This window comes from Lepidochelys kempii, chromosome 8 (assembly GCF_965140285.1).
Source record: "Lepidochelys kempii isolate rLepKem1 chromosome 8, rLepKem1.hap1, whole genome shotgun sequence".
Classification (NCBI taxonomy): Eukaryota; Metazoa; Chordata; order Testudines; family Cheloniidae; genus Lepidochelys; species Lepidochelys kempii.
This window is the reverse complement of record NC_136387.1, coordinates 54392176-54455834: the sequence shown is the minus strand read 5'-3', so window position 1 is coordinate 54455834 and position 63659 is coordinate 54392176. Positions and strand designations below refer to the sequence as shown.

The following is a 63659-nucleotide window of genomic DNA, read 5'->3' as shown; positions in this document are numbered from 1 at the left end:
TGATTCATTCGAAAGCTGTGTAAAAACTTGTAGAAAATAATTAGTAACAATAATTCCAATTCCAACCAAATAACTAAGTACAGCAAGTCCTTGCTTGGAAGGTAACTATCCAGATAAGATGTTCACCCTCAGCTGACAAGCCATCTAGGGTGGGTAGAATTGTGGGAGATGCTGCTAGCAGACAAAATGATCAGGTAGGAAATTTTCCATTCTGCAGCCCAGCATCTCCTACAATTCTGCTACATATGAGAAGACGCAAGCAGTGAACAGGAGTAAGGAGGGTAAGAGAAGAAAGAAAAGGAAAAAACATTTTCAGGATTGCTCAGAAAGCAAGGTTATTACTGGATTACAGTCTGCAGCACGCTCCTGCCAAAGGAAGTCTCTTCAGAAGACTCTCTATAGTGTCTGATAAAGGTGTTAGTCCTCCTCCATGTCGCTATTCTGCAGACCCCTGTGGTGGAAGCACATGCTCTTTTGGCCCAAGAGGTTGCCAGGGGTCTTGTGGAGTAGGCCTCAATTCCTTCTGGACCAGACTTAGGTCTCCACAATACATAGTCTGATCTATCCAACCAAGGACAGCTTGGATACCCTAAGGCCCTGGCATGTTGGGTGAAAAGAAGCCAACAGAGAGCCTGATCTCCTTATAGATTCTGTACACTTAATATAAATCTTTAGTGCTCATCTGACATCTAAAGTGTGCCATAGTTTCCCAGTCAGTGGCTGTGGACAGAATGAAGGGAGGAGTCTCCTATGAGACATGGAAAGGAGAATTCTCCTTATGCAAGAACACTTTTGAAATTCTTAGCACCACCCTTACCATCATGGAACACATAATAAGGTTCCTGCATAGATGAGTTCCAGAATTAGCAGCCTTATCTGGTGGTTGTGATAGCAACCAGAAAACAGGTTTTGATGGAGAGGTAACGTGATACAGCTATGTCCAAGGCTCGAAGGGAAGGATGGTTAGGGCTTTCAACACCAGTGGTAGGTCCCACTTCAGGAAAATCAGTCTGATAACTGATCTGGCCAGTAAAACTTCTATGAGGAGCCTGGATACCTGAGGCTTATTGGCCAGGGAGCCAAATGATACTGCAAACCAGTACACTACGAAGGGCTGACACTTGGCAAGCTGTGGTGTTTGGCATGAACTCTTATCCACTCCTTTCTGAAGAAAGTCCAATTTAACTGGAGTCCCATGATCTCTTGGATTTACTCTGTGCTCGACACCAACTGCTGAATTTGGTCCAGCCGGTGAAATAGGATTTTAGTGTGGAACCCCTCCTAGAAGACAGCAGAATCCCTATCACTTTGGAAGATGTGCCACATGGGGCTAACACATCCCTTTTAACAGCCAGGCTGTCAGATGAAGATGGGCTGCATCCAGATGGAGAAATGGTCCTTGATAAAGGATGTCTGAGCTCACCAGTAGCTGCAATGGTGGTTTCAGCTTTAGATCTATCATGTCAGAGAACCCGGGTCTCCATGGCCAGAGGAGAGTTAACATCATCCTCGCTTTTTCTTGCCTCATCTTTTGGCTCATTTTCCCTATGAGAAAGAAGGGTGGGAACATGCACAGTCAGCCTTGAGACCATCTGTTTGACAGAGCATCTGTTCCCATAGACTTGGATCTGCTTCCCTGGGGAAGTATTTCAGCCACTTTGCATTCTTATGATTGGCAAGCCGGTCAGTTGATGGGAACCAAACATCTATGTGATCAGATTGAAGATAATTCTGTAATTATTAATTGTAATGGCTGAGCTAGTTTGCCTTTCGGTTCAGTTCCTCTTTTATGTGGATTATTTTTAGGTAACGGAGAATCTTTTCTGCCCACACCTTTATCTCCAACGCTGCTTCTCCCTCCTTAGTTGTTTATGTATGCAACCATTGTCATGCTGTCTGACTTACCATGATGTAGTTGCCTTCCACATGTCTCTGGAATTTCAAACAGCTGGTTTGACCCTCTGAGCTCCAAGAGATTGATGCTGAGATTCCTTTCCCCGAGCTTCAGATGTGCTCCCCATCTGTCTAGGCTGGCATTGGTAAGAATCTGACAGTCTGGAAGGTATATGGAGACTGACTCCCTGAGATGGGCAATCCCGGGCAAATTCCACAGAGCAATCTGGTTTCAGACTAGTACCTGATTTTGCATGTGCTCCAGGGATTGGTCTCATACTTTCAGAAGAAAGGCCATGGAGGCACCTGATGTGTGACCTTGCCCATGAGGAGATTCCTGTGCATGAGACCAGGAGGCTCAGTAGCTGAAGCTGCACGGCTATGGTTGGGCTCATGCACTGGTCCAGCATGGATATCAGATCGTGAATCTTCTGGAATCTGTTAAGTGATGGTTGATAGATCAGTGTTGTTAACGTGTTCTTCCACATCCAGATGAATAATCCTTGTCAACGGAATCCAGGAACTTTTCTTTGTGTTTATCGCAAATCCATGTGCTTGCAGAAGATTCAGAGTCCAGATCGTGGCCCTACGTGCTGTGGGACAGGGCTCATCCAGAAAGGGATACAGGTGAATACTCTGGGATTTGAGTCTGCCCATGATCACTGCCAGCATCTTCATAAATCCCTGGGGACCAAGAGACCAAATGTCAGTGTTCAGTACTGGTAGTGATCTTAAAAGCCTGTGGTGGAACGTGGAGGCTGAGTCTGCCAAATCCACTGAGGTTAGGAAATGGCCTTGAGACAGGAATGTCACTATCAAAACTAGGGACTCCATCCAGAATTTTCTTCATCTGTTTTTGAAGAGGTTCAGTATGGCCCTGACTTCTCCAGCGTACTTCTGAACAACGAAGGAGGAGTAAAAACTTTGAGCAGTGTTCTTCTGGGGGAACGTCTATCACTCCTATGTCCAGATGGGAAATCTCATTGCAGACCTACTAACGCTTTGTGGGGTCACTCGTTATTGGAGACTGGATGAAGAAGCGAGGAGGCAGGGCCCTTAGCATGAGGAAGTATCCCTGGTGCACCCTCTCTCGCATCTACTTGTGTGTGGTAAAAGCAAGACGTTCATCTGGAAATTGAGATTCTGCCTCTAAACTGAGGTCTAGGTGGAGGCACACTCATTCATTGTCATAATAAACTCATGGAGGTTGTGGAAGCCAGCCTTAGGTTTTCTGATCACTTCTCAGTTCCAAGGTTCTCTCAACGTGTGTTATCTTTCCTCTGGAACCTCTGTGAGGAAGGTGGAAAAAAGGAGTGTCTGTCTGATAGTAGCTTTGTAGTCCGTTTTTTGAACATTAACTGGAGAGGGGAGGGACTGTTAGACTCTTGTCTAATTTTTCTCCCAGGGAAGGTCCTGTGAATTCAGAGGAGCACAGGATTTGTTTGGATTGAATATCTACCTTACAGAGATGAAGCCATGTATCTCTTGGCTGCTGAGCTGGATGCTGTGATATGGGCAGAAAAATCTTATAGCATCCATTGAAGCATCTGCCACCAATGCTGCTGTTTGGGAGATTTTCTTAAGTCCAGTTGGTCTCTGCCCTTTAGGGCTTTAAAGTCCTCTAGCCATGACATTGTGACTCAAGTAAAGCCTGTGGCTGCCAGAGATGCTCTGAGGAGGCATCAGATTCCCTTCCAAGGGTGGCCTTCCACCTTGCTGTCCACTGGATCCTTGGGGAAGAAGTCCCCTTCAGTTGGAATAACCATATCTTTTGGTAGAGGTGCTATAGGAGCATCAATCTTAAGTACATCTGAGAGAGCATTGTTTGGCTCTTTCTGCTTGTAGAATCAGAACCTGCCTGTTAGTGTTCACCCTTTTCAAGAGACTCCCATTCCTCTCTGATTACTTCTTCGAAGAGTGCAGGGGAATCACTGTGTAAGGAGAAAATTTGGAAGGGAGGTATTTACTCTGAGGCTTACCTTAGAGGCCTGCTTAGATTGGATCTGGATTGTGGATACCACTTTTTTGCACATGGTTTCAAACTTCAGGATTTAGCCCCTGGGCCAGCTGAATGAAATCCCAATCCTTAGGTCTCCCTGTTCTGCTCTTTCTGCCCCGTTGGGCATTTCTGGAATGAAATCGCAGCTTCTTGAAGCAATAGGAATCTCAACATGCCTGTCCAACTCCAAACTCTGTGCCTAGCCGTGCTATGGTCAGCTGGCTGAGAATAGGCAGGGCATAATTTGCTATCTGTAGAGCCTTTCAGGCTTAGCCACCGTGGTGCAGCTGCTGCGCTATCCCTGAAAGGAGGAAGAAGAGCTTAGCAGAGAGGCACTGCAGTGGAGACTCTGGGTGGCTTCAGCCACCTGCTTCTAAATACTTGGTCCAGGAGGAGGAGAGAACAAAGAAGGCTGCTTGCTAATGCCTTAAAATGAAAAAATGTAAAAGGCAAGGTTAGGAGCGGAGAGAACCACCACTGATTGCTGGGTGGAGGCAATATCTTGCCCTCAGGTCAAGAAAGGGACTGTGTCTAGCACAGGCTATGCTACAGCTTTTAATTGCCTCTGAAAGAAGCAGACAGGAGTGGGGGAATAGCCTATAAGTAGCAGAATTGTGGGAGACACTGGGCTGCAGAAAGCTGTACTATATAGAATTTTCCCCATTATATAGATTTATATTTTCTCAGTGTAAGACAACTAATTTAAATTTAGTTTTCATTGCCTGTAGTTTGAGTCCACAATAGGTTACAGCATCAATGGTGGTTATCAAGAGATCAGCCCACTGCCTTCTCCCACCTTACTAAAACAGGAGTAAGAACTTCCCAGTACCATTAACAAGAGAAACCTTGAGGGATTCTTAGCAGTATTCATATATCACTTAACAAGCTCAGTAGCCGAGAGGATAAAAATTGTGCAAAATCTGTTCTCCCTCAGCCATATGTATCTGTTTCAGTTTAAAGTTGGGTTTTTTGGTTTATTTTTTTGTTTTTTATATACACATCTAATTACAAAATACAGTTTTCTGCGTATTTGTTTCAGCGTACATCCGCAGTAATTTAGTATAATAGGGTATATTATACCTTATACTAAGATTAAGGAAATCAAAAGTAAGGAGAAAAAGGTGCACCATACAGTAAACTAGAGGAAAAAATAGGAGTGGATAGTTCAGATAGTTGGTAATGGAATAAAGCAATACATTACCAGTTTACATCCAGCTCAGGTTGGTTATTACTGAACTCTACTGCTAATTATTTCTGTCGCTTATGGGAGGGGTAGGCTGTTTCTTTTAGAGTTTAACCCCTAAAATCAGAGGTGGTGGTGGGAAGGGGAAGGTTGTGACACTCAAGTTCTGTCCATAGCTCTGAGACAGCACCCGATTACAAGCATGAGATATCACATTCTCTGGCCTTGGCTCTGTTATCATACATACACACATGGAGTTCTGCTGGATTCCCTGTGCTTGCCCCTCTGAGTTAGTTTGGCTCCCCTTTGCACTAGGTCAGATACATGCAGGACTCTGAGGGTCCTTTGCCCTTACTCATTGTCCTAAAATGCTGCCACTCCTAGTAGAATGGGTAGAGAACAGAAATCCTCTCTCATCATACAGGTTATTTCACTGCTTAACTGTCAACATTGTATGTTAATATCTGTTTAGATGAATGGGGTTTTTCATACCTCTGAGTTAATTTCAGAGTCTGCAAGCATTGCTACATTAACCTCAAACACTTCTCTTGAAGGTTCCTGTGTCTGACCTAGAGAAACCTCGCCCATGTTATTACCTTACTAGACACAGTTCTCTATAGAGCAAGGCAGCACATACTAGTAGCCAACCAGTAGACAACCAAAATGGATGTAAATCTGCTGTGAAAGGTGACAGTGTCATCTGGCACTGCAGCAGGGCCTATTTGCTCAGTGCATTCTAAAGCAAAGGAAGAGATTCCCCACACATCAGCTGTTCAAATTATCGACTAAAGGTGTAGCCAATTGTTTGACTACACTCATGGATCATTCTTAAAAGGGTTCAAGACCAAATAATCCAATTTAACTAAATATACTATCTAAAGCAGGGGTGGGCAAACTTTTTGGCCTGAGGGCTACATCTGGGTGGGGAAATTGCATGCAGGGCCATGAATGTAGGGCTGGGGCAGGGATGGTCTCGGGCAAGGGATTGGGGTGCAGGCTCCTGCCTGCCCTGGCCCTGTGCTGCTCCCGGAAGTGGCCAACACCATGTCCCTGCAGCCCCTGTGGGAGGGGGGGGAAGGCAGAGGGCTCCATGCACTGCCCTTGCCTGCGGGTACCTCCCTCAAAGCTCCCACGGGCCGCAGTTCCCTGTTCCCGGCCAATGGGAGCTGCAGGGGACGGTACCTGCAGGTGAGGGCAGTGTGCAGAACCCTCTGTCCCTGCCCCCAGGGGCCGCAGGGACATGGTGTCAGCTGCTTCCGGGAGTGCTGCGGGATCCGGGCCATAGTTTGCCCATCCCTGGTCTAAAGACGAAGCAGTACAATAAAAAGGAGACATACAAATGCTTGCAGCCATAAGCTTCAAAGTTATGCATTTCAGCTAGTAGTAACGATTTTACAAGTTACAACTCTTTACACATCACTTTCAAGGTTAACCCACTAGTTTGTGCCAGCTTTGTCCTTGGTATCGCCCTGTACTTTCCCATATTTTGTTTTGAATATTACACTCCATGTGTTAATGAGCCGTGAAAGTAAATCCTAACTGTGCTTGCTACAAAGCATTCATGCATCTTTGCTTTGCCATGTTTCCTATTTTCTAATTGTAAAGACGATTTCAGCTTTGACAAGTATAGTAGGATATTTGACATGGGTGAACAGAATTGTGGGGAGAGCACAATACTTAACGTAGCTTCCCAACACATATGTATGGTGTATATTATATTAATACTGTGCTCATAACTATTAATGTAGCGTATTCTACACCTAACTATACATATTGGTGAACAAAGTCCTATGATTTCAAACCTCTGCTTCTGTCCATTCAGTCCAATCGTGGTCTGAAGCAGCAATGACTAATAATCCCTTGCAGTTCTGAAGTAATTGTTGATATCTGTCCCACATGCTCTTTTACCCCCTGGAGACCATGAAGAGGTTTCTCCCAAATTTCTCATACCTCCTATAGACAAATGATAAACCTAAAAGGAAACAGCCATTCTCAAGTCCAGAATCCAATCATCATACAGAGACAAAACACGTTAAGTCTTGTGAACAGAACACTTTATTAAGAACAAAGTATACAGACTGTGGTACTCTGTAGTAAGGACTCTATTTTACATAATATCACCACTAGTCCTAAACAGTTCGTTTCAAGCTACTGTGAACAAGTAGGATAACAAACAGACTTCTGTATTAGCATCAAAGAAGTTCCAGAAGGAAACATGCACATTTTTGTAGAGTACAAGACAGACTTCAATTGATTTCAATAACCACCACGCCCCCTTCCTTGGCCCCCAAACCCACCTCCATAGTTACCTCTATTCCCACCACCCTGGTACCCTCTATATCCCCCACCCGAGCCTCGATACCCTCCCCCAGACCCTTTATATCCCCCACCACCTCTATAACCTCCCCCAGAGCCACCTTGGTATCCTCTTCCTCCAGAGCCACCTCGGTATGAGTTATATCCACCGCCATAGCCTCCACCACCATAGCCTCCACCTCTGTAGCCAGAGCCACGCTGGTTAACTCCCCGTCCTCTGAATCCACCTCCATTGTCATATCGAGCCATTTTTGGGGGACGAGGACCATCTCCAAACCTAGGAAAGAAAGAAAAAATTTAACACTCAACTTTAAAAGGATTCAATATTTTCACCACCACCAGAGTGGAGAGTTCCAAAAACGTAAAACTCCACTCCTCTTATGCAGCAGAGCAGTATGCTCAAATCCCACACCCAACTTAGACATTTACTCCCTGTAAAGCTTCATTAAAGAGCAGCCCAGAGTGATCTCATCTGGTCCAGGACCAGACCCATCCCGAAAAAATTCTAAAGCAGAGATAAAATTATCCACTGACGTGGACTTTGTCAAAAACAACAACTCATAGGTAGGGGTGACAGTTTTCAGCTTATGTGGGAAGTGCTGGGCTCTCTATTTTGCCCCTCGTGATATGTTTAAGAAAAAAATAGAAGTTGGTCCCTCATTTTGATCAGTTACCCATACTCCATACAGTTGAGTCTCCCCCACGTTTGTTAAATTATCTACATCAGAAATAAGGAATGAAACAGGTTATTAGAGGCAGGGCTGCCTAATAAGGCTGCCTGACATGTCCCACTATAAGACTCGGTTTTCAATCGTTTATAATTTTGCCAAAGTCCCCTTATGGGGCTGAAGTTTTCCATGCCAGCCACTTGCCTCAGGCTGAATTTCAACCAAAGTGGCTGAGCCGTTTCCGTTTGAGGCTACTGCTAACAATGGTCCAATGATATACACAGTTTCTGTTCTGCTTATATAACAGCAGAATAACGAACATTAAAGTCTCTGAAGTCATTAACATGTAGCCCTGTAAATTCACCCAGCATTTGAGAAAATAATGGGGAAGGGCCTGCAGGAGAAGGGAGAGAGGACTGGAAATAGGATGTGCTTGACATAGTTCGGGAAGGAGAGGGGGTGGGGTGGAGGAGAGAGAGAGTCAGCCTGTTCCCCAAAGCACAAAGGATACTGAAACAGGAACCCCCTCCCACCATGCAGCCCTTCAGCAGTGGTACTAGGACTGATACTAAAGCAGAGAAAAGGTTCTTTGTTAGAACTTTCATTTGTAGACATCAGAGCTCTACAGCTCCCTTTCCCCTATACATAGGCATGTTTACCAGTGGTATGGAAAAGCACAAATAGGTATTGTATTGTGAGACTGGTGTGGACTGAGACCAACTATTTTCAGATATTTTTATAAAAACTGCAAAAGTGGTTCTTGCCGTCTGTAATGGTTTGCTTTACTGAGCAACACAGGTACAGTTTAGTGGTTTAGGAGCGTGGAACACTTCCTTGATTTCTATCATTCTTATACAGACTGGATGAGGAGCTTCAGCACCCATTCGCTACAAGAGAAATCCCAACCCTGATGTGTGCTTTGCCCACACTGAATCTGACTAGTAATGTTAGAGTAGTGTTTTCTACTCTTAGGCAGCCATTAGGACCAAAGGGAATCCTAGCATCATCCAGTCTGAATAGATAAGCACTCAAGAAATGATGCATGGATCTCTTCAGGAAGAATATTTGTGGTAGAATGGAGAAGTCAAACACTATCAACCAAATACATTTCTCTCCTTGCCTGCAGTTCAACCATTACTATATCTCCAGAGATTTGGGAAAAGTCATCTTTACATCTTAAATCTGTTCTGCATAATGAGCAACACAAATTGATGTGAAGGATATGAAATTGCAGATGATCTAAATATCCTTGAGTAGGTGGAAATCACACATGCTCAGGAGTATGTAAAATTCAGTAGACAAGTTAATGCCCACCACTGCAAATCCAAATTAACCCTACAGCTGACAGAATGTTCAGGCCATATGATGTACACACCAGGGTACCATGGCCTCTTGGATTACAACTATCATATTCTGAATTTGACAGTAGGGTTAAACTGAAATTAGCTTGTTCAAACACTTCATACCAAGATCAGTCTTCTAGTGTGAAGTTTATTGCAAGCCAGTGAAACGGTTACTCTCTGCAGAAAGTAACCATCTGTGCATACCAAGTTGCTATAGTTTAAGCATACTCTCCCAGGTGTTTTGAAAGATTTCTACTTCAAGGCCTAAGGGTTATGTTCTTTCAGTTTCCTGAAACTACTATTCCCCATTTTTTATAATTCTGCTAGTAATGGGAGGGTGACATATGTGGCTTGGGGAAGGAATTACAGTCAGTAGACTCTGGGAAATGCACACCATCACATACAAACAGTTCAAAGTCATGCATGAGTAGAACAGCCCCCTCAATTCATTTGTGAAATCCAGAAGATCCTTGGTGCATGCTGTATCACAAGGCAGCCAATCACACCAAACCTCATTAACTCACACACTATAGGAGACATCATTTTACTCTCCTTTTGCCATCCTCCATCAACCTGCACTTTCACTGCTTGCACAGTTTCTTAGGAAGATTTTCAGACATTACGATTAATTGAAAATATGAGTATATTAAAAACTTCAACACTGATTTATCTACATCAGGCAGCCTGCTTCCAAACTAAATCCCACAACAGGAATTCTTGCTGGCATAGGAGTTCAGACACACACTTTGGCCTTTGGAATGTTTAGGCATTCCAAGTTACCAGGAATGTTTTCCTACTCCAAGGATCCAGCTGTATAAGTGAACAGATTGGAGCTAACCTTGTGTTGCCCGCCATGAGGTTGATGCCAGCCGCTGAAGGCCTGGAGATTTGGCGGATCACATTCAGCATTCGCTCATTCACTGGGTCCAGCTGGCTAATGATTTCAGGATCTTTAGTTACTTCAACAACAAGAGCTTCCATTGCTGCACGTAGGGCAGTGACACAAGCAGCTGCATCATGAGACATCCGCAATTTAATCCTAGAGCAGGAAAAACGATTTCAAAATGAAGATCTCTCTAGATATAGAACATCACAGCCTAAAGGAGAGAGGCTATAAAGAAAGCACAATGTTCCACAGAGCAGGTATTCAGTGCGTCTAGTGCCAACCACCACAGAAAACACTTAGAACTTCGAAGTTAAGAGTTATGGATAACACCCTAACAATGGGAAATGCTGCCATCTGGAACTGAAAAAGTATGATTGGCAACGTATGAGATTCCCCAGCACTGAGAGAAATCAGAAGCCAATTAGAACAGCTGCTACATTTTTGACTCCCTGCTCTTTGGACTGGAAACACTCCAGGTACTACCAGTTACTACTCCATTAACCTCTGGGACTAAAAGATGCCAAAACGTTAAAGCAGGCTCAAAAATACAGGGGCTCTTCAAGGCTCTGTTAAGGACACAAAGATATCAAAAACTACCAGCCATCCCAGAATATCAAATTTGACAAATGTTAGTGAACTAAGCCTCAACTCTGGGAAGTAGGGAGGCATTAACCTCATTTTAAAGATTGTCTTTTTACCTCCATTTCCCAGTTACTTGCCAAAGGTCACAGGAAGTCAGTAGCAGAGCCAGCACTCCTGACCCAGTCCTGTGTCTTAATGATGAGGCTATCTTTATCTTTCCTCCTGCTTGTCTATGAGGCGGTGACCCAAATTCTCCACCACCTCTAATTCAGATCTGAGCTCAGGGAAAGTAGCTTTTGTGGAATCCAGCCAGTGCCTCATGTTTTCAATTTAGGAACATAATCTACAGAAAAAACAGGAGCTGCCAAAATAAACTGTTCCCCCATCCTTACACAGACCAACGATAATGCTCTGATGAAATTAATCTGTTACTGCACAGCCTGACCTACATTTCCCATTCTAAACATACTTATAGATATGTTACCAGCTGTTTCTCCTCACAGTTATCCACGATCAACTAGGAAGTTCATACCAGTCATCCACCAGAATGATCTCTCCATCGGATAAGACTTTCTTTGAGGCAAACAGAAGCAGCTGCAGCGGGCTCACCAAGGTCATTCCTTTGGCAGAGATAGCTCGTGTTCGGATCTGCAGGTAGAAGAGGAACATGGTTTCCCATTTCAAGAACTAAGACTGCTCTTTCTTTCAGCGGCCATGGAAACTAACAGAATTTTTTTTTACAAACAAGATAATCCCTAGGAGATTGTCTCTCAACGGATTAGTAATAAATACAGAGCTCATCAGATCAGGAGAGATGCTGTGAATCAGCTTTGGTTGGCTGAAACAAATTCATTACCATTTAAAAGCTGTCAGTTGTCCATGTGAAATGAATTTTGTGGTCTCAATGCAGTTCCCAAGGAACAGGTGTCACTTTACAAAAAAAACACCAAGTTTTTGCCAGTCTCAGCACAATGCCCCAGCATCAGATGGAACTCTCCTCCCACCCTAAAGATAGTCCAAACAACAGGTCTGGGATGCTGCACTTTGCAAGTTTCCCCTAGAGCGCCCTACCAATTTGTTCTTTGGATAGTCAGGAACCCATATATTTATGGTGATTACACAACTGTCCCACATTTGCAGATTTGTAAATTCCTGCATAACTGTGCTAAAAACCTAGGCTCTTGTTTACATAAGCAAAAACCTGAACTTGGTACTTGTGGAGAATACCTTCAAAATATGATCTGAACATAAACCAATTCAGTGACATCTGCCCAACTCTGCAGACAGACAGAGACAATGGCTCTGACTATGTGAACTGCCCCATTCATGTCAATGGTGTGTTAGCAAGCCAAATTACGGTTAGAGATCAGCAATAAATATATCATTGCCCATTTGTCACCGCTGGCTGTTGTGGCAGATATTGGGGTAGAGTGCAATGAGGCAGCCCAATGTTATCCAGGGTTGCTAGAGTGACAGGAGCAAGGAATTCATGCCTGCAGCCCCCACAATTTATTATTCTCTCTCCCTCCCCATATTGCGCAGGAGTGAAGAGGAGATGGAATCCCCTCCCCAGCACCAAAAGGCTCAAATGCATTCTGGGTAACAAAACCCAAGCTACTTGCCCTCACTTTCATGGGTTCCTCAAGCCATAGCTGTCCCCTGTTCAGCTCCTTAACCTCCATCATGCCCCTTGACTATCTATAAAGCAGTTACTTGTCAATACTTGGGGTTGGGAAGGAATTTTCCTCCAGGGCAGATTGGCAGAGGCCCTGGGGGTTTTTCGCCTTCCTCTGCAGCGTGGGGCACAGGTCACTTGCTGGAGGATTCTCTGCCCCTTGAAGTCTTTAAACCATGATTTGAGGACTTCAGTAGCTCAGATAGAGGTTAGGGGTTTGTTACAGGAGTGTGTGGGTGAGATTCTGTGGCCTGCATTGTGCAGGAGGTCAGACTAAACGATCATAATGGTCCCTTCTGACCTTAAAGTCTGTGATTCTATGAATACAAAAATATGCAGCACACTGAACACTTGGGGGACTGTGCACAATATAAAATAAATGAACATGGAATTCTGAACCAACTGACCTTGAGCAGGGAGCAGCAAGAGGATAGGGCTAATTCCAGGGTTTTTTTGGCCATACAACAGAAGAGACTTGGAATACAGGATTCCAGGGCTGCCAATCCATTCTTTCACTAGCACTAAAATTTTCATTAAAGAAATAAAACAGTGCCCGAGAGGCTCCTTTTGAAATGAAGCAATAAGAATGGGCATAAAGTTTGGTAATGTTCTCAAAGTCGTATTTCATGGTTCTCCTTACCTTTTCACCAAAAACAAAGAAAGGAGATGGATACTTCATGTCCTGGCTGCTGAAAGGGCAGTTGACGGATGACTTGTGGATAAGCGCATTGCGCCCCTCAGTGGTAAGAATTTTCCTCTTCTCCTTGTGGTAGCAGACATTAGGGTATACACCAAAAGCAAGCAGGGAGATGACAACATCTAGATTGTTATCTGGTCCAGTGTTGTTAAATATCTGAGTCATCAAACACTCTGTTGACAGAGAACAGAAAACAGGCTACTTTCCAGATCTCACATAGTACAGTGCAACTAAGTTATTCGGGATCTCTGATCTGAACATTTACTGACTCGACTATTTATTTAGGCATTGGTTCTCAAAACATCTCTGCCCTCAGAAAAGGGTATTTTAATGCTGCATCACATCAACGTTAAATAATTGTATTTGTAATGAGTAAACCGAACACACATTTTCTAGTATTCAGTGAGAAAAGAGCTGAAAAATAAACTACAAATTGGAAAAGCCATTCCCCTTCCCACATTCTCAAGGAACAAGGGCATAAAGGCTTGTCCAGGAGGACAATAGGACCTCCTGAAGAGGTCAGGTTGGATGTTGTAATAGTGCCACTGCTTGTCACAACAAACCTGAAGTCCCAGGTTGGGGGTTGTTGGGTCATCCAGCCCAGAGAGAGAATTATTGTAGCATTTATCCTTGAGAGCAGAGGGAGAAAGACTACTGGATATTAAGAAAATGAAAGGGAGAGCAACACTTTGGATTCCCATCGACTTTTTAACATGGAACAAAACTTCCAGAGATTTTTGAATCTAGAACCTGCCCCATCTTTAGGAAATGCTGCAAAACCTTCCTCTTCAAAAAAGGGCTTTTCCTTCCACTACAAGAATGGACATGTTCTGCACTGACTCCTAACCCAAAGACCCCAACCCAAGCATACTCCTCAAACAAAGTCAATCTTACAAAAACAAAATAAATGTACCCCCCCACCCCCAACCTTACCCCATCAAAGTTTTTACCTGGAAAAGGGGTGAGAGGCAGGGACCACAGGAAGTCCACTAGGGACCTGGCTATTACTATTAATTTTATACAGAAAGCACTAAAATTTACTACTTTTCAAGTTGACAATAAATTCAGCCTAATCTGGATACTTATAGGTGCCTTCCTTAAATTTGGTCTTATCTCTAAACAGAGACTCCATCTGAAAGTAAATCTGACTTCTTGCCACTTGTACATGGCTGTGTTAAATCATGTCTTGCTCAATCCTATATTGATGACTAGCTGAGAGATTTTGTTATGTATTGTAATATTCTCACTGTTTAATGGAAATGAAAACTCAAATACAAAGAATTCTAAGCTAATATGCTATGTAGTGAAGATCTGAGCACAAGCCCAGAAAACTACAGAGCATGAAAGGCAGTGTTCAGATCCTGGGGGTGGGGTGGGGAGGGCAATGCCCTTAGGATAATGCAACAGCTATGCCAAGTGATTTTGGGAGGGCAGTCTCTAGCTCTTCTCATCCAGAAGGACTATCAGTGCAATATGGAGCATATATGGCAGAGAAGTATGAGAAGCAAAACCATGGAGGTGGATCTGAAAAGACAACCACCACTTTAAAAGGTCAAATTCCTCATAACCTTGCCATCCAGAATTTATCATCACTGCGGTACTAAGTTCACAAGCTGTTGTAGGGCTCGTTTACACTGTGCATTAGTCCACATGAAGTGAGCTGTAGCTCACGAAAGCTCATGCTCAAATAAATTGGTTAGTCTCTAAGGTGCCACAAGTACTCCTTTTCTTTTTACTAGAGGGGTGCAAATTCTAGTGTGCACTAGGGTGTTGCATACTGATTGGTCTGCATGGACCCTGCTGGCACACACTAAATTCCCTAGTGTTCATTAATGTAGTCCCAATCTGTACACTAATGCACAGTGTAGATAAGTCCTTAAGCTGCTCTCAGCTAGGAGAGGCAGAATGCATGCAGCAACACTCAGGTGGAAGCTGCTTTAAAAGCAAAAAAGTACTGGAGCAAATTCACCATGAGCCCACATGCCATGTATTCACCATTATTGAGCTATCGGCCAGCCAACAGGTTGGAAAGCTACCTCTCAACTCTCAAAGATTGATGGGGACAATACTGAAATGACTGCTTCCATGGAGTATTACCTTCCGGAAAGCCAGAATTGATAAGAATATCTTTAAGCTGGACTTTGGCTTCCCAAGTCATCCTGAGTGTAGCCATGTTGAGCCTTTTGTGTTCACAGAATCGTATTTCTGCATCTTCACCGCCCATTCTAAAAAGGAAACAGTCAAGACAGACTCACTTGAACTCAAGAATATCTGTACAAGAGAAGAATGAGTGCCACAAACAGGAACTCTAACACAGCCATTTGGACTATCTAGTCAGGTCACATAGTTGCTCACCCAATATTACCCTTAATCTTCTGTTCTGTGCTAAGCCAACATACCTTGCATCATCCCAGGCTTGGAAGACTGAAAGCAAGGCTACATGATCTGAAAACCTGTTCCCCGCAAAATTCCTATGGACGTAACCCAGCCGTTTACCCTCGCTGATGAAAGGCTCAGGGAAGCAGGTGGCGGCAGAGATGGTACACACAGCATCTCCTACACTGAAATAGAAACCATAGAAGTATTTATGACTGGGTTTGTTCCTAGTCTTGTTGCCAGCAGAAGTTACAGGCCCGTTGACATGAGTAAAAACTTCCTGCTTAAGGACACAAGCCTCATTACCTCAGTACTCATTCTTAGAAAGACTTCTTTACAGCAGCTCTTCCCAGAATAAAGGCATTAATTAGATCAAATGACAGTGGCTGGAATTTCACAGCACATTCATGAATATTATGCCTCTTCCCCTCCCCTATCTGTTTTCACAATCCTGTTCACCACCCTCTTCCAGATTATCGGATCTCCAACACCACCCCTCATGATTAAAACCAACGCCCGCATACCTCTGTTGATGAATATTCAGTCCCGTGGTTTTCACCTCTTGTCTCTTAAATGCTAACTGTCCACATCTCCCCAACCACAGTTCACTCCGATCTTACAAGTGTTCAGTGTCCCATTCCCCAACTTCATAAATATTCAGTCGCTACTGGTGCCATTCAGTTCCTCCCTAGCTCATGAATATTTGGCTCCCCACACCCAGTGATGTTATTTGTCTCCTAATCTCATGAATATTCAGTTCCCTCCCCTTCCTCCCCATGCCACCACCCACAGCCCATCTGGATGCATTTTTTTTTTTTTAACATCACTGGATGCCTGAAGATTCAGGAACACAGGGCAAGACAGCAAAGAATCACCACTGATACTGAGGAACTTACTAGAAAATGCAGCCCATTATCATCATCTTGCCCAGGCGAGGTTCAATGGGGAGTTTAGCAAGGATTCTCCCAAGAGGCGTTAACTCATCATTAGAGTCCAGGGCATCCAGCTCTGAAACAAGTTATTAACCTATCAGCAAAGATGGTTCTGGCAGTTGCCTAGGGCTAGTCTACACTGGCAGCGCTTTAACATGGCTTGTGTGGTTGTGGCACAGTGCAGGGAGAGAGCTCTCCCAGTGCTCTAAAAAAACCACCTCCACGAGGGGCATGGCTCCCAGCATTGATGCACTGTCTACAATGGCGCTTTACAGCACTGAAACTTGCTGTGCTCGGGGGGGTATTTTTTGACACCCTTGAGCGAGAAAGTTGCAGCGCTGTAAATTGCCAGGGTACACAAGCCTAAAGTCAAACCAAGGACTTAATTAGCCCTTGGCTGAGAGATTGATAAGTTTAAGAACTTAAACTATTATGTTCACCCAAGTGTTCTGAAGGACCTCAAATATGAAATTGCAGAACTACTAATTGTGATATATAACCTTTGCTTAAATTAGCCTCTGTAACCAGACAACGGAAGAATAACTACTGTAACACCGATTCTCAAAAAACGGCTCCAGAGGCGATCTGGCAATTACAGGCCAGTAAGCCTAACTTCAGTACCAAGCAAATTAGTTGAAACTACAGTAAAGGACAGAATGGTTGGACACAGATAAACACATTATGCTGGGGAAGAGTCAACACAGCTTTTGTAAGGGGAAATCATGCCTCAACAATCAGAATTCCTTGAGGGTATCAACAAGTCTGAAGACAAGGGAGATCCAGTCAAAATAGCCTACTTGGACTTTCAGAAAGCCTTTGACAAGGTCCCTCTCCAAAGGCTCTTAAGTAAACTAAGCAGTCATGGGATAAGAGGAAGGTCCTCTCATGGATCAATAACTTGTTAAAAGATAGGAAACAAAGGGTAGGAATATATATAGTCAGTTTTCACAATGTAGAGAGGTAAATAGTGGGGGCTACCTAAGGATCTATATTGACCACCTGTGCTGTTCAACATATTCATAAGTAATCTGGAAAAGGGCATGAACAGTTGGGTGGCAAAACTAACTTGAGTACCACAGTCTCAAATGAAGTCCAAAGCTGATTGCAAAGAGTTACAAAGGGATCTCACAAAACGGGGTGACCAGGCAGTATAAAAGTGCAAAATAATTATAACAGAATCCATCAGCCTAGATCAGGCTTGTTTTGAACCAGTCTCCCAAACGCTTTAATGCGATGGACTCAGTCGCATCTCATATACAAGTCTCACATCTGAAGATACAATAGTAGCCATCTTTATAAGATACTCATAAAATGTAACAAAAGAAGCCTGAAGCTAGGAAGTCAACTAGAGGAACATTTGTGTTTCTCTAAGTGCTGCTCCAGTTGCAGAAGCTCACTGCTACCCAGAAAATGCATCCCAGAGCCACAAAGGGGTCTGCAGACATCAGGTCCCTCCAGCCAAAGAAAACCTAGAAATAAATGTCTACCTAGCAATATATATGTCAAATCTACTTACAACTGACCTTGATACCCTCAACCATTCAAAGCTGTACATGTCACATTTCTGGGTTTGCTAACAAAGAACCTTGTGGCCCAATACAAATACCTCTGAGCGTGTGCTCTGCTTCAATCACTGCATCCAAAGGTGGTGGTTCTATCGCTTTGGCCAAGAATTGTCCAATCCCTCCCAGACGCAGAAGTTTGATGCTCAAAGCAATTTCATGCAGTGGTGTTCGGAACATTTCAGGTGTCATGTGAGTTTCAAGCCTAAAAACAGTGAGGGGTGAACACAAAAAGTCAACCTTCTGGACATATGCATTCCCGATCCCAAATACAGGTCATCCCAACAAGTGCAACCTAGCCTTCCTACGTGAACATGTTCACCAAGTCACCTCATCAATCCACCCTCAGTGAATTCCTGCAACCTGCACTGATGAACAGTACTTCTCTTCAGTAATTTCATGTCCCTTCCAACTGGAACCCCCCCCCAATCTCATCTCCTTGCCCTTCCACAACCAAACCTGAATACTAGAATAGGTCTTCCATTCCTCAGGCAGGTCAATTTCTTCCAGCCTGCCTATTACCACTACCCTGCTTCCAGCTTCCATGCTGGTTACTTTATCACCTCCACTCCCAACAGCCTCTGCTGGTCCCTGGTTCAGTCAGGTTAGCAACAAGGAGGAGTGCTCTTACTGGAAACAGGCCAACTTTTTACTTCTAGCAGCATGGAGGTGTGGTGGGGATGGAGCTCTTGGGTCCCTTTCTCCCTGACACAGTGCCCTCAGTCTCTCTGCCTTGAGGATCACAGTTCAAGTGTCAAGCCCTAGAAATGACTGAGTTTTCGAACAGTTAGTATCTCATGTGATGTTCGGGATAAACATGCCTCCCAAATGAACATGGTCCCATCCATTTCTACTTCTTACCCTTGCTTCGACAGTTTGAATGGTCTTTCTCCTTCTATGCTGCATAAAGCTAGGCTTTCAGAGATTCCAAGGCCAGAAGGGATCATTGTGATCATCTAGTCTCATCTCCTGAACACCACAGGCCATAGAATTTCCCAAAATAATTCCTCATGCATATCATTTAGAGAAACATCCAATCTTGATTTTAAAACTGCCAGAGATGGGAGGATCCACCACAGGTCATCCCATCATGTTTGGTAAATTGTTCCAAGGGTTAATTACTCCCACTGTTAAAAATTTATGTCGTATTTCCAGTCTGAATTTGGCTTCAACTTCCATCGACTGGCTCATGTTATACCTTTCTCTGCTAGAGCAAAGAGTCCGTTCAATATTTGTTCCCCATGCAGGTACTTATACAATTAGGTCACCCCTTAAACTTTCTTTGTTAATCTCACATTGAGTTCCTTGAGTCTATCGTGATAAAATATGTTCTCTAATCCTTTAATCATTCTTAAAAAGAAAAGGAGTACTTATGGCACCTTAGAGACTATATATGCTCACATAAATTTGTTAGTCTCTAAGGTGCCACAAATACTCCTTTTCTTTTTGCGGATACAGACTAACACGGCCACCACTCTGAAGTTAATTATTCTTGTGGCTCTTCTTTGAACCCTCTCCAATTTATCAACATCCTTCATAAAATGACAGAACCATACACAGTATTCCAGCAGCAGGTGCACCAGTGCCAAATAGAGAGGTAAAATAACGTATACTTCTACTAGAGAATCCCATTCAGGCAAGGATTGCATTAGCCTTTTCAGCCACAGCATTGCACTGGGAGCTCATGTTCTCCTCATTATCCTGGGAAGCAGTGTTAAAAACTATTTTTTTTTGCGGGGGGCAGAGGGGTGTCATGGTGACTAGAGTTCCCCATCCTGTAAGTATGGCCTACATTCTTTGCTCTCAGATGTATACATTTAGCCTATTAAAATGCATACTGATTGCTTGCACCCAATTTACCATGCAATCCTGTTCACTCTATCAGTGGCCTGTACTCTTCATTATTTATCATTCCCTCAATCTGCGTCATCCACAAACTATCAGTAGTTATATATTCTTCCACGTCACTGACAAAAAACAATGTTAAATAGTGTAGGGTCAAGAACCATTCCCTATAGGATCCCACTGGAAATACACGACAATCTCCTGTTTACAATTTTTCTGTTTAAGCACAGTAATTCCTAGGGTTCCATGTTCTCTGTGGTAAGCTGAACCTAAATTCTGATACAAGACCACATGATTTCTTTAACAGCACACAACTAGTTTGCTGTCAGAAGTTCCTAATGAATTAAGATGATCACATTATACCATGTCTAAATATTTAATTCAACAAAAATTTTAGGGATGTTTTTATTATATGCTCCTTCAGAAACTAAGATTTCTTAACATCAAACATAGTTATCCTGCAGCTGTCGTCCAGGGGAATGGGTGTACTGTGATGTTTTCACGGTAGTGGATGAAATACAGTAGAATCTGACTGCTGTGTAAGCCCCTGCAGCTGGGCAGTGAGGGTCACACAGCTTTGTCTTTGGGGGAAGATTTGGCAGATAGGAATGAGAAGGGGTCAGGTTTCAGCAGTTTGGTAATGTTAGAGTAGCTGGAAGTGGGAGAAAAACAGTTTGGCAGCAAAAAGAGGTGTTAGCAGCTTCTGGCCAGAGAGTTGGGAAAAAGGAAGAACATCTGTCTACCTGCCTCCTCCTCTCCTCCGAGGTCTCTCCCCCTCATCTGGTTCTCACCACCTTCCACACCAGCTGTCCTCTCTAGAAGAGGAGTAGGGTCCCAGCATCTCTCTACACAAGCATGCACTTTTTGATTGGTAGGATCCAGGTGTCTTTTGTGGCATCTCATTCTAGAATCCCTTTCCTTTTCTTCTCAATACCTTGGGCCTCAACAGTGTCTCACTGGGTGAAGCACGGGGCTCTTTCTTCCCTGTCATTCTATCAGGCTGCTGGGCCATACTTGTCCAGTCAAGTGGGGACTGCTCCTGAAGTCACATCTCAAACAATTTCCCTGCTTTCCGTGGCAGTTTTCTAAGGGACCCACAAATTCTAGAGTGGGAACTAAATTCTGTGTCTGAGGAAATGCAACAGTTCATGGCAATCATATCCCCACAATTTTGTGTTAATCTGCTTCCTCTGCTTGGTTTGAAGCAGCTCACAACAGCATGCTCTGTAATTTATGGAGTGCTCCTCACCTTTCAAAGCGAGTTCTGCTGCACAGATGGAAACAGAATCCAGACCGCACTCGGCCAGCTCGCCCTTTCCGTTGCTCAAGGTTAGTTTTTGATGCCCAGACTGTGGCATAGTTTGTCATATTGTTGTGAGCAGTGAACAGCTTCACCTTTTGTCTGTAAAAGCAGTAAAAAAAAAAATGAAGATCAAATACTGCCAAAGCAGGTCTACTCTGTATCATTTAATGAAGCAAAACTGGAATAAAAAAAATTAACTGTGCTAGTCTTTCTGCTTAACGAATAGTACCCCCACTCACTGCATCAGAACCCACATTTCCCGGACTTCTCTCAAAAGTTTAAATCTCAGCTCAAAGCTCTAATGCAATTAATGATTCATGACTATAACATGCTCAAAGTGCACACAGCAAGTCAGAGTGCATAACAGACTAATATAGGAAGGCTTAATATTTCCCCAGCAACCATACGAGAGTTTGTAGTATGAAATAATCCATTTGGAAAACAGTGTACAGGAATCCCACTGACACCCATATAAACACCACTAGCGTGGTATTCAATGGACCAAGGACAATTTACAGATACACCAGTATGATTATTTAACTGCATAGATTACTTGGGGAGCACACAACTACCGCAGATTAGGGTCTCCAAACTCATTCTTGGGGCTACAGCAATACAAGGAAGTACTGCATGTTCGCAAAAACTACTTGGTATTCCAACAAATAATGTGTTGTGTAAAATAAAGATCTGGATCGGGAACTCACTTGCAAGAATCTATAACATAGACAACATCATTGATGGTAATGCTAGTCTCAGCAATGTTGGTGGATAAAATCACCTACGAAAACAGGAAAATTGTATTAGAATACATGTATTGTAACAAAGAGCCAAGGATGGTCTGTAAGGCAGCATGCAGAATGCCAGCATTAAAAAAAAAACTCTTCTCAAAAGCACAGGAGAGAGCCACTATACTACATTCTGTCTCTGTGTAGGTGGTATAGTTTCACACCTTGGTCACTCCAGAAGGCACTGGATCAAACACTCTGCGCTGTTCATCTCGAGGAATTTGTGAATGCAGGGGCAGAATTCTGTACCGGTGGCTTCCTACAATATGAACACCAGGAGGTTAAACAACTATAACCTGTTATGTATCAGATATTAAAGTTCAGCTCGCTCTTATCCACCCACTGCTTCATACCTAAACACCTTCCTTCCACTTTCTCTCATCCATCTACTCAAACCGAGCTATATAGAGTATATCTACTCAAACTCTCATCCTATATAGACACACAGAAGGCCCAACTCTTTCAGTCAACTCATCTTTACATTTATCCAGTAACTGTTCTGAGGGAAAGACACTGAGTAGAAAATAACTGAAAGCTGTTTGTACCGAAGTGTGGATTCATTTCCAGATGCTTTTGCATGGTGTATATCAGATTCCAGCCAGGCAAGAAGACAAGCACAGCTCCTGGAACATTCAGGGTCTCGATGTACTTTAGCAAGGCCTCAATGAGCTCAAAGGGAGTTTCCTTCTCGTTCAACTGGGCCATACAACGTTTTGTTTCTGGACCATATTCATCACTACATATAAGATTACAGTTGGCCTGTAGGTGTAGAGAACAAACAAAAAACGTTTAACCAGATAGGACTCTGATACTATGGGGATGAGGGCCACTCAAACCAGATAGATGAATGGGATGGATGGATTGGAAACACTGTCCTAGGCTCAATACTGGCTTACAACACTCCACAGGTCAAGCTGAACTGCCTTATTCCCCATCTTTTTTCTATACATATTCTCTTTTCAGAATTATAAACCACTATAAATTATAATTTAGAGTAGGAAACTATCAAACCAATTAAATCTCCATTAGAATGGATGAAGCCAGAATTACAGCATCAAACTGCTTTTCTTTAAGGAAATACCAATGTGTAGGTTTGGAAAAAAAAAAAAAAGTTTCTTTTAAGGAGAAGTGGTCAATTTGAAATCAAGTTAAAAAAAAGAGTAAGTAGGTGTTTCAGGTTCTACACCTGTGCCCAAACCCCCTGCCAATTTTTTGTGATTTTACAACTAAGCTTTTCCTGCTGAGGTGTTTTTCTCTCCTCTGTTGCTATAAGACAGACTACAGGGCCAGCTGGGGAAAATTAGGAACTATATAGAGTAAACCTAGAAACTGACTACATGACCCCAAACAGCAGTCTCAAACGCACAAAGTAAGAAACGCACACAGAAAAGTTTCCCCCCATCATAGTTTTAGGTAGGGCCCTACCAAATTCGTGGCCATGAAAAATGCATCACAGACCATGAAAACTGGTCTTTTGTGTGCTTTTACCCTATACTATACAGATTTCATGGGGGAGATCAGCGTTTCTCACATTGGTGGTTCTGACCCAAAAGGAAGTTGCAGGGGTGTCGTAAGGTTATTTTAGTATTGCTACCCTTACTTCTGTGCTGCCTTCACAGCTGGGTGGCCAGAGAGTGGCGGCTGATGACTGAGGGCCCAGCTCTGCAGACAGCAGTGCAGAAGGGTGGCAATATCACACCATGCCATCCTTACTTCTGCGCTGCTGCTGGCAGTGGCTCTGCCTTCAGAGCATGGCTCCCAACCAGCAGCCGCCGCTCTCCAGCTCTGACGGCAGTGCTGCCACCAGCAGCAGCACAGAAGTAAGCATAGCAGTACCACAACCTGCCCCCTACAATAGCCTTGCAACCCCTCCAAAACTCCTTTGGGTCAGGACCCCGACAATTACAACAAAGTGAAATTTCAGACTTAAATAGCTGAAATCATGAAATTTATAACTTAAAATCTTATGACCATGAAATTGACCAAAACGGACCTGAATTTGGTAGGGCCCTAGTTAAAGGATCTTAGTCATTACAAGTAACGGCTAGTAAAATCATTTCTGTGAGAACCGTGCTTTAAGTTGACTTTGTTCCTTTAAAAACATATTCAAACAAATTGAAATTCAGGTCCTTCATTCATCTGCTAAAACTCAGATTCAGGACTGTATCTTTTTACAAAAGATACCATCACCCACAGCCATGTAAGGAACACATGGCAGGCATAGTTGCTGGCAATATCTACTGCAGCAAAAGAAGCAAGCTTGAATTCACACATCAGTTCAATTTTTTAAAACACAGGTGACGTGATAAAATGGGACTGGAACTTTATAAGGTAACTAAATACAATAAAAGCGGTTTTATCCGGCATGCTGGAAGAATGGGGGGTGCTGGTAAGCGCAAAATGCCAGTTAACTAAGGGGGAGGGAGTTTGGGTGCAGGAGGGGGCTGGGAGTGCCAAATCCGGGGGATGCTCACCTCAAGCAGTGATCTGTCCTGGCTACTTCTAGGCAGAGACGCAGCAGGCAGCTCTGTGTGCTGCCCCCGCAACTCCTATTGGCTGGGAACCAGGAACAACTGGGACAGGCCGCCACTTCCAGGGAGCCATCCGAGGTGAGCAGCGCCCGGATCTGGCACCCCACACCCTCCCCTGCACTCCAAGCTCCCTCCTGCACCCAAACTCCCTCCCAGAGCCTGTGCTCCGCTCCGCATCCCCACCCCCTGCCAGCCCCACACCAACCGGACTATAAAAATCGGACTTTCAATGAAGATCAGAAATGCCGGTTTATAGAGCTTTCCAGTTGGTGAAGTGCTGGATAAAACAGCTCTTACTGTACATCAATTACAAAAGCATTCAGAAAATTCAGTTAAATATAACAGCAGCAATCCCAAGTACTATTTCTATAGTTACAAGGTTTCTCAAAGCATTTTAGTGCAACAATGTTGCAGTCATTCAAACACAGCCAGCTAATTAGATAGGAATTCATTTTATACCATTGTTCTGCTGTCTGACCACTACCTCTGTCCCCTGATTAGTTACTCTTGCTCACCCATTAGTCTTTGTATAATAATGTAGGAACAATACTTTCCTGAAACACTGCAAATATTTAACCCTCAAAGAGAATCAGTGAAAAATTTTACTATACAGTACTATAATTTAACGTGGTTAAATTGTGCTCTGTCCATAACAGGTCAAATGCTTCATTGATGTCCAAGAAAGAAAGGAGTACAGCAATGCATGCATTACGTTGGTGCGCTGGTTCCAGCCAGTGCTTGTTTAATTTATATACGTAAACAAGCCCAACATACATCATCATCTTCACCACCTTCTTCATCTTTGTCTTTCTTCTTCTTGTCCTTTAATGGAGGAACAAACTGAGTCATCTGAATACAATCTTCCAGAAAATACTCTGCAGGGACAGATCCATCAAGTTAGTATAGAGGATGCCCATCAACCAGTCACAAACTTCAGCAGAGGGACATATTCTAACCATGGCTCTACACAGGCCCTTTCTAAAGATAGCCATAAAGTTTCAAAAGAGCAAGCTGAGGGCTCAGAGTTTGAAGCTAGTGCTGGAAACGAGTGCTTGATGACAGCCTTGGAAACCAAACTCCCCAATTTATCCAAAGAATAGGTACAGTATGGGCAATGGCACTACAAGCTTCCCCACACTCTCCCACCATTGTTCCTCACCCTTGACAACCAAGCCTGTCCATTCAGGCTCTATCCATGTATTTTCTATAGCAGCTTTTACACTGGCTCATTTAGGCTGGTTTATTCAAGACAACAGGTGTATGCATTAGATAGCAGCAACTCATTTTTAAAATCACTATCACTATTTAACCCTCTAAGAGAAACAGTGAAAAATTTCACTCCATAGTAGTTAATGTTCTCTGACTTCTTTGCAACATAGGGTATAGACCAGATCTCAGGATATGCTGTGATTCATGTGAACTGTTTAAGCTTTTGTCCCTTCTACTCTGTGCAAGATTGAAAAGAGAATGAATAAAAGCAATTACTCTAAATACACATTCAGCCAGTATTTTACCTTCCACTGGGTAGGTTCTACCGTAGACCTCAATGATGGGGCAATTGAAGAAGTATTCACAGAACATGGTGGTATCAATAGTGGCAGACATAAGGATAACTCTGATTTCAGGATATGCCTCAACTACGTCTCTCAGCACCACCATGAGGAAGTCAGTCTGTACACAGAGAAAACAGGAGCGTTAACAAACTAAGCCAAAATATTTTCGGAAAAAGTTACTGTCCAAGACTGCCATAAAAATTTCATTTCTCCAGTAACCCTAACAATAGATAGTTGCTTATGTAATCTCTTATTCACATGAACAGCACTTATATGTTGCCTTCTACTAAGAAGATTTCAAAATAAACTAACTTCTGAAAAACAGCTAGCATATTAGAGAATTAAGCACCTAGTTATCAACTCCCTATTCTCAATTCCCCCGACCAGACTAGACTAGTGTTTCAGTTGCTTCTAGAGTGCCTCCTTAAAGTGGTTTTGACTTCCATGTCAACAAGCTCAGAACAGTTAACACGAAAGAACCCTCTACGGTTCTAGTTTCCAGTCCACATTAAAAAAATACAACTGAACAACTGCTGTAGTTCTACACACAGGACGTTCTACACCCGTAAATAAGAAGGGAGGTAATCAATGGGGCACTATGAAGTGGTAATCCATACTATGAAAACATCTATTGTCTTAAGTCTGGCTTATCTATTTAGCTTGCCCTGCATTCAGACTACCTCTTAGTTTAAAAAACCACCAATTCTGTACAAAAATTTAAACTACTCAATACATGCCGTTAATAGCATCTCTCCTATTAGGAGAGGAAGAGGTACATCTCATTTAGTCTGGATGCCAGAAACGCACGTACATTCCCTTGTAAGAGGATTCATAGTACAAATGAGGAACCTAACTTTGACAAATGGACTTTAATCACGTGACAAGATTCAGCTCTCTGTTACTGCAAGCTGAAAGATACCATTAATGACTGCTTCTTGGAGCACCTAGTCCTGGAACCCATAAGGGCAGAGCCAATCCTTGATTTAGTCATAGCTGAACAGCTCAATAATAAAAACCACAATGTAATTAAATTGAACATCGGGCGGGGAGAAAAGAGAGAGAGAGAAAGAGGACTGCCAAAAAAAAGGGGAATGACAAAACGGAAGAGGTTAGTAAAATGGAAATTAAAAGGAACAGTCAAGACTGAAATGCCTACAAGTTGCATGGAAACCCCACAAAGGCTTAAACTGTATGTATACCCCAAATAAAAAAATAGCAAGAGGACTAAAAAACACCACTATGGTTAAACAGAGTAATTGAGATGGTTAGATACAAAAAGACATCCATTAAAAATTGGAAGTCAAATCTTACTGAGGAAAACAGAAAGGAACAAAACATTAAGAACCATTAGGAAAGAGACAGATAATGAGAGAAAATGATGCCACTTTATAGATGAGAGAAAACTGATGAGAGAAAATGATGCCACTTTATAAATCCATGGTATGCCCACACCTCGAATACTGCATAATTCTGGTTGCCCCATCTCAAAAAAAGCTATATTAGAATTGTAAAAGGCACGGAGAAGGGCAACAAAAATAATCAGGGATATGGAAAAGCTTTCACATGAGGAGAGATGAAAAGGACTGGGACTACTCTTAGAAAAAGAGACTATCAAGGGTTGATATGATAGATGTCTATAAAACCATGACTGCTGTGGAGAATGAACAGGGAAGTGTTATTTACCCTTCACATAAGAACTAGGGCTCACCCTAGTTCACCCTATGAAATTAATAGGCAGCAGGTTCAAAACAAACAAAAGGAGGACGTGTTCACACAATGCAGAGTCAACCTGTAGAACTCGTTGCCAGAGGATATTGTGAATACCAAAATTATAACGGGGTTCAAAAAACAAACAGATAAGTTCCTTGAGGATGGCTAATAACCCACTGACAGACCTAAGATGGTAAGGGACCCTGGGACTGGATGACAGGGGATGGATTACTCGATAATTGCCCTGTTGTGTTCATTCCTTCTGAAGCATCTGGCACCAGCCGCTATCAGAAGATAGGATAAACAGGCTAGATGGACCACTGGTCTGACCCAGTACGGTCATTCTTATGAAAACTACGGTAAATTCAGGTAGATTTAAAAAAAAGTGTTTTTAATTAATTGTGAATAAATTCAGCACAATATCCCCACTTTTATATTAAATGTTGCTCATTTTGCAGTGCTTTCAAGTTTTCAGTTTGTTGCAGATTTTTGTGTTGAAGATAAACTACTGCATTGTAGTTGTCAACTTGATGATTGTGGCTTAAGTACTAGCGTATTAAGTGGTATATTACTGTTGATAGGAAAATGGAAGGGAAGGACAACAAAATTTCAGTCTATCCAATTTTCACTCTTATCTTCAGAACTAAACCACTTTGTATAAAGAGTACTTGCACTGTAGTGGTCTATTTGCTAGAGAAAGCCAAAGGGTGCAGGAGAGAGTCCTACTAAGACCTATAAAGGGACGTAGGAAGAAGCTGTGAAGCCTTGATCTTCAGCTGGAAACAGCTCAGAAGTATTTCAACAAGTACTACAATTGAGATCAATTACAGAAGACTTGGATCCATACAATTTAGTAAAATGCACAATTCCCTTTCACATAAGACAGCAACACATACACAGCATACAGAGTAAACACAAAACACTGGCTGAAAACAGGTAAAGCAATCCAGACCTCCAGCTCAGTAACTCACATTAATGTCTCTCTCATGGATCTCATCCACAATAACGTGACTAATTCCACGGATCCCAGCCTCCAGTTTTCTTAGGAGGACACCTTAAAAAAGGAATTCACGTTAATGGGGATAGTAACAGCTGCATGTTAAGATGGATCATAGCAGTTCAAACATTTATAACAAAGCCTCAGCTATGCTTTTATAAAAGGGCTGCCAAAATCCGTTTACATCAAGAACTGTGCACAACATTTTGAAACCCTTTGTCTAAACCCCACATTTACACCTGTATGTAATGAGGGGAGGGGACCCACGTATTGAGACTAGAGAGACTACCTTTCCACCCCCCACCACCTCCCCTAACCTTCAGGTGGCTACTCCTCATCTCGCTTAGAGAGAATACTGTGGATATGGTATCTGATCTATATTCATTCTCAAACCTCTAATGAGCCCAATGACCAAACTAAACTGGCACATTTCCCTTTCCGTAATTGGAGAAAAGTTTGCTGAACAGGTGAACAAAACTTTCCATTTTCTTTCAGATTCTCCCTGAAACAAGGACTGTTTTCTCACTGTCATCAGTGCCACTAGTGCCAGGCATCTATGTTGTTATTCAGATATTAGGCTGGTTGGGTAACAAAGCAATACAGACCTACAGTGCAGAACATCACACTGGCATGGGGGCGGGGAAGTACAGATTCAAATCGTACACTGTATCCACAGCTTTGCCCAGGTTCTTCTCCTCTCTCATATGACACACGCTCTGCCACAGAAACTGCACTGATCCTCCTGGGCTGAGAGGTGAAACATTTTTTGCACATTGTAAAGATGAAATTGTGCAAACTTACCTACTGCATAGACCTACAAGTACAGAGAGACTGGGGAAGTTAGCTGTGCTCTCTCCCCAAACTTTAATGTTGCAGGATAGTCATTTAAAGACAAATCGCATTGGTGAACACCCAAAAAAAGATGAGAACTACAATCCAAACTCTTAAAATACTCATGAAAGTACATTACTAACAACACTGGCTTGAGCCATGTATACTTTGGGCAGGAAATATGAAAGTTCTATACAGCTCTGCCAGTGCACCTCAAAACATTTCTATCTTAAGCAGACCCTGCTGCGCAATGTGAATAAATAGAAGCTCGGATTTAAGTCAGTAGCTGCTTCTAATGGACAGTATCACACTGCAGATACTGCAAGAAGCAAAACTACTTAAGCTGGGAATGACGGAGGAAACCAGATCACCAGAGAGGTGCAAGCTCAGTGTTTTCCTTCAAAAATGGTTCTTCTTGCATATGCCAGCTGATTTCCATATGCCCCCATATCCCTTATGTGCTGGATCCCATTCCTTCAGATAACCAATCAGTCTGACCTGCCCCACCTCTCAACTAGGATATTCCATTACTAAGTATCAGAAAGGACCGCACTATGTATACAAGTACAGAGTTTTCTGGTGCTCTCCACAAAGATTACTTCATCAAGTCTTATCAGATACCCACTGCAACATGAATCATTAAACATACACATGCATAGTGAGTTATGAATTTAGTGTAATCAGTGTAGCAGACGCTTCACAACTGTCTAGAATGTGATTTAGTTTCTCCAGCCTTCGTGAACTGTTTTAATTAAATTCAGATTTAATAGCATGTCCAGATGGGTATTTTATCCCAATCTACCATGAGACCTAAATAATTTCAATTTATAACTTGTTCCTCACTTGTGTTACTACAATGTTGCATTCTGCAGCTTTGCCGTTTTTGATGTATTCATCCAGGATGTATTGTGGAACCTGTGTGGTTTTGCCACAACCAGTGGCACCACGAATGACAACAACAGGACTGTGATGGATTGCATCAAGAATTTCAGTCTCAAATTTCTTCACAGGCAGTGTCTCCCTCTCTTGTAGGATCTGAAAAGAGACCCAGATCTTTCCTGTAATATTCAACAATCCAACCCATTCTGCTCCCTATCTACATCTTGACTCAGGATGTCCCACTCTTGCAAAACATGTACTCTACTCCCCATTAGTGGGATCTGTGAACCTGAGAGATCTCTTCCTGCAAAACCCATAATGGTAGCATTCTTGAACTTGGGCAAAACTTATTAAAGCAACCATTCCTACAGCAGTAGTGCCCCATGTCTCTGAAAGCACTTGCCAGCAATCCCGAGTAAAACCTACAATCCCCAGCAAAAAGAATGGTCTACTGCACTCAGAAAGAGAAGCAACTCCAGGGCTAGGGTGAAGAAAATTACAGCAAGCATTGCTTCTGCAAACTCACAGCATGCCAAAATCATAGGCAGCAGACTTACGCTCTGTAACTCTTGATCCTGCTCCAGGCGGTACATGAGATCATTTTTCAAGTCCATGCTTATCTGCTCTGGGGTGGCCTGGAAAGTACATGAAGGGTTAAGAGACTCATTAGGAAGATATCTATTTAAAATTTACCACAACTTATTTAAATGAAAATAACCACATTAATGCAATAAGAAGTTTAAGTGGTACTAATGCAATTTTACCACAATAACCTTAAGTCTGACCCATTACCTCTATATTCCCATCATCCAAATATTCAGTATTAAGTTATATGTGCAAATCTGTAGTTATAAAAAGATGCAGTCTGAACAAATCAGGAGTACACCATCAATATTACTTTGACAGTCCATTATCAGAAGACATCAAAATACCTGAAACTTCCAAAGACAGGATATGGGAACCGATGGACCAGTAGTTTGGTTGAATATTTAATCACAAAGATCACATGCAATAATCCTTCATGTTATGGCATTAGAATTCCATATGAAAGTTGATTTACGGGACAACAGGTTATTTCCCCTCATACCGCAAGAAGGGACTTGCTAGGTCTTCCTTGAGATCATCAGTAGAGATTCTCTTTGAGACACTGTGCCAAGTTGCAGCTTCCTACTCTACATAACTTTGGGTGCAAGAATATATTTAAAAAAAAAAAAAAAAGATGAAAATGGACTTCTAATTTGCAGTAAGAGGCCCTTTGGAAAAGGCTACTGTGATGTGCAAAGATGTGACGTTTTATTTTTTAAAGCTATGCTAGTGAGGACTTAGCTTCACCTTCTAATCAGTGATTACTGAAGAAAGCAGGCAATCCCAAAAGAAACAAGAGCTTTTCATCTAGTTCCCTGAGCTATCCTACCGTTTCTTTCCCTACCCAGACCAGCATGCTAAAGTTTGGATGGATCATTTTTCTAAAAAAAATGGAGTTTTCCCAGAAAGTTTTCAGTAACAGTCTAACTCTGTTTTAAGCCTAGATACAAATGCATTGTACTCTAACTGAATGGAAAAACTATACATCAAGGAACTGCTAAAGTGATCACTCTGATGGCAATCTTTCGCATGCATCATCCACAGATTAGCCATTCTGCACAAAAGGGCAGGATGCAGTAAAAACCTTAGCTGAACTACTACCTCCAATACCTAATAAGTAGGGCTGTCGATTAATCGCAGTTAACTCATGCGATTAAGTTTAAAAAAAAAATGAATTGTAAATAAAAAAATTAATCGCAGTTTTAATAGCACTGTTAATAAATTTCAACTGCTATTTTATGGTTTAACTATTTTTGGATGTTTTTCTACGTTTTCAAATATATTTATTTAAATTACAACACAAAATACAAAGTGTACAGTGCTGACTTTATATTATTTTTGATTCCAAATATTTGCACTGCAAATATTGATAAACAAAAGAAATTATATTCAAATTTTTCAGTTCACCTCAAACAAGTACCATAATGCAATCTCTATCGTGAAAGTGCAATTTACTAATGTAGATTTTTTTTTGTGTTACATAAGTGCACTCAAAAATAAAAATGTAAAACTTCAGCGCCTACAAGTCCACTCAGTCCGACTTCTTGTTCGGCCAATCACTAACACAAACAAGTTTGTTTATATTTACGGAGATAATGCTGCCAGCTTCTTATTTACGTCACCTGAAAGTGAAAACAGGAGTTCACATAGCACTTTTGTAGCTGGCACTGCAAGGTATTTACGTGCCATTCGTATGTCCCTTCATGCTTCAGCTACCATTCCAGAAGACATGCTTCAATGCTGATGACACTCCTTACAAAAATCATGCACTAATTAAATTTTGACTGAACTCCTTGGGGGAAGAATAGTATGTCTCCTGCTCTGCCATGTATTTCATATTACAACAGTCTTTGATGATGACCAAGCACATGTTCGTTTTAAGAACACTTTCACTGCAGATATGATCAAACACAAAGAAGGTACCAATGTGAGATTTCTAAAGATAGCTATAGCACTCAACCCAAGGTTTAAGAATAAGTGCCTTCCAAAATCTGAGGGGGACAAGGTGTGGAGCATGCTTTCAGGAGTTTTAAAAGAGCAACACTCCAATGCGGAAACTCCAGAACCTGAACCATCAAAGAAAATCAACGTTCTGTTGGTGACATCTGACTCAGATGATGGAAGTGAACATGCGTCGGTCTGTACTGCTTTGTATTGTTATCGAGCAGAACCTGTCATCAGCATAGATGCACGTCCTCTGGAATGGTGGTTAAAGATAAAGGGACATGAATTATTAGCACATCTGGCATGAAAAATCTCTCGCAATGCTGGCTACTGCAGTGTCATGAAAACATCTGTTCTCACTTTCAGGTGACGCTGTAAACAAGAAGCAGGCAGCATTATCTCCTGCAAATGTAAACAAACTTGTTTGTCTGAACAATTGGCTGAAAAGAAGTAGGACTGGGTGGACTTGATGGCTCTCAAGTTTCACATTGTTTTATTTTTTTTAATTACAAACATCTCAAACTTGCATATAATGGACTGTTGCTAGGGCCGTGTTTTGAAAAACAACGCATAATTGTTTCAGCCAAGCAAGCAAAGCTCAGGGAGGAGATAGGGACATAAACCGATCAGAAAAGTAGAACACAAGACTCTTGCGATGGGTATCCTATTTTGACCAGGTTATGCTGGTACTCAAGTCAAGCCAGCTGCATCCGCCAAGCCACCATTTCCTTTTCTTTACTAGGCCACTGTTCTCTATGTGGCTGGAAGCCATGGAAAAGCAGACTGGTAAGAAAGTGACACCTCCGTGGAGCAGTTTCTCCTTTTGAAAGCAGGATTCCTGGGGATTGGGAAGACAGGCTGAGAATAGTTATAAACTGAAATTTAAAGAAGCCTATATGCTTGCCTTATGAAATAGGGAACTGTTTAAGGGCTGCGAAGTGATAGTGTGAAACAAAATGGCCAAATAACAGGACAAGCAAGGGGCTGCTGTCAGACAGCCAAACCCAAAATCAGTTAAGTCAATCCAAGAAGTCCCATGGATTATCGGATCTTTCCTCAGAAACCTGGAAAAATGCATTTACAAGTTCCAGGAATATGAAAATAGGAACAGATCCATTCTAAGAAACAGCCTTAGACTTACATATGCCAGAGGACCCTCATCAATATTGCAGCTGGTCCAAGGGTTCCAGTTTGACTGAGGGGGTGACCATGGGACAACTCCCATTTGATTCTGTCTCACGGATGGTTCAAAATGGGCCAGCTTTCCAATGTTGAGCAAAACTGGACAGCTTGGATCTTCAGGCTACAAGTTCAGAAAAAAAAAAAAAAAGTTTAATTAAACTGGTAAGATTGATGGGGAAAAACAGTGTAATAAAGTGTCTGAACTATGGCTGTTGATTAATTGCAGTTAATTCATGCGATTAACAAAAAAATTAATTGCAGTTTTAATTGTGCTGCTAAACAATAGAATACCAATTGAAATTAATTATTTTTGGATGTTTTTCTACATTTTCAAATATATTTATTTAAATTACAACACAGAATACAAAGTGTACAGTGCTCACTTTATGTTATTTGATTCCAAATATTTGCACTGCAAAAGTGATAAACAAAAGAAATTATATTCAAATTTTTCAGTTCACCTCACACAAGTACCATAATGCAATCTCTTTATTGTAAAAGTGCAATTTACTAATGTAGATTTTTTGTGTGTTACATAAGTGCACTCAAAAATAAAACAATGTAAAACTCCAGAGCCTACAAGTCCACTCAGTCCAACTTCTTGTTCAGCCAATCACAAAGACAAACAAGTTTGTTTACATTTATGGGAGATAATGCTGCCCACTTATTTACAATGTCACCTGAAAGTGAGAAGAGGTATTTGCATAGCACTTTTGTAGCTGGCATTGCAAGGTTTTTATGTACCAGATATGCTAAACATGCGTATGCTCCTTCATGCTTTAACCACCATTACAGAGGACTTGCTTCCATGCTGATGACGCTCGTTAAAAAAAATGTATGCAATTAATGAAATTTGTGACTGAACTCCTTGCGGGAGAATTGTATATCTCCTGTTCTGTTTTACCCACATTCTGCCATAGATTTCATGTTATGGCAGTCTCAAATGATGACCCAGCACACGTTCGTTTCAAGAACACTTTCACTGCAGATTTGACAAAATACGAAGGTACCAATGTGAGATTTCTAAAAAAAATAGCTACAGCACTCGACCCAAGGTTTAAGAATCTGAAGTGCCTTTCAAAATCTGAGAGGGATGAGGTGTGAAGCATTCTTTCATAAGTCTTAAAAGAGCAACACTCTGATGTGAAAACTACAGAACCCAGACCACCAAAACCAAAAAAAACCAAACAACCTTCTGCTGGTGGCATCTGACTCAGATGATGAAAATGAACATGTGTTGGTCCACACTGCTTTGGATTGTTGTCAAGCAGAACCCGTCATCAGCATGGTGGTTGAAGCATGAAGGGACATATGAATCTTTAGAGCATTTGACACATGAGTATCTTGTGACACCAGCTACAACAATGCCATGTGAACACCTGTTCTCACTTTCAGGTGACATTGTAAACAAGAAGCAGGTAGTATTATCTCCAGTAAATGTAAACAAACTTGGTTGTCTGAGCGATTGGCTGAAAAGAAGTAGGACTGAGTGGACTTGTAGGCTCTGAAGTTTTAGATTGCTTTATGGAGTGCAGTTATTTGTACATAAATTTTACACCTGTATGTTCAACTTTCATGACAAAGATTGCACTACAGTACTTGTATTAGGTTAACTGAAATATACTATTTCTTATGTTTTTACAGAGCAAATATTTGTAATTAAAAAAGTGAGCACTGTAAACTTTGTATTTTGTGTTGTAATTGAAATGAATATATTTGAAAATGTAGAAACCATCCAAAAATATTTAAATAAATTGTATTCTATTATTGTTTAAATCGCACAATTAATCTCACGATTAATGTTTTTAATCGCTTGACAGCCCAAGTCTGAACCATACACTCACTTGTGGCATGACCTCAAGAGAAAGCTCCTGAATGATGCTATTCAGCTGATTTTCCAAATCAGGAGAGACCACCACTTCATAAGGCTCTACCTGTGAAATTAAAAATACTGTAATAAAACCCCAAGATATCCACAAAAAAAGGCTCGGCACAAGAACCTCACTGGAGAATATAATGAAACGCTAAGAGGCTTCTAAGGAGAGAGAAGTTAAAAGGGACACTGACAGCTCAGAACTCATATTTATTAAAGGTACTTTTTGTACAAAATGTAAGTTCAACAATAATCTATGCTTTTAAAAAAAACTGTTGTTTTTTTGTTTGTTTGTTAAAATGAACATGTAGACATTCCTTTCACTGTTTGCAATCAAAATACTGCAGTACTGTTAACACAAGAGAACCTGAAACTGATTGGTCTGCTGAGAAGTTAAATTAAGTTTGCCAGAAGCTGGGAATGGGCAACATGTGATGGATCACTTGATGCTTACACCAGTTCTGTCCATTCCCTCTGGGGCATCTGGCATTGGCCACTGTCAGAGACAGGATATTGGGCTAGACGGACCTTTGGTCTGACCCAGTATGGCCGTTCTTATGTTAAGTTGAAAAAATTATATTTTTTATTTTTAGTTTTACTATTCTAGAATGTGACCATGAATAAAACAAGCCCTTATTTTTCAATACGCCCGCATACCTCTCTGTTGCTCCAAGCGCGCATATGCACGCACACACACACACATAAATACACATGTAGTTACTTCTCTGTTCATCCCAGCCACTCATCTTTCCCCAGATCAAAATCAATTTCTGGTTCTGGACATCAGAAAATTGCATTGGCTTCCCAAGTTTAAACACAGAGCATAAGCAAGCAGGGACAAATTTACACCAGTTCACTGCTCCTTCTGACTCAGTATCTACTTCTCCTATAGCAGACTCACTGTTTCTCCTTCCTTCTTCTTTGTCTGCCCAGTGTAGGGCTCGATGACCCCAAGATGGTAGAGCTGTCTGACCAGGGACAGAGCACAGGACTGTGCTGCCAGCTTTTTGTTTGATCCATGCTCACGAGCAAAGATTCCTGCAGCACACAAACATTAAGGTTACAGTAGCCAATGATGCATGTTGTCTGTGTGGGTAAACAGCTTTAGCACAAGATAGCAATATGAAATGGGTTTAGTGGCTACTTAGAAGTAGGTTTCAGTAATGATCCCTACTGAGAAGAGGGACTCCCAGTTCCAGCCAGGCTGTAACCAACACAAGTAAATTAACAGTACAGTATTAATGATGGCAGGTTTACCTTACGGCATTCAGCCTACCCAGGCTTAACGGGGCTTTTTCACAACAGTTGTGAAAGCCAGGACTCCCTTACAGCACTCACCTGGACCAGGCTATGCTGCAGGCCCATTTTCAATTTCAAGCCATCAGTCTACAAATCCATAGAGACTTAACACTTGTTTTTCTTGTGTCTTCAAACACCTGACAGTTTGGTCATTTTATGCCACCACACTACATCAATTTTACTGCATTATGGACATTATAAAAAGATGATCAATTGACTGATGAAGTTTCTAATTGTGTAGATATCTGCTGTAAGTTGAAATCACAAGATTGAGACTTGTGTGCTTGGTATCTTTAAAAAAAAGAACCCACAAGTTTCTAACTAGCTGTCTTGAAATTGTGTAATTTTTGTGATTCTCCAGGGTTCCCCCTTCAACTCCCACCCATCTTCCTCCATCCTAGTCCCGTATATCTCTATCCTGGGTCACTGTCTAGATACTTAACCTGAGCAAGGTGGGTTCTTGAATGTTCCTAGTTCTAGCTCTTTGCTTGTTTTGGACTTTACTGCAATAGACTTCTATGAAGGCAGAGGCCAGCTCGTTAAAAATAATTTCTAAAAGCAATAATTCAAGCAGTGCAATAATACTAGATACCTGCATCCCTCAGGTGGTTGAAAGCCAAGAGTCTTAAGCTATTTCACTAACCAGACATATGGGTATTTGAAACCACCATACACTATGTAACCGGTTATCACAGGCCATCCCTTTACAGTGTACAAAGGAAAGGCCTATGTGTTTAGTGAACAAGCAGCTGAAAGGCTTACTGGGGCCCACTGGGGCACTGGCAGCAGTGCATTATTGCATGAAATACCATCCAACTAGTGTTGCATGTACTCATAATTATTCTCATGTTTCTCTGCTCTAAGACCCATAACTAACCAGAAAAGGAGGACACTTACTTCTGCCCAGCTGCTTGACATAAATGGTCATTTCTGCAATAAAGCTCCTGTAACACACAGAGAGACACAGTTAAGGCTTTCATTCCTGAGAGCGGCTGAACCCGACATTTCCAAGATGGCCAGGCTTTCCAACTGTTTAGACAAAGCTCATCAAAACTCAATTATAAAACAATTTCCTCAATTCTAGAACAAATGAAACATTAAACCTTAAAATGTGTTTTTCTCTGAAAACCCTTGTACCGTGACACCTTCTCAATTGTGAGATCTTCTCCCTGTGTATTTTGAGCAGTAGATTCATACTACAACAACTAATGACAAATACAATTCTAGTGCTTTTAATCCCATAAAAGCTAATTCAGCTGAGTGAACTGGATTCTAGTTTAACTGATCTATCAATTGTTCCAGTTGCAGATCCAGATTCTTCCCTTACTTGTACTCTATGCAACTTGACAGATAATGGGCAACATCAGGGGGCTGGGGGGGGGGGAGAGGAACAGTATTTGGACTGATATCCTAGTAAAATGCAGCTTAACTTTTGAACTGAAGAGTGACTTTGAAGGACTGGCAATTGGAAAAAAAAAAATCAGGTAATTTGAGTATGTCTGATCTGGACTCAAACACAGAAACCCATGTCCTCATTTTACAGGTACTTTTCAGGACAGAACCTTAAACTGACAGCACAAGACAACTATCTGATGAGCCCCAAAGAGGATGGATTTGGGAGGGGCGGTTGGATATCTTCACTTGTTTACCCCAGATTCAAGGTATATATGTTTGGACACAAGAACAGGCTCCTATCCTGCCTGGAATCAAGTGGTGAAGTGTGACCAAATAGGCAGATAACAGAGTTGCCTTTGTATTGTAGTCAACAGTTCTGTTAACAAGATTCCTATATGCTGTACCGCCTAACACTGAAATCTAGAGCAATCTGCTCAGACTGCCCTCATTTCCATGTGTTCTGGCTTTGCCTTCAGTCAGAACACAAACATTCGGACTGCTAACCATATAGCAAACTCGTTAAAGAGACTACTGGTACATTGATTAAGGCTGTGATTTTCAGAGAAGCTTAAGGGAATAAGACACCCAACTTCCACTGAAATTCAATGGGCATTGGGCACCTACCTCACAAGTTTTGGCTTTTTTTTTTTTTTTTTTTTTAAATCACAGCACAAATGCGTGTTCGAAGATTAGAAATTAAAACCATGTTGTTATAACTTTGGGTTTAAACTTGCAAATCTGATCCAAGGTGTTTGGGCTCTAACGGATGCAGTTCCTCTCTGAAAACTATGCCTCTGGTGCTTCCACTGCTGCAGGCAGAACCTTGCAGCTAGGACATGGCCTTGATTTCTCGCTGTAAATAAAACAAAGGTTAGGTGAGGCTTTAAGTTCAATGTTAGACTCCTTCCTGCACCACCAGTGAACTGACCTTCAGGCACAGCGGCTTCATGAGTCAAAGGCCACTGGCTCTCAGGGATACATCAGCCACCCTTTCATTAATGACCGATGCCAGTATGTTTCTCAGCCAGGCTTATAGTCAGCACTCAATCTCATTCTCCTCCACCTAAGGGGGGAACAGCGACACCAGAAATCAGTTTACAATAGACTCCCATGTGATTGCTTAGTTCGGCCTAAGCAGAAGCACATGTGTGAATGAACACAGATCTCTGGTGTCGCCGTCTGCTACCCCTTTCAGCATGAAACAAGAGCAGCAATGCTGTACCCTGACTGCCAGTGGAGCCCCAAAAAGGTAAAAGTCTCATCCCATCATTTGCTAAAATACTCATTTTGTATTCTGTGCACCAGAAGTTCTACATTTACATTCCTGTCACTCAAAATAAACCCTCTTGATTCCAAATGTATGCTATTATCAAGTACTTGTACCCACTCAGTTTTGAAGGGACAGTGACAAAAAAATCCACTGAAGATACATATTTTGCCTTTAAAATTCCTCACTTATGGAAGCGTAAAACTGACACTCGATATAAAGAATATTAAAAAAAAAAAATCAGAACTGGCAAGTTATACATAGACTTGGAAGGATTACATTTTTATTGGTAAATGTCAGCAAGTTTAGATTTCATCATACACATACAAATGGACAAAAGACATTACCATCAATGATAATCAAAATTTACAGATATGCAAAGTAAGAAAAATGCTGCCTGAGAACTTACAAGGAAAATAAGCTTAAATCAAACTGTCTCTTGACATGTGATATTTACAATTAGTGTTTGGTTTCTAAAGCTTTAACTCTCTGAATCTCAGTGTCTGCCATTAAACAACTGTTTGACAGACTCAGTTTTGTACAACTGAAAATTTAAAAACATTGATATTGTGTCAAAATTATTTTAAAAAAATCGAAAATTGAATTCTGCCAAGCCTAGATATACGTGAGGATTGTGCTTCCTGAAAATACTATCACCCCACTTCTGCAATTCAGAGAGATAGTGCAACTATTCCTCTGCTTTTACTGTATATATACCAGAAGGATTAATCTAATATGCAAATTTACTCCTGGCCTCTAATATCAGAATAGGTCTGAAGAGTCAGATGCACTGCAACAGGTTTCTCTCACAATCCACTCTCTTTCCAACATGCTGATCCACGTGAGAGTAATCCATACGAGCCTTCCTGGGAGTAATAAATACTACACCCTGGAATGCTCTCTGGAAGAACAGCAAGCAGGCTGAGAAACATACTAGCACCAACCACTACCCCCACTTTCCTCAACTACATGGATTTTAAGGTCTCCACCCACAAGGGACCCGTACCACCACATACACTAACAGCAACCTGCAGATAACAGAAGTAAACAATCTGCTGAACAACACTTAGAACTTGAATTTTATATGTACTCAGTAGTTACAGTTAGTCCTCACCCCACTCATTTGGGAGAGGTAAGTGCCCAACATTTGGAAACTGAAATGGAAGTGAACTGACTTGAAGCAATGGCAATACAAGGTTTACATGAATACCAGGATGTCTTGGTGTCAAACACATAATGTGTTCATATATCTGAAAAAGATTTTTATGAAATTTCCCACCATTAACAGGAATTGACTGGAGAGGTACTTCAGAGTTCCTGGCAATCTTCTGTAAGTAGATCAAGGGATATTGGAATTAGAGAAAACAAAAATCCAGCTGTCTCTTGATAATAGCATAACCTTCGGAGAACACATTTGGGATGGCAAAGGGCACAGCACCTTTCAAAAGGCTTATCTATACAGAACTGATGTATTAGAAAACAAAGTATAATAGCGTTTCTCACCACAAAATGATTCTAGTAAGATAGAAAACAGACTTTCCCTGCCACAAAAAGTTGTTTTTTTTTTCAAAAATGTGAGAGTCCCAAGTTTGGATGAAAACTCAAACTTGTGAATTTTTCCACAGAATGGAAATAATTCCATTTCAGAAGAACTGAAATAGTATTTTTCAGCTTGCTGCCTCACTCACCAGGGAGCCAAACAGCCTAGGATCCTGACCGGTTGGCAGGAAACCAGGCTGGCCAGCCTTCCTGGTTTCTGCCAAAACTTTCAATACAATCAACACATTCCCACAGAACACTGATTCCATTGAATCAGCATATTTCAATGGAAATTTTCAACCAGCTCTATCAGTAACAATTGTTAAGTATCCATTAGATACATTCCCTGCTTAACCTAATTTAAGCATTACACATTAACATGTCCTTAATGTATTTTATAGTGAGTAGCACAAATGATTATTTACTGCTGAGACAACTGCCTAGCAATCAAACTGAGACCTCTCAGTTAACCAGATCATAGCAATATTACCACTATAAAGTGCAAAGCAAAAGGCATTTCTTTAAGCAAGTGCCAAAACTACCAGACAAACATTTCTCCACAGTGTCATCCATATCCCAGTGCCAAGGATCTCTTCCCCCTCCCTCCCAAGGTCCAAAAGCACAGACGCCATTCTTCTAACACATTGGATAGGACACTGCAAAGCCAAATACACTTTTTAAAATCAACTTAGAAAGGAAAAAAGGAGCTGCTGAAGATTAACATGAGGCACAATCCCCTCTTTCCAGGGACTACTCCTCATTGGCTTTTTTTAAGAGCTGCTGACCAAGGAACAAAAGCTTTCCCACACAGGACTGCAGAGTACTACAAACTAGATAAATAGGATAGCTCCCAGAAAGGATTCCTCTTGCCCATGAATGTTTCTAACCCTTGTTACAGAAGGATATGAGTGAAACTAGCAAACCTGTTGTGATCAGGCCCCACTTGAGTGTATTTATATTCTCCCTGGACCTTCTCCTTTTGGAAAAACTGGTTCAGACGCGCCTTAGCATTCTCCAAGGTCCAATTTCCATGAAGACCAGCATTTAAGTCCACTTCTTCTGACTCCAAGGTCTAATATTGAAAACAATTTAAATTTACTGGCTCTAACTGTAAATGTTTGTTACAAGTATGTTTAAAACAAAATTTACAAGTCAAGTTTCCTAATTGGTCAGTGTGCCAAAGAATAGTCAGGAATTTTCACAAGAAATCAAAGTGTCTTTAGGGCCTCAAGACTATTTCCTCAGACTGCAACAGCAAAGAGTCTGTATAAACAATATAAATGTTGATATGACGACAATCTAACCGTCAGTGTACCCAGAATTATTCTGTTACTAATTTAAGATAGTAAATTAGTTACAGTAGTTAGCAGTTTGTTGGATGTTAACAGTAACCAGATAGTTCCTTCACTGATAAATCTTCTGCCAGTTAAAACATTACAAAATACTGAACTCCTAAAAATTACAAGCACGGCTGCAAATTCTAATCAATAATTAATGGGTGTTGAAAATACTTGTTTCAGAGCTAAAGTAGAATTAGATAGGTTAACTTACAGCCTGTGCCTCCTGCTCCTCTTTCCTTGAATAGTAATCCTTCAGATTGGCTCCACGGTCCCACTGAGCTCCACCATAGCCAGAGCTTCCAACTCCGGCAGCCGGACCACCACCTAAGGGGGGGAAAAGAAGGTTAACCCCTCTCCTAACAATTGCGAGATGCATGCTGAGAAGTCAGGTGCTCTAAAGAGGAAAGATAAAAATTTGAACTATTCCCGGCCAAGCCTCCGAAATACTCAACTACTTTTAGTTATCTTCTTTATGAAGAAACACACATAGGAGACAAAGATACTATAAGGTAAAATATGTATTACACACACGTATATATAAAATGTAAGTTACAGATATTCAAAGTCTTACCTGTTTCACTCTTCAGTGCCAAATGTGGAGGAAGAGGTCCGCCCAGAGTAGAAACACGTTCACCAGCATCTCCCCGTGCTTCAGGCACTATTCCATCCGGAGCATCAGCAGCTCCTGCCTGGAGAAGGGAAACTGCCCATGAATGGCAATGCCACCAACTTCATATAAAACGACAGAACTTTTCATTCAACCCTCATGTCAGAAAATTTGTCATACAATTTAAAGATATGTTTGTTATAGAACATTGTTGTCAGAAGCTTCCATTTAAAACATTTAAAAAGCTTGACTGCTGAGCATTTAAGCGCTTTCAGGGGTCCTACTGAAACTCACAATTTAACATTCCTAGTTGCTTCAGGCGACAGGAAAAAAGTGAGCTTATGGTCCATGGCTTATATAGCCATGATAAACAAGATACACTGAATGCACTGTATAATTACACACAAAAACCTATGTTAAAAGAACATTATTAATATTGCAAAAATCAAGCATTCAAACGTTAAGCAGTTAGCTAGACAATCTTAATTCAGCCCCATTATATACATGCATTATAACAGTCTAATTACACAGTCACATATGCTCTAATAAATTGGTTAGTCTCTAAGGTGCCACAAGTCCTCCTTTTCTTTTTACAGTCACATATAGTTTTCCCACAGGACCCCAGCCCACTCAGTTAGCAGAAAAGATCTCCTCTAGGAACGAATCATGGTTGTGTTGTGAAGGAGATTTGGCTGTAAGACACCATTCTTCATTTGCTGTAGAAGTTGGAAAATGAGAACCTATTGCGGTTTCCAGAACACAGCGGGCCTAAGCCCACCGGTAGCTAAAGGCCCTCCCCAGGCTAAGGCAGAGGGAGACAGTGAACCTAGGCCACAACTGAATACTGGGAACAACAAATGAAAAAAACAGGGATGGGAGTGAAGGTTGTAGTGTGAAAAATCAGGGAACTGGAAGGGGACCCCAAGCAGAGAACCACTGACAGCACCCAGACCGCTCAAAGACATCCAAGGAGTCAACGGACACTGCCCAGAGGAAAACTGCTCACAAACATGACTGCACGAGGGATCAGAAGTAGGCCCCACAGTCGCAGAGCAACCCCCGGCAAACCCCTGCCCCCGGCAAATTCCTCTTCTGACCATCTTGGCCAGCACCATTACAAGGTGCAGTGAATGAGTCAGGGAACTGAAGAAAGATACAGTCTCATGGTTAGGGCAGGTGAATGCTGCCTGGAGAAACAGATTCTAGCCCTGCCTCTACCAGAGAGTTCTTACATGATGCTACGCAAGTTACTTAAACCAAACTTTTCACAGGTGGTCATTAACTGAATGTTCCTCAATTTCTGAGTGCCTGACTTGAGACCCAGGGTCTGATTTGTAGAAGTACTGAAGTCAATGGGAGCCTGTTTTATAATGCTAACTATTCTGAAAAGACAGGTCCCAGGGGCCTCAAAATGGGCACTCAAGATTAGTGACTATTCTTGACCCTAATCTCTCTGTGCCACAATTCTCCATCTGTAAAATAGGGTAAGATGACCCTCCCATCTCACAGAGGTTTCTCAGGTGCTGCCAACCCTGCCTATAATAAATCAGGGCTTGAAAAATTCACTCACCAGTAGTGAGCAGGAAGCTTTTCCTGATGAATAGGATGATCAAAGCTACCAATTTCTTCTGATCACAAACTTCCATTAAAAATAATCTTCATAACTATGGGGTCTAGACTCTAACCAGGCAGAAATGGTACAGTACCGCTTGCCTGGGTCTACAGACTGCTCCAGTGCCTCAGCAAAGCTATGAGCAACAGACCAAAAGACAAGATTACCATCAATTTACAGCTGATATTCAGTGTTCTGTGGCAAAGACATACTTGACACTTTTACATCACAATTGCTTGACCAAACTATGACCAGTGCCAGCGGTATCCAAACGAAAAGACAACCCAAAAGCAGCAGAAAGCCACTGCTTCCCAGGAAAAGGGCAATATGGCAGAGGATCTTAAATCCATTCCTGGTTTCATTACACAGTGATGAAAAATAGCTTATAAAACTATTAGAGCAGTCATAAGAGACTGGCTCCTGCAATCTCCTCCAGTATTGTATTCCTAGGGGAATCCTGCACCAAAAAATTAAAAATTCTACATATTTTATTTGTCAAAGTAACAATATAAATCACAACAGTTTCAATTATTTTTGGTCATTTATTTCAAAATACCTGTCAGCAAGAATGTCTGTAACAATACAGACAACAAAAAAGAGTCAGGAAATGTTTTTTGACAAATAGATTCCTTACTAGGCATATTAATATAGAACTCTGAGTAATAATTCATTTAAACTACAATACAGAACCATATTTCCCGCACCCCTCAGAAGCGATGCAAAGACTTTGGGGAGTCAGGAGTAATGGAGGAGCTGAGGGAGAGGGAAGTAAATTGCTGAGAAGGAGCCTGGGTGCGAACTTGGAGGGTTGTTGGGTATGGGTGGGAAAAGTACAGAACAGGGAGGGATTGTTAGGGAACTTCCCCCATGCAGACCCTGGCTGACCCCTAGCCTCTTCCATTCAGTCAGGCACATCTGCCCCTTTCCCCATGTGTTCCTGCACCCCTCATGTGTTCTTGCACCCCCTGTCCAGGTGTTCCTCCATCCCCACTCAGACACCCACTCTTCCCCATCCCCATGTGGTCCTGCAACCCTCCCCGTGTCCCTGTACCCCCAACCAGCCACTCCCTTGTCCCTATGTAGCCGTGCACCTCCACATTCAGCCCCTGCCCTAGTCTGTCCTCTCCCACTAGTCCTTATGAGCCCGCCTGCCCCCGCCCCCAGCAGCCCCATGCTATCTGTCTCCCCATAGCTCCTGTTCCTGGGTCTTCTACTTCACCTCAGGCTGAGGTGGAAAGCCTGGGTCTTCTACTTCACCTTAGGCTTTCCCCTTCCAGGAACAGTGGCTCCTACATTTAGATCCAGAGGTCCCAGGTTCAATCTCTGCTGCTAACAACCTACTTAGCAGCACAACATTACAAGTTACCTCCTGAGAGGATCAAACCTGCTCTCCTCCGTGACAGATGCGGACAAAGATACTTACCCCTAAAGCTGGAATTTCTTCACTCTTGATTTCATTCAACCGAACTAAGTAATTAAGGAAGTCCCTAGCAGCATTGCTCTGTGCATCTTTCTTGTTTGTGGAATTGCCCATTCCAGTGTAGTTAAAACCTTCCACCCGAACCTGCAACAGACAAAAAAATGACTCTCAGGTAAGTGTTTACAACACCAAAACCTCACCATGTGAATACCCAACCAATTCCAGTGGACTCTCAATCAACATGGAATCTCAGCTCTTTCTATTCACTCCTGGCTCCCTTACTAGTTGAGCATCTTCCCCAGAGCAGATAGCTGGGTCTCAACTTTTTAAGTGCTAGCGGCTTTTAGCCATGCCAGAGGCTGTGCACATACCCTACACCCCCTCCCCATTATTTCTTTTCTGCTTCATTGGGCAGTAAGTCATTCAGGATGTCAACATTTTTATTGGAACAACAGCTAGGGCTGAAATGGGGTTTATTATGCTGGCACGTGTTACTGCTTGCCTCAACCAGTTCTTTGCTCTATAGAGAAATTGAGCATAGGGCCTGGTTTTGGTCAGCCAACAAACGTGAAGTGGCAGAAGCCGGCTAATTACACTAATAAGGCCCCTCATTGTAAATCAATGAATTGTCCACGGTGGTGCATAAATATTAGACACAATACATGAAAGGGCCAAGCCTGTAAGCAGAGCCACCCAGGCACCGCTCCTACTTTTTAGGGTGAGAAAGGGGAAAAGGATGAGGTAGCAAAATGGCCGTGGAGCCAATGCTCCTTTCCCTGGCGTGGGGCTGTACGCAGACGGGGGACAGGGAGCGGGTGTCCATGCCGGGCGGCGCGGACGGCATCCTTGACTGGCCCCTTAACTTCGACTTGCGCAGCTAAACCCCAGGGCCGGCCCCGCCCCGCCCCGCCCCGCGCGGTTACACCCCGCGCCTGCGGCTGCGGCTGCCGGCCCAGTGTACGGAGACAAGCCACGCCGGCCGCGGCGCCGCTCTACGTGCCGCCGGGACCGGGACCGGGACCGCGCCGACGCTGCGGTGAGGCGCCCGCGCCCCCGGCCAGCCCGCCGCGCCCAGGGCCGCACCTCACACATGAACTTCTGCCGGTTCTTGTTGCCCACGGCGCGGATCTCGTAGGTCGGCGTCACCTTCCTCTTGCCGCACCAGGCGTACAGGAAGTTCTTCACGTCCCCCATGGCGCGGCCTCTGCGGGGACAGCGCGACCGTTAGCGCCGCTGGGTCAGGGCCGGGAAGCGGGCAAGAGCCGCGCGCCTCTCCAGCAATGATGGGGGAGAGCGCAGCTCCTAGCCAACGACGGCGCATGCGCACAAGCAAAACGCGGACTGCGCACTCTATCAGGCCCCTCTTCTGGACCCAGCCCCTCCCCTCCCCTCCCCTCCCCTCCCTCCTACAGCGCATGTGCGCGCACGTACTCGCCCCCCCGTAGAGAGCGGAGGCGCTCGTCCTTCTCCCCGAGACTCTCAGCCTCTACCCGGTGTCGGCTGGGGGGCGAAGCACCTCGCTCGCTGAGCGCCACAAAATGGTGGTTGCGGGGCGCATGCGTATAAGGGGTATCAGCAAAGGCCACCACGGCCGAAGGCAGGAAGCCGCGCCCCAGGGTGGCCGGCCGGCCGCAGGCCTAGTTCCGGGGCCCGTCCCTCCACGCCGCCGGCGGGGCCGCTCTCAGCGTGGCCGGTCCGAGCGGGGAGCCTAGACGCCCGCCGCTGGAGCGCAGGGCCAAGGCGCCCGAGCCCGGCGCTGCAGCTGCGCGCCCCGGTGCGGTCCTGCCCGGGAGGCAGCGGAGCCTGAGCCCCTTCCCGGCCCGCTGCTGTGCTGGGGCGGGCTGCTGGCGGTTCGCTCTGGGCACGAGCCCGACCGTGCAGGCAGCCCCGGGCTGGCGGGAGCGCTCGGGCCCTGCTGCTCCCGGGGCAGTGGGAGTTGCACAGCGGATGGGCGCTTCCAGCGGATGCTTAAAACTCTTGGGTTGGCGCTTATTTCACTTCCATGAGCTGACCTGCTCTATGGATACAGGGCGCCTTTGGCGCTGTCCCTGCACGCAGCGATTGGCGCTTACAGGCAATGTGCTGAGATCTCCCCATAGTCTTCCTGCAAAGCCTAGGGAAACGAGATTGTTTGGGGAGAGGGAGTAGAAGTTTCCAGATAAAATGGAAGCTGTCTTTAAAAAAAAACTTTAAAAAACAAAGCAGCTTCCAGACTTCCTTTATACATTTAAAAAAAAGGGGGGGGAGCCCAATTATTAAAAAAACATAAAAGCAAAGGTCACGGAAATGCATGAGATGAAAAATGAGGTGTTAAAGCTTTGTGCAGATGGAGGGCCAGGACTGCCAAACTGAGACAACAGGAAGAAGAGGAGGCATTTTAGAAGCGGGAGGGAAATGATAAATGTCCTAATGAAACACACAACAACATTTTTCATCACAAGTGGGGGTTGATGAAGATTCTGCTGCTGGGGGGAGAGGGGTGTGTAGGCAGGGATGGTGTAAAGCAGGGATCTCAAACTTAAATCACCACAAGGGCCATGCGAGGACTAGTATGTTGGCCCGAGGGCCACATCACTGAAACCTTTTCATACAATGATACAAAAGTATAGTCAAAAATGAAGATAATATAGTATGCTATTAAAATGTATTAACTTTTAAAAAACTAATGCGAAGAGTGGTTTTAATAGAATATAAACACAGTAATGCGCCTCACTCAAATGATGAAACATGCATTTACTTTTAGAATTACTTTGGTTAAAGCCCCCCCTGGCCCTACCCCCACTCCACCCCTTCCATGAGGCCTTGCCCCTGCCCACCCCATCCACAAATCCCCACCCCAGTCCCACCTCTTCCCCCTCCCTCCTGGAAAGTCCTAAGCAGGGGAAGTGCTGGGAGGTAGGCGGAGGAGTGGGGGGAGGGGAACTTGGCTGCTGGTGGAGTGGATGCCTCTGGCGGGCTGCAGGAAATAACTGTGGGTCACGTGTGTGAGACCCCTGGTGTAAAGGGTCTGCTGCAACTGAGTTTCAATATAGAAACTCAGCCAAAGCTGGGTTTCAGTATAACCAGGGCACCTTACAAACCTGGGCCTTGCTTAAACTAAGTTTTCTGGTAATCTTTCACAGGGGGAGAAAGTCCTACACTGAGATGCAGTAAGAACGCAATCCTGTAAATTGAGCAATCTAGCACCAATCCATCAAAGCACTGATGCCAGGGGCTGTCCCTACCCATACGCAAAGTACACAGCTGTATAGGGCACCAAATTCCCTGGTGCCCTACGCAGCTGCGTGCTGCTCCAGCCCCTGCTCTGCCTCTTCCTCATGGCCCCCACCCCTCTTCCACCCCAGCCCTGCCTCTTCCCATTCCTGCTCTGCCACAGCCCTGCCCCCACTCCACCCCTTCCCCAAAAGCCCCTGCCCTGCTCCACCGCAGCCCTGCCTCCACTGCCCTGAGGCTGGCAGCAGGGCCAGGCCTGCACTCACCATTAGTGGGAAGTGCAGCGACCTGGCCCCAGCAGCGGTTGAGGGCTGGGGGGCAGTTTTCCCCACCCCACTGCTGCAGAGGCCTGCCCCTCCCCCCCTGCAGGAGGGCTGTATAGGGCCCCAGAATAGCTAGGGACAGCCCTGACTGATGCACATACTTAACTTTAAGCAAATTAGTAGATCCATTGAAGTCACAAAGATATTCACTCCCTTAAAGTTAAGTACATGCTTAAGTGCTTTGCTGGATTGGGGCCCGAGTGTTCAGTCCCTCTGGGGGAGAACAGAAGGAAAACCAAAGTTGGTAGAACAGTGCTTTATTGGTATATTTAAAACTTGTAACCTCATCCTGTAGAATATCCTTACAAATCAATAGACTGCATGTAACCATGGTGGTTAAGCAGATTAGTCAGAAGTTTCTCTAAGCAAGAAAAATGCAGTATTTGAGCTATATGCAGAGCTATTATAGCAGTGTTAGTCCCAGGCTATTAGAGAGATAAGGTGCGGGAGGTGATATCTTTTATTGGACCAACTTGTGCTGTTGAGAGAGACAAGCTTTCAATCTTACACAGAGCTTTTCTTCAGGTCTGGGAAACATACTCAGTATCACAGATTTGTTCCACCTTGTATTTAGCTGTGACACTCACAGAGTAAGTTTGTCTCTCCCTGCTTAGTGAGGCTGAAACTTCCAGCTAATGTAGTTAACCAGCATGGTTACATGTTCCATTGAATTGAAAAGACAATCCATGGTATGAGGTTACAAGTTTTAAATACCTCACCCACCTTGTCTTTAGCTAGACATTTCAGAAAACCAAACAAAAGCAAGAACATCCCAATCCTTGCCATTAAGGGCAGGAAGCTAGTGTTGATCAGGGGGTGAACTATCCTAAACTGAACAATTGATGGAAACCACTTTTGACCCCTTGCTAGCTGAGGGGGAAAAAACACAAGTCCTAGATATAGAATGTCTGGCTCTGCTTCAGCTACTGTAAGAGAGACACGGTGGGTAAGGTCATATCTTTTATTGGGCCAACTTTTGTTGGTGAGAGAGACAAGCTTTTGAGCCACAGAACTCTTCTTCGGGATTGGGAAAGGAACTCCCAGCAAAATGCAAGATGGGTAGATTGTTTAGCAGAAGTAGCTAGTATATACTGTAACGGACCATTCAAGGTAGAGTGACCTGTTAATACCTCTGCAGTCATAGGACAAAAAGAGGGTGAATAGGTTATAGATTGTAATACTAAATCCTATGTCTCTGTTCAGTCCACGAACTTTGGTGTCTAGCAGAGTAATGAATTTAAGCTCCCAGGTTCATCTTTTGAAAGCGTTCTGCAGTTTTACTTTGCGGATGAGGACTGTGAAAAGTGTTCACCCAGAGGTGATAGGTTGTTTTTGTCTTTCATCATTTTCCTGTGAGTTCATTCAAGAGCACAGTGATGATCTGTTTTCACCCACATAATTGTTGTTGGGGCATTTAGTGCACTGGATAGAGGTACACCACATGTTGTGATAGGCATCTGTCAAACCAATGATCTTCAAAGGCGCGTTGTGGGTGGTGTTGATCACTGTAGCAGTAGAGATGCATCAGCAGGTTTAGCATCTGTTGTTCTGGCAGGGTCTAGTGCTGCTTTGATTTGCTGTGTCCTGGTCTGTGGGGAGCTTGTAACAGAGTTCAGCATACAAGCCTTCATATCAGTAGCTGCAGCCTAACCTGAGATCTTAGGACAATGGCTGATTTTTTCCACCACTGGAAACTTAGGCCTAGCCCAAGAACCCCCATGGTAACTGCTTTCCATCTGTGCAATAAAATTGTTAATACCAAATTTGATGTGCAGTTCTGAGGTGAGAGCATCAGCCAGGAGGCTAACCCAAAGTATCTTGGCATTACACTGGATCAGAGTTTAACCTTTTGACAACAGCTTGAAAATACCTGCGCTAAGGCTGCAGGAAGCGGCGCGGGCTGAGGGATGTGCTGGCTGCCCTTCCTGCAGCCCCCATTGGCCTGGAGCAGCGAACCATGGCCAGTGGGAGCTGCGATCGGCCAAACCTGCAGACGCAGCAGGTAAACAAACTGGCCTGGCCTGCCAGGGGCTTTCCCTGAACAAGCGAAGGCCCTAGTTTGAGAACCACTGGTGTAGATAAGGCCTCAAATAGCATAAATATTTTGGTTTTGACTGATTCAACCCCACCAGGGCAGGAAAATGTTGATTTTTTTATTTTTGTGGTTTTTAGGCAAAGTTGAAAACCAATTTCAGAGCTAGTACTGTGACTTGCAGCCCCAGCTACCTCAGAACTAGCCCGTAATAAGTAGAGCTGAGGAAATTTTGGAATTTCCATCCTGGCAGCTGGGATAAAAAGTTGAAATTATTTTTTCAGAACAAAAAGGGTGGGAACTGTCAAAATGTTTTGATCTAAATGTTTGAGCATTGCTGAAATCACAGTGTTTCATTTTGTTTAATGGATCAGATCAATATTAAGCAGCATTGCTCTATCTGCACACTGGTTTATGGGAGCTGTAGCTCAGGGCTGCCATTGCTTTCTGTGGGCTGGGCTCTCTGGCAGACACAGTCTCCCTCAATGCACAGCATATTCTGCTGCCAAGCTATATGGTGCGTCAAGGGAGAGGTCATCTAACGAGGGCGAAAACAATGGGGGCTCAACCCACAAACTTCCATATGGCGATGTGCTTAAAAAGGAAATGTAGTCTAGTGTGGGTTTTTTTAACCATTTGAAAATAAAATGTTTCAGGATAGTCCAATAAAACAAACTAGTCAATCTGGGTCAAAAAATAAAATATTAAATTTGCCCCCCATAAAAAAATTTAAGCATGGAAAAATTTTGTTTTGGCAGCAACTGCATTTTTTCAGAAAATGCTGATGGAAAATTCCCAACTAACTCTAGCGATTTAAAAAAGTGGGGGGGGGGGGGGGTTGGGATATAAAAATACTGTTAGTTCAGCTGAGGATGTACCTTAATCCTCAACTGAGCTAAAAGGCTGGTGTGCACACGGTCTCTCTGGAGACAAACTTAATTTATGAGAGTGAGAGGAACTGGACACTGCAGAGACCTCTCTCGGGAGCCTGGTAACTGGGGTTCACTGAATGGGACCTGCAAGGCAAGATTTAGACTGGCAGGGTCTCAAGCAGTTTGCTGGTAAGGCTGGCTGGTGTATCAAGAGAGCGGACAAACAGCTGAAGCCCTAGCAAAGCTTCTCTTGCTGAGGCAGAGGCAGCACCCTGGCTTATGGTTCTGAACACCCTGAGAAGGCATCACAGATAAGCGATTCCACAGCCTCCTTTGGAAGCCTCTTCCAGAATTTAACTACCTTTAGAGTTAGATATTAGGGGAAGTGTTCTAACGTATTCCCTTGCTGTAGGTTAAGCCTATTAACTGCTTGCCCTACCTTCACTGGACATGGAGAACAATTGATCCCAATCCTCTTTAGAGCAAGCACCATTTACATATTTGAAGATGTAAGTCCTATCTCAGACTTTCAAGATTAAACATACCTATTTTTTTTTAACCCGGCTATAAGTCAGGTTTGCTACACCCTTTCATCATTTTTGTTGTTATCCTCTGGACTCTCTTAATTATCCACATAGTTACTAAATGGTGGTGCTCAGAATTGGACACAGTACTCCAGATGAGGCCTCACCAGTGCCAAATAGAGCAGGACAATACCTCATGTGTCTTATATATAAAAATCCTGTTAATATATCCCAGAATTATATTAGCCTTTTTCACAACTGCATCACACTCTTGACCCATTCAACTGGTGATCCACTATAATCCCAGATCCTTTACAGTAGTATTACCCCCTGGCTAGTTACTCACTTTATAGCTGTGCATTTGATTTTTCCTTCCTAAACAAAGTACTTTGCACTTGTCTTTATTGAAGATTTCTTAAAACCACATGAAAACCCATGAACACTTTCCACTGACTTTCTGAGAGAATAGATAGAAAGTAATAGGATTCATAACAGTTTGGAAGAGGGTGCAGATCAAAAAGTAACTGACAGTGAGTTAAGGCAGGCACAATCTTTCCCATACTTGAGTTCTAAAGGAGGAGATTAGATCCTGATCTTGCTGGCATATTTGTGTTTAAACTTTATTCATGCAAGATGTACCATTGACTTCAGTAGGACTACTTACATGGGTAAAGTTAAGTGTGTGCTTAAGTGCTTGCAGCATCGATCCCTAAGATTATCTTCCTCAAGGAGCATGTGGGGAAAGGGAAGATATTACTAAATTTTGGGAGACTAGAAAACACAGTCCCTCCTAACCATCCACCTCTGCCCCCTCAAGAGCATTTTTCCAAAAAGAGGAAATAGAGGCAAATGTTTTTAAGAATGCTTTTATGATCACTGTAAGAAAATATACATAAATTTCACTGAAAATGTTAAACAAATTTTCAGAGGTAAACACACTTTAATTTCTGGAGATTTGTATAATCAGACCAATACACACTTTAAAATACCAGGAATAATTTGGGTCTGTTAGAAAAGTTATTCAATTGAAGATCTCATGTTTAGATGCATCTATATATTATATTAAAAATGCAGAAAAAAAGTAATAGTGTATTGTTATGTGCATAGAGCACTGGAACAGCAATAGAGAATCTCATTTGGAATAGAGAGCCTAAAAACATCAAAGTAAAAGCTTTAAGGAATACACAGTAGAGTTCTCCTAAAATACAGGTAGCTGAATCTGGGAGTGTGCACGGTCTTATTCTTTCCTATGATTTTTGTCATGCTGGCTCTCTGCATGCTTGCTCCAATCAATGGTTGGTTGTGCAAGGAACAGTTGCAAACGTGCAGTGCTCTTTGCTATTTCAAAGGCTACCTTCTTCCATATTTGACCCACCAGGGAAGCTTACCTACATGGCCTTACAGATTCAGGAGAAAAATCATGTCAACCGTCTAACTCAGTCAGGGGTTCTACAGTTTGTGTTCTGCAGACAGAAAGTGAGATTATTACTGCCAATTTGAAGAAGTTAATGGAAGGTTACTCTCCAAGTTACCCAGAATCCTTGGAAACTAAAATAGCAACAGTTCCTCAGACCTGATTCTCCCTGCCTTGCACATGCAGTCATTCTTACCTGTGCAAAGTGGGTGTAAAATGCTACCAAATCAAAATTCTTCAGGCACCTAGATGGTAGCATTTTGCCAAGGTGTAAACAAATACACAGGGTGTACTGGAACATGAGGTCCAATATGTGTAGAGAGCCCCTTCACATCAGCAATAAATGACATTTGTAAGAAGCAGTAGTGCTTTGCATTGCCATGTAGAACCTCTGGTTCAATTCCTGCTCCAGCTCTGGTGCTGCTTTAGCCAGCACATGCTGGGAACAAGATGGAGCAAGTGCCTTCTGTCACAAAAGTTACAATACTTACATTTTTTTTGTTTGAGGAAACACAGGGAGAGCAAGAAAATGGAGAAGAGAGATGAAGGGAAAGAAGCTTATGGAAGAAGAGTGTCTTCTGGGAGTTCTGGGCACAGAAACCTGATTCCTTTTACTCACTAGTAAAAATGGGAGTTTTTGTAGGTTTATCTGACATAACAGCTGCACTAAAATACCAGGCTGAGCAGAATGATGTCATGTCAGAGTACAAGAGACATTACTTCACCCACATCTCAGCATCATAAAAAGTGTGTGGGGGAGGGGAGGGTTGGGACTGTCATAGTAGATGGAAATTCCAGAAGTCCTTTATAGAGAGAGTCCTCTTCCCTTTCCAGAGGAATTCAGGTTCCTTGCTGGAATTCCTTCTCCTCTTCCATCGGCATTAGTAGTGTCTACACTGAAGGACTGCAGCTGTAGCATTTTCAGTACAGACATACCCTTATAAGTTTGCTTCATTAGAAGCAAACCTTGCTTTTGTGCACCATAGGGCAGAGGCAACTACAGGCAAAGTTCAAATTTCAATTAACTGAAAATCCTGATGAGCTGAATCAGCAGTGCCCGTGCATTTAATGAACCGCGGAATGCTCTTCAGTTAACCTCTTAGTGGCTCATTAAACGCATGGGGGAATACACTGTTCATTCAGATAACTACATTGTGGATCCCCAAGGGTGTGAAGAAAGGTGGAATAGCTGCAGGAGACAAGAACCTCCTTGGTGCTGTTTGAGCACTTGCTAGCACTGACAGCTGTGGGGGAGGGAGCCAGCCAGCCATACCCCTCATTACGGTATTTGTACTGGTGCTTGTGGAATCCTGGGCTGTCAAGAAGGCTCCGGTCTCCTACAGCTCCTTCCCCTCTACCTCCTTCCTTTTCCTTTTCTCTCTTCCATCCTCCTCTTTGCCTCCCTTCCACCACCACCCCCCCTTTTATTCTGCAGTGATACCCGATCCTTTTCTCCCCTCCTCCCTCTGGGACTGGCATCACTGCAGCATGAAACAGTGGCTTTGTCTACACTAGAGCCCTTCAAGTGGCACAGCTGTGGCACTGGAACTGTGCTGCTGTAGCATCATAGTGTAGACGCTTCCTACAGCAACAGAAGAGGGTTTACCTCAATGTAGGTAATCCACCTCTCCGAGAGGTAGTAGCTAGGTCAACAGAAGACTTCTTCCATTGACCTAGCCATGTCTACCAGAGAGGTTTGGGCATCTTAACAACGTAGCTAGGCTGACCTCAATTTGAAGCACAGACCAGACCTGTGAAATTGCAGCTAAAAATAGCACTTCCATTTATCTGAACACCTGGTTATCCAAAGGTCTCTGATGTCCTCCAGGTCATTTAGATAAACAGAATTCACCTGTATTATAAAGGTTCAATCTTTGGGTAATGCTAAAGGAAAGAAAGCAAGACATGGGCTAGCAAGGCCATCCCTGACAGGAAACCACTTATTACTAGTTCCTGAGAACACTGAGTGATGAATCACAAAAGCAGAGGCCCCAAACCTCCAGATCCATAGTCATATCAGATCAACTGCTGGGACAGTCACAGAATCAGGCTCGCCATTTTAGCTTTTGCTTTCTCAATAAAATCCACAGAGGCACTCAGGAGCGGAAGTCGTGGGGGACCCATTGGAATCCCTGAGGTAAAAGTCATGACTGCTTTAGTCTGTGCAACACCAAAACCTAGGCAGACAAAAGAAAAAAGCAGGTTACTTAAATAAAAGATGGTCACTACAGGGGGCTCCAAAATCCCAACCACACCAACGATTCCATCTCTTGTGAAATCCTGGAATATGGCCAGAGTTTAAATTCCCACAAGGGAGAAAGATGTAATTAGCAAGTGATGTTTGCAGACAGAAACAGAGTTAATATCCATCCTGTATAACAGTACCAACTGCTCTTACCTGCCCATATTTTCCTCCAAAATGCCCCAAGTACAATATTTCCTTAGTAATACATGCTTATGCTCTGAAAAGTGACTCTAAGTGTGGCTTTGGGAAGGTTCCCATACTTGTTTTTCCAGGACTTCCAGATCAAATTAGGGTCATCTTTATAGATAAGATGTATCATCTAACTCTCAGCTCAGAAGACAACCTAGGAACCAAAAGCCCAACCATGTCCTTTGTGGTTTACATACAGTATCAGAAGTAATACAGATTCTGTAGTTAGAATTCAGTTAATAATTCTCTTGATTATATGTAAACCAGAAAGAATCTGTCTCTCCCCAAAAGCAGTGCTGGCTCTGCAGAGTTAACAGGAGAAAACACGTATTTTTTTCCCAGCAAAGTCAATAGATATAGTTTTGAAAGCACAAGGGGAGTAAGCCTGTGATGTAAAAACACTTATTTTTCTCATAAACAGATTTTTAGATTCTTGACCCGATTGTCCTCTCACTTACACCACTTATACCTGTATAAAACTCCACTCACTTGAATGGAGTTACTCTTAAGTTATAGGTTTCAGAGTAGCAGCCGGGTTAGTCTGTATTCGCAAAAAGAAAAGGAGGACTTGTGGCACCTTAGAGACTAACCAATTTATTTGAGCATAAGCTTTCGTGAGCTACAGCTTATGCTCAAATAAATTGGTTAGTCTCTAAGGTGCCACAAGTACTCCTTTTCTTAAATTATACCAACATAAGGGAGAGGAGAATCAGGCCCCTTGTGCTTTGTCATTAGGGCACTTTATCATCTTGTCCAGGATTGAGAACACTCAATAACAATGACACTGAGAGTGGACTTGGGAAGAAAAATGGAGAGTCAGGATAAACAAAAAAAAAATTATTTATTTTGAAGTTGGGGAATTTGTCAGAGGGCCTGGAGAAAGGAAGGAAGAGTGAGTGGAATCTTTCTGGATGTGCTTTGCCAGCTCAGTCATTGAACTCTCAACTGCTGATACATCTGCTGTTGCTGCTTGAGTTGGTCTCTCTTTGCACAAGATCTTTCAGAAGGGAGCTTCTCAGGTTGCAGGGACCTGGAAGCTTCAGTGAATCTCATGGATTTTCAGTCCCTCTTTTACAACACAGGGAGGGGAGGAAGATATTGCAGCACCTACCTAGTTTGAATACAAAGCTGAGAAATTCTCCAGTACAGAACTAGAAGAGAAACAGATAGTATTTTTTTAATTCACTTCTTCATATTTACAAGACATCTATCTTAACAGCTCTGGATGTTTGTATAACAAACAGTTATATACAAGACATAAAGGGAAAGTCCCCAGTACATTTGGCATGCGTTCTTAAGCAATCAACCTACTATATCCCCAAAAGTACAAGATCACACACAGCTCCCACCCCCCAATGAACCACACCCACTCAGGCCGTCCTTATTCAACTTGGCCCCTTAACACAACAGTCTGAGGAAAGTGGCATACCATGCCTTTCTGGAAGTCCAGAAAGGAAGTCCTTTCCAGAGTAGAGGACCCTTTGTTGAACATGGACCCCACCCTCCTGCCACCAGTCCAGGAGGAGTGCCCCCAGCTGCCCAAGACTGTGATAGAAAATTGTGTATCATTTGCAGATTGACTTCACCATTGCTCAGCCCTCCTGACTCCTCTAGATGGCCTTTGACACGTAGAGTAAGAACAGTAATGGCATAGTGACCTGTGAAACCCTGCATGATGGAGAACCCTCAGTACAGAATGCTATTGCCTACTGTAAACCAGGAAGAAAGGCACACAGCCACCCAAGAATGGATCCATCTACCCCTGCTAGGGGCCTCAGACATGTCAGCAATGCCCTGCGGTCAATAGGATCAAGGGCAGCTGACAGCTAAAATAATCAGCATGTTACCCAATCTTCATCCATTCCCAGGCAAAAAGCAACCAATGTAATCAGTGCAGTATCTGTGCCATACCCAGACCTGAAGCCAAACTGACTGGTGTCCAAGAAATGCAAGAGAATACCAGATCCCACCATGGCCTTCTCAGATGTTTCCCAAAATGGGAGATTCAGCACAGGCAGGATTATTTACATTAGGCAATAGTTTCTTGAACAGAAGCCTCAATAATGCCATGGAGGACTCCTGGCACCTTTCTTTCTTGAAGGAAGTTGTTGACAATCTCAGTCAGCAGTAGACTTGGTGTCTCTCCATTGTCTTTTACCAGCCAGGAAGAACATGAGTCCAGCTCACAGGCTGCACCCCAAAACTACATCATTCAGTTATTACAATAACGCTCCCTCCCCTGCGTCCCAGCAGGACAATACCCTGCAGGTTGCTGTAATTCCCTTTCAGGCAGAGAGCCCAATCTCAGTTGTGGGGGAGGTGGAGGGGAAGCAGGAGAATATAGACAAGAAGGAAAGAGGTGATGCTTGGTCCAGCCTAACCTCCCTTCCCCACAAGCAACTGATGAGGGAGGGGAAGAAACTGCCAAGACTGGTTAAAAGTGGGTGGAGTGGACAATGACCCATCTAGAATAGTTAAAGAGAAGACTAGGACCACCACCCCTTAAAAGAGATTGGGCATGAAGACTTATAGATGGAGAGTATTTGAATGGTGGTTATCAATCAGCAAGGAGGTGCTCAGCCAGGTTAGAAAGGCAGGAGGCAGTCCTCCAGACTAGTCAGCAGGTAGGTGTGCGCACATGGACAGGAAGGGAAGAGGAAGGAGGGTGGGTGAGAAGAACATTGATTGGAAATGGGAGAAGAGGATCCTAGAACAGGTTGTGCCTAAGCCAAAACATACATGTGCATGTATGTGACTGGGGGTAAACAAACAGACCTGTCTGGACTAGACTGTTTATGAGGGAAGAGTTGGACAGTGCCCATTCCACACAGGGTTTGGGGGCTGAAGGGGAGGTTACACAAGGGGAAGAAAGGTGAGCTGTGCCTTGGCTAGTTAAAATAGCAGGGTTCATGCCTGGAACAGTTTCAGAAAAGGGGAACTGTGTACCAGACAAACAGATTGTTCGTGGGTGAGCACAGTGGTTAGAGAGATTAGGTGGATAAAGTGGTGGTGGTAAGCCACAGAGAATGAATGCCCAATGAAGAAAAGTTTAAGGGAGTGGAGAGAGGACACTCCCACTGTGAGCAGGGGAAGATGCTGTACCTGATATTGTTGTGCTAATGTGAGGTCTTTCTTTGCAAAAGCCTCCAACATCAAGTTGTTTTTTTTGCCCAGGTAGTTGTATGTGCTGCCAAAAAAACAAAGTAAACTCAGTTATGCAAAGAGGTGCTTAGAGCAGCCACCTCAACCAGAACAAAAACAAGAAGTCCCAGGCTTTCTAGTGCAATATTTTATTTTCAGAACATAATCATTCCCATCTAGAAATTCCACGTGGTCTGAAACATTGTATATAGTTGAGCCTTAAAAGGATGACTGCTCCCAATGAAAGAGTTACAATTAAGTGTTCTCTTCCCATCATCCTTTACAAATGACATCGTTCCCCAGAATGGCTAACTGATTTTTTGTTCTTGAAAAAACAATCACACTTCGCAATTCACGTGTACAATGCATAAATCACACAAGTGACAAGTAAACAATGTGGTACAGTAACTTATTTACGCTTCCTCAGTGGGGAAGGAAGCATGGTCTAGTGCTTAAACACTGACCTGGACCTAGGTTCAATTCCCTTCTCCAGCACTGACTTTCCCCAAGATCACCCAGAAATCTCTTAGTCTCTCTGAACTTCAGTTCCCCATCAGTAAAGAGGGTAACAGTCCAACCCTGCCTCACAGCAATGTTGTGAGGATAAATAAATACATTAAATATTGTAAGGCACTAAGGATATTACAGTAATGGGGGCCATATAATTACAATACATAGACAGATAGTGGTAAATATGGCAACAAATGGGGCAGGAATGCAAAAGGACTGACCTTCCAACAGCCCCAGATGCTCCCATTGCCAGTGCGCTCAGCAGATGCTAGTTTGTGGGGGTGGGGGGAAAAAAAGCATTTTACTTCATATAATAAAAAGCAAAGGAAGAATGAGCAGTACAACTCGTAGTCCTGAACATGGCTAGAGTTCAGTTTTGCACTGGGTAGTAGTTGTTCAGGTTGGAACCAGGATGTGGCTTAGCATAAGCCACATGGTTTTTAGGGGAGATCATTAGAAGTAGAGCCCCTTACCTCATCTACCCCATAGAGTAGCACAAACTGCTCTTTGTGGTTCTTCACACACTGTGCAAAGTCCAAGAGGTCTGTGTCACTGAACTTCACCCCCTGGAAGGTGGGGATCTGTTCTTTTATCCCATCCAGCAGCTCCTCAACACGAACTGCACAGAACAACAATCTCACGTCAAGAAACACATCCCAGTCACATAAGACGTCCCTGATTTCCTCCCCAAAAGGGTCATCATGGTCATTCAAGCCTTACTATTCTTCATTTGAACAGAGTCAGGTCCCTCCACTCCCCATCACCTTACACAAGGTAATTAGAGGCAGACTTGTTGCTTTCCAACATTTTCTTTATGGTTTAAATGTAAGAGCTTGGTTATTTAAATAGCTTGAAAGTAACTCTGGAATATATGAAATGATAAACAAATGCCTGTGAGGAGAAACGTACCATTGATATAGAATTTTATATATTTATACCTCATTTATACCTACTTCCATGTTACATACTTGCTGCTTATTGACAATAAGCAAGATCATATGGGACACATGCACATCTAAGCTGAACAGCTTCTATAATTCTGCCACCAGCATTTTCTCCCCCTCCCCCCAGTCTCCCTGTCTATTTCCTGGCTTGTGCCCTGTTACACAGCAGTGATTTCATTAGTATCTATCAGAGGTCTTATTTTCTTCTTGAGTATTCATCTTATCAGTTCAGAAACTGAGAAATACAGTTGGATAAGCAGTTCAGAAATGAACTGTCAGCTACACTTTAAAAATATATTCAAAGCGGCTATGCAATCTGGTGCTTAGAGCAAGGGAGTCAAAAAAAAACAAAACCAAACAAAAACAACCAAAAAAACCCAACTAAACACCTTAGGTTCAATTCTCAGCAGCTAACCACCTATATGGGCTTATCTACATTAGAAAAATGTATTGTGGCTGAATGGGATTAGCACTTCAGTTACCTAACCAAGACTTTGCTGTCAGTACTGAGCAGCACAAGTGGCGGGGTCATCGCAGTCAGTTAGGTGTGGTGAAAGGTTGCTGGAACCAGGGTTTAACCATGGTTAGTGACATGATGCTAAACTGGTCCATCCTGGTCTACACTAGTCACAATGTCATAGTCAGCATCAGTTCATCTTATAGACTCATAGGAGTGTAGGGCTGGATGGGATCTCAAGAAATCATCTAGCCCACCTGCCTACGCTGAGGCAGGACCATCCCTGACAGGTGTTTGTCCAACCTGTTCCTAAAAACCTCCAATGTAGGGATTCCACAACCTCCCTGGGAAATCTGTTCCAGAGCTTAAACTACCCTTATAGTTAGAAAGGGTTTCCTAACACCTAACCTAAATCCCTTGCTGCAGAGTAAGCCCATTACTTCTGTTCCTACCTCCACTGAACATTGAGAACTGATCAATCATCTTAGTAATGGCACTTAACATACTTTGGGTGTTATCAGGTCCGTCCCTCAGTCTTCTTTTCACAAGACTAAAACATGTCCAGTTGTTTTAACTTTTCCTTAGAGGTTAGGTTTTCTAAACCTTTACCATTTTTGTTGCTCTCTTCTGGATGATCTCTAATTTATCCACATCTTTGCTAAAGCGTGATGCCTAGAACTGGACACAGTATTCCAGCTGAGGCCTCACCAATGCACAGTAGAGTGGGACAATTACCTCCGATGTCTTACATACAACACCCCTGTTAATGCACCCCAGACTCAGATTAGCCTTTTTTGCAACTGCATCACATGGTTGACTCATTAAATTTGTGATCCCAGATCCTTTTCAGCAGTACTACCACCTAGCCAGTTATTCCCCATTTTGTGCTTGGGCATTTGGTTTTTTCCTCCCTAACTGTTGTACTTTGAGCTTGTCTTAATTGAATTTCATCTGGTTGATTTCAGACCAATTCTCCCATTTGTCAAGGTTGTTTTGAATTCTAATCCTGTCCTCCAAAGTGCTTGCAACCCTTCTCAGCTTGGTGTTCTCTGCAAATTTTATAAGCATCCTCTCCACTCCCTTATCCAAGTCATTAATAAAAATATTGACTAGTACCAGACTGACTATTAACTCCTCTGAGTGCCCACTAAATACATTCTCACGGTTTGAAAGCAAGCCAGTCATA

The 63659-nt window shown here is 43.0% G+C and overlaps 2 protein-coding genes across 7 annotated transcripts in view; both read right to left on the bottom strand.

Moving 5' to 3' along the window:
• Positions 1–7112: 7112 nt before the first annotated feature.
• DHX9 (DExH-box helicase 9) lies at positions 7113–48150 on the bottom strand. Of its 3 annotated transcripts, XM_073356616.1 has the most exons (28): positions 48041–48150; positions 47693–47813; positions 46613–46753; positions 43542–43659; positions 43182–43294; positions 42554–42702; positions 38327–38373; positions 37032–37168; positions 36102–36191; positions 34217–34378; positions 31104–31181; positions 30511–30702; positions 29442–29583; positions 28811–28893; positions 26091–26247; positions 25351–25451; positions 22591–22804; positions 22210–22304; positions 21965–22038; positions 21207–21359; positions 18157–18317; positions 16515–16626; positions 15642–15803; positions 15340–15467; positions 13186–13415; positions 11403–11518; positions 10241–10441; positions 7113–7668 (listed from the first exon to the last, which is right to left on the bottom strand). In XM_073356616.1, the coding sequence occupies exons 2-28, from the start codon at positions 47801–47803 to the stop codon at positions 7332–7334; spliced, it is 3804 nt and encodes a 1267-aa protein (XP_073212717.1). In that variant the 5' UTR covers positions 47804–47813; positions 48041–48150; the 3' UTR covers positions 7113–7331. The 3 variants fall into 3 exon arrangements, with proteins under 3 accessions (XP_073212717.1, XP_073212719.1, XP_073212718.1); XM_073356617.1 differs by lacking the exons at positions 7113–7668; positions 48041–48150 and having other exon boundaries at positions 10354–10441; positions 11355–11518; positions 47693–47993; XM_073356618.1 differs by lacking the exons at positions 42554–42702; positions 43182–43294; positions 43542–43659; ... (1 more) ...; positions 47693–47813; positions 48041–48150 and adding an exon at positions 39753–39844.
• A 6273-nt stretch (positions 48151–54423) lies between these two features.
• NPL (N-acetylneuraminate pyruvate lyase) overlaps positions 54424–63659 on the bottom strand; it is a 21110-nt gene continuing 11874 nt past the window's right edge. For all 4 annotated transcript variants that reach the window (XM_073356612.2, XM_073356613.2, XM_073356614.2 and 1 more), the window contains 5 exons: positions 61546–61691; positions 61294–61340; positions 60524–60608; positions 58533–58572; positions 54424–57164 (listed from right to left, as the gene is read on the bottom strand). In XM_073356612.2, the coding sequence (XP_073212713.1) occupies positions 57025–57164; positions 58533–58572; positions 60524–60608; positions 61294–61340; positions 61546–61691 (458 nt within the window). In that variant the 3' untranslated portion in view covers positions 54424–57024. The remainder of the gene's footprint in view (positions 57165–58532; positions 58573–60523; positions 60609–61293; positions 61341–61545; positions 61692–63659) is intronic.

Bases quoted from the DNA above. Each gene is read 5' to 3' on its own strand.
- DHX9 (XM_073356616.1), bottom strand. From the start codon at position 47,803: ATGGGGGACGTGAAGAACTTCCTGTACGCCTGGTGCGGCAAGAGGAAG. The intron at 13,416-15,339 runs GTAATACTCCAT...CTCTGTCAACAG, and splicing joins CAATTCTGGCTTTCCGGAAG to AGTGTTTGATGACTCAGATA. The intron at 10,442-11,402 runs GTATGAACTTCC...TTCCTGCTCTAG, and splicing joins ATCATTCTGGTGGATGACTG to GATTAAATTGCGGATGTCTC.